The sequence below is a fragment of the Rattus rattus genome, chromosome 9, assembly GCF_011064425.1.
Source record: "Rattus rattus isolate New Zealand chromosome 9, Rrattus_CSIRO_v1, whole genome shotgun sequence".
Lineage (NCBI taxonomy): Eukaryota > Metazoa > Chordata > Mammalia > Rodentia > Muridae > Rattus > Rattus rattus.
The window spans coordinates 59,710,185-59,762,218 of record NC_046162.1 but is presented as its reverse complement, the minus strand read 5'-3'; the positions used below and the strand labels follow the sequence as shown (position 1 = coordinate 59,762,218).

Sequence of the window (52,034 nt, the reverse complement as noted above, 5' to 3'; positions counted from 1 at the left end):
CAAATTACTGCTCACTGCAACCCTCACAGAGCTTCCCACTTACTCGCTGACCCTTGCTAGAAGGGCGGGATCTTGAAGCACCTGTTAATCTTCCCCCTCCTGCTTCCCGCACTTGTGAAACTCAGTGCTTGCTAGGTGTTTGAAGACTTTACCATCCATAGGCTGGGGCTTGTTGTGTTACTTGTCAGATAAGTATTAGTTTATAAACCGTTTGTTGGGCTAGTGGTACCCAAGCCCTTATGCAAGATAAAATCTTGATTATCTCCTTTTACATTAGAGGAGATGTAGTATTTAGAACACTCTAAGATATTATGTTTTATGTTCCTGAAGCTATCTTGCTCATGTTCAAGTTACTAATTGTTTAAATGTAAGTTTTCAATAAACGTATTTCTTTAGAGCTGGTTTTGTACTGTGTGGTTCTTTTCTTAATTATCCACTGTTGAATGTAATCACCTTCCTTACTCCCTCGTTCGTCCAACCCTTGCTTCCCTTAAGTTGAACATTTTCCAGTACTCTTACAAGTTTAAACACTGCATTTATTTAAAAAAAGAATTAATTCTTATTGCTTAGACTTTTTATTAGCTAAATGAAGAGGCTCATACAGGTAGGGTACTTGTCGAAGCGGAATACTTTACTTCATCTCGCAGTGCTAATCCCGTGAAGTTGTCCCGTCTAGCTGCATACTCCCCAACATTGGCTAGCCCTGGTACCACGCAGCAGCTCAGAGCACTGCGGTATATGCTCATGTCATGAGCGTCATACCACTCATCGGTCTTTTCATCATAGCACTCAACATTAAAGGTGGTGGTAAAGCCATTAAAGCCACCCACCACAAACAAGAGGTCGTCCACTACCTCGATCCCAAAATTGCTACGAGGGTTAAACATAGTGGGGATTGTGCGCCAAGTATTAGCCACTGGACTGTAGGCTTCTGCACTTCTCAGTCGATTGGCTCCATCAAAGCCACCTACCTGTGAAGAGCAAAAGAAACAAGGTTGACTGCTATCCGCTGCTTCTGTTCACCGAGGAAGCCCTTGTGGGGAGGACCAGTGACACTATGCCTCTTTGTCAAATGCTTGCCAGTGGTAGGCTATTAGAAGAATCTAAGGGTGCCACTTTATCATTGTACAATAAAAACTCACTGCGTATACATGTTCCCCGTAAGCAATTACACCTATTCCACTCCTCCTGCTCCTCATGGGTGCAATGACTGTCCATTGATTGCTCTCGGTGTTGTACACTTCTGCTGTAAACAGGCATTCATTTCCATTAAACCCACCACATATGTAGACCTGTGTAGAGAGAATTCAGGATTGCTAAATTATACTGGGGAGTACACAAGACAGGTGCATGTTGGGGAAGGCATTTTTGGTTTTTTAACTTAGAGAGCTATCTTCTAAGGACAGGAACAGGACATAGTAGCTGTCCCAGCCCAGAGCTTAGCCTGTTGCAGGGTCCAAGCTGCAGATAGCTGGTAGACATGATCAGGAACAACTTGCATGTTATTTTTATGTGTATGGGTGTTTTGCTTAAAGTTATTTCTGTGCATCACATGTGTGCAGGGTCAGTGAAGGCCAGAAAAGGGTGTGAGACCCCGTGGGATTAGGGTTACAGATAGTCATGAGCTGCCATGTGGGTGCTTGTAATTGAACGAAGGGCTTCTGGGAGAATAAGTCAGTGCTCTTAACCACTGACCCATCTCACCAGTCCCTCTCTCAGTTTTTCACCATGTAGACCAGGCTGGCCTCCCTACCTCAGCCTCTTGAAGTTAAAGCCAACATCACCACACTTGGCTTTCTGTCCCCCCACCCCCTCTCAATTACATTCATTTAGATGCATGCATGGACCTCTGCCAGGAGGTCAGAGGACAACTTGCAAGAGTAGAGTTCTCGGGGCTGGAGAGATGGCTCAGTGGTTAAGAGCACTGACTGCTCTTCCAGAGGTTCTGAGTTCAATTCCCAGCAACTACATGGTGGCTCACAACCATCTGTAATGAGATCTGATGCCCTCTTTCTGGTGTGTCTAAGACAGAGACAGTGTACTCATATACATAAAATAAATCTTAAAAAAAAAAAAAAAAAGAAAAAAACATTAAAAAAAAAAAAAAAAAAGAGTTCTCCCTTATCTTTCCTAGATGCCAAGGATAGAAGTCAGGTTGTCAGATTTGAGACCCCCAGAGGGTCACTTGTAAAAGATTTATGTGTATGGATGTTTTGCCAATATGCCTGTCTATACAACCATATGCATGCCATGTCCTCAGAGGCTAGGTGTTAAGAGTCCCTTGTGTCTTAGGGTTTTACTGCTGTGAACAGAGACCATGACCAAGACAGTTCTTATAAAGGACAACATTTAATTGGGACTGGCTTCCAGGTTGAGAGGTTCAATCCATTATCAAGGCAGGGAACTACAGCAACTTCCAGGCAGGCGTGGTGGAGGAGAAGCTGGGAGTTCATCTTGTTCCAAGGACAAACAGAGACTCCCGTGGAGTTAGGAGAATGGTCTCTTTGCTCACCCTCACAGGGACACACTTCCTCCAACAAGGCCATACCTCCTAATAGTGCCACTCCCTGAGCCAACCACATTCAAGACACCACATTCCACTCCCTGGCCCCCATACACTTGTTTAAACATGAGTCTATGGGGACCATACCTAAACATAGCAAAATACACTTAGTTCAAAAGTCCCCATAGCCCATAGCAGTCTCAACAATGTTAAAAGTTCAAAGTTCAAAGTCTCTCCTGAGATTCATCCAATCACTTAACTGTGATCCCCAAAGCAAGACAGGAACCCAGCTGGGCAGACTCCAGACTCTGCATCTCCATGTCTGACGTCAAAGCGGTCTTCAGATCTCCAACTCCTTTCCATCCGTTTACTCTAACAAACTGCACTCTCTTGGGCTAGTTCCACTCCCTGTTAGCCGATTCCCTCAGCAGGTTCCCCACAACTCTGGCATCTTTAACATCTTGGGGTCTCCAAATCAGCTTCAGCTTCACAACTTCCCGGTTCCAATGTCTGGGCTCCTGACACGATTTTCCTAAGCTCCTCCGGGGGGCTGGCGTCACTGCTCTAGCTCTGCCCTCTGTAGCATTCTAGGCTCTGGTTGATCCACTCCACTGGCGCTGCTGTTCTTGGCGATCATCCCAAGGAACTGGCATCTCCAATACACTGGGGTCTTCTGCCACAACTAAGCTTCAACAATCGCCTTGCATAGGCTCTCTCCATGGTGCCAAGCCTCAACTTCTTTGCATGACCCCTTCAGTCCTGGGCTGTCAACTGAAACAGAAGTTACACCTTCACCAGTGGTTTTCCCTGGCCTCTCATAGAACCAACCTCAGCTGCTCTCCATGACCCTTCCATACCTTCAAAACCTGTACCATCTGGGTGACTCTTAACACATTACCAAGTACAGCTGCAGCACAAGGTACAACCTTGGCTGTCTCTGAAACAGCTTCTTTGTGCTCTCAAACACTTCCCAGATTTCACCTCAGTGATGCTGGTCTCTTCTTAATCACTGCTAACTCGCATCGATTATCCCAGCAGTCCCTTCTATTTTTGACTCTAAAGCCAGAGCTGCATGGCTGGAGCTGCCGTGTTCTGCTGCTTGCTGGCGCTGGAACATGGCCCCCTTGTTCTATTACATTATCACCAGCTTTCTGTTGTCCAACTCCCTCACTGCTGAAGCTTGGCTGCTCTGGAACTTGCTCTGTAGATTGGCCTCGAACTCTGAGATCTGCATGGCCATCTCCTGAATGCTGAGATTAAAGGTTTGTACCACCATGCCTGAGTTTAAGCTTTTCATCACTATTCCTCAAAATCCAGAACAAAAGCATAAACAGTAAGCTTAGCTGGGTGGGATCTTGCTCGGAGGTCACCGCTCCCTTAATCTGTTTATCTTCTGGAACACAGGATTCAGCTCCATTTCCCCTCCTGATGCCCCTTTATTACAGAAACTTTATTTCAAATTTTATATTTGTCCTTTCGCAACTTGCTCCTTTTCATTAAAACTCTCTCTTCATAATACTGAACTTTAGTAACCATGCAACAGAATTTACAGCAGGCTGTTTGGAGACTTCCTTTGTCAAAGCCATTAATCTAAATCTCTTCACCTTCGCCTCAGGCAGACTCTTCAGACAATGGCAAAAAACACCCACATTCTTCACTAAAACATCACAAAAACAGTCTCTAGGCCTCGTACTAACATTCTTCTCCATCGAAACCTCTTGGGCCAGCAGGACTACACAGTTCAAATCCCCCTTAGCACCACTGTCTTCCATATTTTTACTAGGAGGGCCCATTAAGCTCCACTTAAAGCATTCCTTGGCTTTCCAAATCCAAAGTCCCCAAATCCACATTCTTCAAAACAAAACAAAACAAAACAAAACAAAACAAAACAAAACAAAACATGGTCACACCTATCACAGCAATACTCCAGTCCCTAACCAACTTCTGTCTAAGGGGTTTACTGCTGGGAACAGACACCATGACCAAGGCAACTCTTACAAAGGACATTTAATTGTGGCTGGCTTACAGATTGAGAGGTTCAATCTGTTATCATCAAGGCAGGAAGCACGGCAGCTTCCAGGCAGGCTTGGTGCTGGAGGAGTTGAGAGTTCTACATCTTGTTCCAAGGGCAAACAGAACACTGACTCCCACTGTGGTTAGGAGGAGTGTCTCCTTACCCTCCCCCACAGTGACAAACTTCCTCCAACAAGGCCACATCTCCTAATAAACAGTGCTACTCCCTGAACCAAGCGTATTCAAACCACCACACCTTGGAACTGGAACATGTGTGTCCTGGAACCTAACTGGGGTCTTCTGAAAGGGCACCCATTGCTCTTAACCACAGAGCGGTCACTCCAGACCCCCAGGGGGCATTTTTAGTGCCAGTCTATACAATCTAAACTTATTCTCTATATGTGCACGGATCGTGTGTGTACATGAATGAGTGTGTGGATGCCAGTATGTATGTATGCATGTGGAGGCCAGAGAACAACATGGAATCCTCAGGAATCATCCTTTTTTTTTTTTTTTTTTTTGAGCTGGGGACCGAACCCAGGGCTTTACGCTTGCTAGGCAAGCGCTCTACCACTGAGCTAAATCCCCAACCCCCTATCCATCCTTTTTTTTTTTTGCTTGTTTATTTCTCTCTCTCTCTCTCTCTCTCTCTCTCTCTCTCTCTCTCTCTCTCTCTCTCTCTCTGTGTGTGTGTGTGTGTGTGTGTGTGTGTGTGTGTGTGTGTGTGCACTGAGATTACAAGCTTGCTCGTCTATATGTGCACCACATATACGCAGGTCAGAACAGGATATCAGATGCCCCTGGAACTGGATTACAGATGGTTGTGAGCTGCCTCGTGGGTGCTGATAACTAAGCCCAGATTCTCTGCAAGACCAACCAGTGCTCTTAGCCGCTGAGTCGTCCTTTCAGCCTCCCGACTTCTGGGGTGGGTTGTTTGTTTTGAGACAGAATCTCTCACTGCCTTGCAACTTGCCAAGTGGCTTAGGTTCGTTGGTCCTAGGATGATAGAAATCTGCTTGTCTCTGCCGCCCCAACACTGAGATTACAAAGCAAACGCCATCACATCTAGTTGTGTTTGCATGGATCTGTGTGCTGAGGATCTAATCTGGCAAGACAAACACTTTCCCAGCTAAGCCATCTCCCCACCTACATGATTTTTGTTTCCTTTTGAGACAGGGTCTTGTTTTCCCCAGATTAGCCTCAAACTCACGGGGTAGCCAAAGACGATGACCTTAAATGTCTGGTTCTCCTACACTCCTCTCCCCAGGATGACAGCGTGGTCCCGACACATAGTGTTACTTGGTGCTGAACATTGAACCCAGGACTTCAATTTGCAACTGATCGCTACCAAGTGAGCTACATTCCCAGTTGCTCTTTTTGTGCTGTTTCATTTTGTTTCCTTTTGTTTTTGTTTTGAGATGGCTTTCCTCACTACGTAGCCCTGACTGGCCTGGAACTCACTGTAGAAATCAGGGTGGCCTCAAACTGATGAGATTCACCTGCCTCTGCTTCTAGAGTGCTGGGATTAAGATGTGCACTACCACACCCAGCCCTGTATTTGTTTTGTCTTGTTGTTTTGAGTTTATTGGGTTTTTTTTTTTTTTTTTTTGAAGAGTCTCAGTTTTTTGCCTATCCTGTGGGTCCCCTACTGTTTTTTAGACTAGGTTTGCCTCAGGCTCTGCAGAAATCCATCTGCCTCTACCTCCTGAGTACATTAAAGTGTATGCCACCATGCCTGGCACATTGGTTTTTTTGAACAAGCAAAAGAACACAGTCAGCCCTGTGTACCTCAGGTTCCACACATCCATGTATTAAAACCAAGATTGCAGGGCTGGAGAGATGGCTCAGTGGTTAAGAGCACTGACTGCTCTTCCAGAGGTCCTGAGTTCAATTCCCAGCAACCACATGGTGGCTCACAACCATCTGTAATGGGATCTGATGCTACCTCTTCTGGTGTGTCTGAAGGCAGCTACAGTGTACTCACAAACAATAAATAAAATCTTAAAAAAATAATAAGAAAACTAGTATTGTAAGTATTGGGGGGAGGGTAACGAGAGATGGATGGCTCAGTGGGCAACAGCTCTTGTCACTGAGTTGACATGATGGGAAGTTGTCCTCTGACCTCTACACTTGTACTGTATCACATGTATCCCCCCCCACACACACACAAATAATTAAAGAATGAAAGAAAAAAGTATCTAGGAGGGCTAGAAAGATGGCTCAGTGGGTAAAGGAGCTTGCTCTACATAGAGGGAGGAAGAAACTGACTACTGCAAGTTGTCCTCTATCACTTCCATATGTGCACCACAGAACAATACACACACACACACACACACACACACACACACACGCACACGCACACGCACACGCACACGCACACACACACACACACACACCAAATACAAATGTGGTTGAGAAAGAAAGAGAAGGCCAGGCAGTAACGGAGTGGCACACACCTTTAGTCCCAGCATTTGGGAGGCAGAGACAGGTAGATCTCTGTGAGTTTGAGGCCAGCCTGATCTACAGAGTGAGCTCCAGGACAGCCAGGGCTGCACAGGGAAATCTTGTTGAGAGAATGGGAAGGAGGAGGAGGAGGAGGAGGAGAATGAGGGGGGGGAGGGAAGGATAAAGGGAAGGGGAAGGGAGAGGATGAGGGGGAGGGAGGATAAGGGAGAGGGGAGGGAGGGAGGGAGGATGAAACTGGAGACTTGGCCCAATGGTTAAGAGTACATATTGTGGGGTTGGGGATTTAGCTCAGCGGTAGAGCGCTTGCCTAGGAAGCGCAAGGCCCTGGGTTCGGTCCCCAGCTCCGAAAAAAAGAACCAAAAAAAAAAAAGTACATATTGTGCTCGCAGAAAACCTAAATTTGGTCTCCAGCCCCCACATCTAACAGTCTACAACCACTTGTAACTCTACTCCGGGGGATCTGATGCCTCTGGCCTCTGGGCACCTGCATTCTTGTGCATATACCTTCACATGGACATGCACACATAGTTTTTAAAACATTCAAAAAAGATTTTTAAACTTGTTTTTATTTTATGTTCATTCATGTTTTGCCTGCATTTATGTCTGTGTGACGGTGTCAGATCACTTGAAACTGGAGTTACAGACAGGTGTGAGTTGCCATGTGGGGGCTGGGACTTGAACCTGGGTCCATCTGGAAGAGCAGCCAGTGTTCTTAACCACTGAGCTATCTCTTCAGCCCCTTTAAAATTTTAAAAAAGTATTGGTGTGTGTGTGTGTGTGTGTGTGTGTGTGTGTGTGTGTGTGTGTGTGTGTGTGTGTGTGAGAGAGAGAGAGAGAGAGAGAGAGAGAGAGAGAGAGAGCCCTCAGAAGCCAGTAGAAGATGTTGGATGTTGGTCCCCTGGAGCTGGATTTGGAAGGTGTGAGCTGCCTGCTTCATGTGGGTGCTGGGAACTGAACTTGATTCCCCTACAAGAGCAGCAAGTGCTCTTAACCACTGAGCCTCTCCAGCACCCTACGTTCCACCTCCCCGCCCCCCAAAATATCTTAGAAACCCTTAGGGAAAAGGATGTGACAAGTTAATGGGGGCTGGAGAGATGGCTCAGTGGTTTACAGCACTTGTTACTTTTTCTGGTTTTGTTTGTTTGTTTGAGACAGGGTGAGGATGTGTGAGCCCTGGCTGTCCTGGAACTCACTGTGTGAATGAGGCGGGCCTCAAACTCAGAGATCCACCTGCCTCTGCCTCCCTAGTGCTGGGATTAAAAGTGTGTGCTACAAGGGGTTGGGGATTTAGCTCAGTGGTAGGGCGCTTGCCTAGGAAGCGCAAGGCCCTGGGTTCGATCCCCAGCTCCAAAAAAAAGAACCAAAAAAAAAAAAAAAAAGTGTGTGCTACCATGGTTCCCAACTGTCCATAACTCTAGTTCCAGGGGAGCCGATGCCCTCTTCTGACCTCCCTGAACACTTGCCATGCATATGGTGCACACCACACACACACACACACACACACCCATCACACACACACACGTATATATGCAGGCAAAACATTCATGCACATAATACATTTTTTTTTTTTTGGTTCTTTTTTTTTTTTCGGAGCTGGGGACCGAACCCAGGGCCTTGCGCTTCCTAGGTAAGCGCTCTACCGCTGAGCTAAATCCCCAGCCCCATTTTTTTTAAATCTAATAAAAATAAAAACTTTGCCAGTGAGACAGTTCAGTGTGTAATGACTCTTGCCACAAAACCTGAAGACCTGAGTTTGTCCCTGGGCCCCACCAAGCACAGGAGAGAATCTACTCCTGCAAGTTGTCCTGACCCCCACATATGCTCAGCATGCCCCTCCCCCAAAATTTTAAAAAATTTTAAAAGGTAGTCTGTGTATACGAGTGCAATGTTACTCTCCAGACACACCAGAAAGAGGGCATCAGATCCCACTACAGATGATTGTGAGCCACCATGTGTTTGCTGGGAATTGAACTCAGGACCTCTGGAAGAGCAGTCAGTGCTCTTAACCACTGAGCCACCTCTCCAGCCCCAAAATTTAATTTTTTAAAAAAATGTAAGTATGTGTATGGAAAATGTACAGATGTTTCTGGTATCAAAAAACACAGTACAGCAATTAACATAGTATTTACATAATGTCAGGTATTATAAGTAATCTGGGGATAATTGAAGTATATGAGAGCATAGTATACAAGTTTTCTTTGAGATAGGGTCTTCCTGCGTAGCCCGAGCTGCCCTTAAACTACAGCAATCTTCCTGGCTTAGCCTCCCAAGTACTAGGCTTATGGGTGTGTGCCCCCACACCCAACTGTGCATAGGCTATTCGCAAACACCATACCATGTTATACGAGACTGGAGCGTCTGGATGCGGCTGTGTACAGGGGACCGTCATCCAATCTTCAGTGGATACTGAAAGACACCTGTGAGTGCTGCCATTTTGTCTTCCAGCCTCATCCCATAAGGACGAACAGTATCCATCGTCCCCTTCCACCCTGGTTCTTTACCTTCCCGTAGAGTGTTGTGGCGCTTGCATCACTCCGCTGCTCGTGCATGGGGGCAATGAGTGTCCATTGGTTGGTCTCTGGCTCGTACCGTTCAGCGGTGTTGAGACGCACGTAGCCATCAAACCCTCCCATGGCATAGATGAAATTGCTGAGGACTGTCACGCTGACATAGCAACGTCTAGAGTGCATAGGGGCCACTTGGTGCCAGGTTTTCTTCACGGGGTCAAAACGCTTAACGCTATTGAAGTAGTCTACGCTATCAAACCCCCCGATGATGTAAACATAGCCTTTCAAGTAGGCTGCCCCATGGTAGGCTCGAGGACTTTCTTCCTCACACGTGACATTCACCCATCGGTCTGCTCGAGCATCATAGGCCTCAATGGCATTGGTGGGGCTTCCGCCACTCCAGCCGCCAATAGCAAATAGGATGGCATAGGGTAGGCGGGGCCTGGTGAGTGGGTTGGTGAAGTCAGAATTGGAGGGTCCGTTCATGTTCAGGTCATACATAGCCTTTAGGGCGTTAATGATGACTGGTTTACATTCCTCACTGTCTTTGACATAGTCATTCATCTTAACATTATTCATGAAGTACTCAGCATGCATTAGGGCCAGGCGAACCTAAGAAGAAAATACAGAAATTCATTCAGGTGAGGCAAGGGTGTCGGCAAGTCCCCATCTCTTTATCACCTGCCTTTCGGTTTCTGGGAATAGTTTGGTTTGTGCCTTTAAAGTGTGTGTGTGTGTGTGTGTGTGTGTGTGTGTGTGTGTGTGTGTGTGTGTGCAGAGACCATAGGAGGGCATTGGATCCCCGAAGCTAGAGTCGTAGATAGTTGAGGGTCTGAGTGCTACGAACTGAAGTCAGGTGCTCTGAGGGAGCAGGAGATGCTCTTACCCACTAAGCCACATTTCCAGCCCCTTAGTTTGCTTTTTAAAAATGGAACAGGGGCTGTCCCAACTGATGTTGTCTGTACGTGGGATGCGTTCTTCTATCTGGGCTGCTTTCTTCTATCTGGGCTGCCTTGTCTGGCCTTCAGTGGGAGACGAAATGCCTAGACTCACAAAGTCTTAAGTGCCAGCGGGGGGGAATTTCCAGGGGGGACCCCGCCCGCTCAGAGAGAAGGGGAGGGGAAAGGGGAGGATTGTGGGAGGGTGTGTATTCAACTCAGATGGTTTTGTTTTGTGGAGGTTGTATACCTATAAAGAAGTAAGCTACAGAAGGCATCTGAGGATAGCGTTCCTTGGCCACTGGGTAGAGCTTTTAGAAAAAAAGAAGCCGTGTGATTGTTCAGAAATTGATATAGCTCCTCATGTAAAACAGCAGTAATTAGCACTAAGTAACTACACCTGTGGGCTCCCCGCCTGCTTAGTTCCTACGATAGCTTCTACCTTGGAGTGGGGAGCTGATCGGAAGGCACCAGGGTGAAAGACCCCTTGGAATTCTGTGGCATCGCCTGCTGCTTTCCCCACACTAAGCAGTGATTTTGGCTAAAGAAAGAACTAGCAACATCAAGGGAAGAGGACATCGCCAAGTCAGGGGAAGAGCAGGGGGGCACCCCTCGCTAAGCGTCAACAGAGCCTTGGGATCCGACGTGCACCTGGCACTTTTTACTCGCTCGTGTGTCCATTCCACAAACTCACACCGTGCACCTACTTTGAGTTGCCTTTTGTATGAAGGGCTTTCAGGGCCAGGGACTAAGGCATGTCTGCCCCCAAGGAGTTCACGGTCCGCAGAAAATGCGGATACCTATCTATACAGTATTACAATCAGCAAAGAGAGCAAGAGACCTATTTTGTGGCTCTTAGGGACCGTCCCTATGGGCAGAGGGATCAAACAGGAGGGACTAAGCATTTGCAAAGAGTAACTAAACTTGACCTTAGGAAGTAAAACTGAAATATGTTGCTTCCTATTTTGGGGGTCGTGAGAAATCCACTTCAAAATGGCCTCAAATACTGCGTCCTCCTGCTTCACGTTGAGTTCATCTTTCTCAATGATATCCTTGAGCTCAGTGACCGAGAGCTCCAGAAACTCTGCCGAGACCTTCACCATCTCCTCGAAGTTGTGCAGGATGAACATGTAGGCCTTCTGCCTCAGCTCAGGGCAGTAGTAGTAGTCCGTGAACTTGCAGATACCGATACAGTTATCCAGACACAGCTCCGACTTGAGGAACTCACAGCAACCCCTAACAATTCCCATGATGTTAAACTGGTCGGCAGCGGCCAGCAGCTTCTCCACGTTGTCAGGGGTGATTGGCACGGTCCGAGTGTACGCATACTCAATGATTAGCTTCATCATGTCGGGGGAAATGCCAGGAATGTTGTAAACCTTCTTCTCAGTGTTGTTCCAGCCACTTGTAAACAAAGCTCTGGGCAGGGGGAGCAAAGATGAGAGAAATTAACACAGGAACATTCTCCTCTTTGAGGCCACTCACCCTCCTTGTCCCTTTGCTTTCTGAGGACAACTTGGACACACTCCGAGTAATGCCTAGTGATGGATATGCAGTCACCATGTCTTTGCCATCGTTTTTTAAGGTGTGTGCATGTATGTGTGCACATGCATGCACACACACGCACACACACACATGCACACACATGCATGCACATGCATGCACAGGCATGCACACACAGGCACACATGCAGGTAGGGTCTCCTGTCACGCACATATGGAAGCCATAAGTCAATGTTGATTGTCTTCAATATGTATTGTGTATTTATGGCGTTTTTTTCTTTTGAGACATGGGTCTCTCACTCACTGTGGAACTCACTGTTCTGACTAGACTGGCTGGCCAGGCAGCCCCCAGGGTCAACCTGTCTTTTTCCTTCCTGCACTGGAATATGTGCCACCATCCTTGGCTTTTGTATGGTTTCTAGGGATCTGAACTCAGGTCTTCCTGCTTGGGCAGCAAGCACTTTAGCCACTGAGCCATTTCCCCGGCCCACCTCCCTTTTTTCTTTTATAGATTTAGGGTGGAGAAATTGAGCTCTAGAATGAAAATAAGATCAAGGCCCAGTCTTGGTCTGGAGACCTGCCTGGGCAGTTAAGAGCACTTGTTGTTCTGGACCCAAGTTCAGTTCCCAACATGGCAGCTTACAGCCATCCATAACTCCAGTCCCGTAGACTTCAATGCCGCCGTCTGGCTTCTGCAAGCACCAGGCAAGTGCATGGTGCCATACATACACACAGACAAAGCATTCATACACATAAAATAAAAGATAACTTTAAAAAGATCCAGGCCTGGGAGGATAGAGGGAGAATGACCCGGCAACGAGTTCTTGTTGCTCTTGCAGAGGACCTGGGTTTGATTCCCAGCACCCACACGGTGGCTCAGATCATTCTCACAGGTTTCAGGGAATCTGTAGCCGTCTTCCGGCCTCTGTGAGCAGTAGGTATGTAATATGCATTAGCATATGTGCAGACAAAACATTCGTACACACAGAATGAAATCAAAATCTGCCTTCTCCCATTGCCTGCCAAATCTCCCATGTGTACAGACAATCGAGCACCAGAGTGGTCCTTACAAAGAGTTTATGTCCCCCTTACATTCAAAACCTATCCCTGACTTCGTTGGTAAGAGGGAAATACCATTCAATAAACCAAAAGGAAAAGAAAAGGCTGGGCATGGTGACATAAGTCTGAGGAGGAGGAGGACGAGGACGAGGACGAGGACGAGGAGAAGGAGGAGAGACAGGAGGAGGGAGAGGAGGAAGAGGAGGAGGAAGAGGAAGAGGAGGAGGAAGAGGAGGAAGAAGATGAGGGGGAGGAAGAGGAGGAAGAAGATGAGGGGGAGGAAGAGGAGGAGGGGGGAGGAGGAGGAGGAAGAAGAGGAGGAGGAGGAAGAGGAAGAGAAGGAAGAAGACGAGGAGGAGGAGGGAGAGCAACAGCAGTAGCACCACAGGTGGTGGTAGTGCTCTGTACTGGCAGAGGCAGGCAGAGTTTGAGGCTAGCCTGATCTACAGAATGAGAATAGCCAGGGCTACACTGAGAAAACCTGTCTCAACAAAACAAAACAAAACAAAACGAACGGGAGAAAGAATAATCTTGATGAGAACAAGGATGTTCACGTCTGTCTTTCCCTCTCAATACCCAGCATTTCCCCAGTGAGAAAATAAGTGATGTGACCACAAGTCTGTGTTAGGCGCGCCCCTGTGAACGGGTACATTTCTGGGTATTGAATAAAACAGAATATTTCCTTTTTTCTAAGAGGCTTAAGGACCAGTGGGGCTTAGGTACCAAATTCTTTAGGACCCATACTTGTCTACCTTCAGCCTCTGCCAAATGCAGCACAAAGCCAGTCCACCCCTTGCTATTATATTACCCGCAGGGAACAAGGCTTTTCTTGATATTCCAATAGTACGGAGGGATCAGAGTGTTAAAAGAACATTTTGTGACATTTTTAAGGCAGGGTCTCAGCTAGGTAGCCCTGGAACTCCCCATGTAGGCCATTCTGGCCTAGAACTCACAGAGATCTGCCAGCCTCTGCCTCCCAAGTACCAGGATTAAAGATGGACACTAACATCCTGGCCTTGTTTGGCAGTTCTTGACAGAAAGGGAGAGTCGAGCAGTTGCCTGCGAGCACATGGCCTGCAGAACTTACACTATTTAAACGTCGTGGGGCCGGAGAGATGGGTCTCTTTTCAATAGAACACTAGGTTCTACTCCAAACACCTACACGGTAGCTGACAACAGTCTAAACGTCGTGGGGCCGGAGAGATGGGTCTCTTTTCAATAGAACACTAGGTTCTACTCCAAACACCTACACGGTAGCTGACAACAGTCTGTAGCCAGTCCCAGGGGACCCGATGTCCCCTTATGGCCTCTTCGGCTGTGTCATGTATGTGGCACAAACAGACATACATGCATGCAAAATACTCATAAATAAAATAAGTGAACAATTACAAAGTTTTTTAAAAAAAGGTATTTACTATCTCATTGTTGTTGTTTTGGCTTTGTTTTTGTTGGTTTTTTTTTTCTTTCTTTTTTTTTTTTTTTTGGAGCTGGGGACTGAACCCAGGGCCTTGCGCTTAGAAGTACACACTGCTGTAGCAGAGGACTTGAGTTCAGTTCCCAGCACCCATGCCCAGTGTTCAGAGCTGCCTCTAACTCCGGTTCCAGAGCCTTCATATCCCCCCCCCCCACAGGCATGGCTAGACACATAATTCTTTTTTTTTTTTTTTTCAAGTCTAAAAGTTTTAAGGACTTAGAAGCATGAGACCTGCAAGCCTTGGGGTGGCCCTCAACCGAATAAAGCTTTCTTTAGGGTAAGGATTAAGAGTTTTCTTAATGGGGTAACTGAGACAGAGTCTTCTATGTAGCTCGGGGTGGCCTAAAACGTACGTATCCAGGCTGACCTTGAACTCATTTTCATGCCTTGGCCTCCTGAGTGCAGAGATTACAGATCTGCGTGGCACAATGCCTAGCCCTCAACCTTTGTATTTTTTTCCCCAAGCCCCTTGGTCTTCACTGTATTTTGAGACAGAATCTCACCAACTCGCCTAGGAAGGCTCCACACTGTTAGTTGTTATTGGTGAGGATGGTCAGTCTGAGTCCTTGGGCTTGAACCCAAAGCCCGGTGCACGCTAGACAAGCCTTCCACCATCGAACTATATCCCCAGCCCCCAAGGCTGAGTAAACGGGATTGTAGACCACCAAGCTGGGCTTGAGAAAGCGTTTAGCAAAAGATGAACATATTCCTCATATGCTCCCTGGCACCAAGTACCCTGACTGTTTCAGTCTATAAACAAAAGAGCCCGGGTGCTTCCTGAGTTAGAAGCATTTCAACCCAACCCAACTCCTTTTCTTTTGAAAATACTTTCTGGGTTCTCTTCCCTTTCATCCCCTCCCCTTTCATCCTCTCCATCCTTTTCAATTGATCTCCCTGCTTTCAGTCGTCTCTACAAGGACTGAGTCGGGAGGAGCAACAGAGGAACTAATATCATCTTAGCTGAAGTCCAAAATCCATGGGTGTCCAACTAAAAGTTGGTTGGGGTGAGACTTGAAGGGAAAGCACCTGCCCTGCCAGATGCCGGCTGAGGACCAGTTTAAAACACAGCAGGACACAGGGAGAGGCTCTGGTGTAGGATGATGTCATCAAGCAGGTGTAGGCAGGTTCAAGATAGAACAAGGCCTGTCATTGGACGAGAGGGAAGGATGGGCGGGAGAAATTTTTGGGAAGGAGGAGGAGACCAGAGGAGGAGGAGAAGCCGGGAGAACCTGGAGGCTGGTGTTAAGATTCCTCTCTGCACATTTACAGGTTGTTATGAATATTCTTAAGGGATGGATGTGTACAGGGTTTTGTGTGTCTAGATGAGCAAATTATATCTTATCCATTGGACCAGAGGTTTATTGTGTTGCGTGTTCTTTCCTGTGGCGATTTAAGTTCAAGAGAGTATGTGGTGGCTGGAGACACTAGGCCGCCACGGAATTGAGATGTATAGTTCTGGCATGGTGGCAACCTGCCTTGGGAACTAGATAGGTAGAGGGATTGTTGCCAGGCTCAGAGAGAAGCCATCAGCAGTGTGATATGGGATGGACCAGAGCGGGTGAGAGGCTTTGCTCTCTGAGATGAAGATATCTAGCAGATATCTTTGGGCACTGCGGTGCCGGATCTGGTGTGGGATAAAAGACCGGTTTGGGGTTTTTTTTGTAATTTTACACCAACACTCTGGCCCTGCCTGCGATTGAGTAGAAAGAGTCACAGCCAGGCTACAAGGAGCCCAGAGCTTCAATGTCCCTACATTTCAGATGGCAAGTGGGAAACTGTGAAGCAGATGAAGAGACCTTGGGAGGAGCCCCGTTCTGCCCCCTGGGCTTAAGTTAGACTCCCCCCTCCCACCCCTAGTACCTAAAGTAGGAACTGCAGCTACAGAGGATGTTCTTATGGGCATTGAACTCGAAGCCATTGACTTTGATGACCACGTCACAGAGCTTGCCCTCAAGCCGGAGCTCGTTGAAGATCTCACAGGTCATCGCGCTCATCTTCCTCTCCATGTGAGGCTGGTGGAACCGGGTGGAGGCCGCCGAGCTCTCCATCTCCATGGCACCTTGGGACCAGGGGAGAGAGGCTGCTCTCCTGGGGTGTTGGGGAGGGTTATGGGGGGCCCCTTTAGCCAGCTGTCGCTCCTTTTCCCTACTACATCTTTCATATAGGGACCATCAGGCAGCCCAAGTTCCAGAATCCTGGGCAGTGAGATCACTCAGGATTGTGCTCTCGGGTTCTGGAACCCCTTCTTTGCCCCTTCTTTTCCTTCCCCTCCCCCCGGAACGTACAGGTAGACCGCCCCACGCCTCCTTCCTCGTCCTCAGACCTAGGGCAGAACTGTGGGCCACCAACACAATTGAGCCTTCACTGAGTCTGCTGCTGGTTGCAACTTCTTCAGGTTGGGTCCCCACATCCCTGCAGCACCCCTCCAAAGTTCTCACTGGGCTCCCCGTGTGTGTGTGCAGAGCCTGAAGCAAAGCTGATTGAATGTCACGCTGGCCAGGGTCTTCTAGCCCCTGAGATGCCTTACTGGCTTACTTTGCTTAGTGGCTTAGTGATGATGAAGGGCCCAGTTGGGGAAGTGACTCCTGGGTGCATTCCCTGTCCAAAATGCACTTGGATACCTGGTGGGTTGTTATTTGCAATGCTGGGGATAAAACCCAGGGCCTCACACCTGCAGGCAAGCACTCTCTCACCAAGCAGTGACCCCAACACGGGGTAAAGACTGCACTTGCTGTTGTTGTGTTCCAGAAAGAGTGAGTGACAGGCGCCCATATACATCAAAGCCTCATGACAGCCAGCCTAACATATAGGACCCCAGCGTCTTGGTCTTCCCCTCTCCCCACCCACTAACGCTCCCCAACCCCCAAACGCAGTAGAACACACCCTCCACACACACACACCCCACCCCATCCCCCTTCGCTTCTCCTGCTAGCATCCGGAGCCAGCCTAGAAACGGCCCGCAGCTCCTAGACCGACGCGACTTGTGAGAGGCGACGCCTGCGCAGTGTGGCTGTAAGGCGGGAGCTGTCTTCGGAGCCGCCCACCAGGCCAGCGGCGCGATGGCGGAGGAGGTGAGGCCACGGAATGGGGACGGTCCCGCGTGGCGGGATCACGGGCGCGGGGAGGCCTAGCTGTCCTGGTGCCCACCGCGGCGCTCGGGTCAGCGGTTCTCTTGGGTCTCGCGACAGGTGAGCAGCCTGATGAAGGCCACGGTCCTGATGCGGCAGCCCGGACGGGTGCAGGAAATCGTGGGCGCCCTTCGCAGGGGCGGAGGAGACCGCCTGCAGGTACCCGGACTTGGGGTATGGCGGGAGGGTGCCAGCCCTGCGGCCTTCCCGCCAACTGGAGTGTGCGCTCTTCAAGCCTGCGCCCCAAGGGTGGTCATGGACAGACAGATTGGCTCGCCTTGGGAAAAAGCCTACCTGCCCCAATAGCCAACTTTCAAAGTAGTCAGATTGTGGTCCGGCCGCTTGGTTTCAGAAAGCACATGGGTGGAGCCTGGCTCCCCCCTACCCACAAATTGAAAATCGCGAGATCCACAAAGGTCGGAAGGCACCTTAAGAAAGAACCAGTGCGTTTGAGAAAGATACCAGTGAAAATCTCCTCCATACTCTGGGGACTTTGTTTTCTTCAGGGCTAACTCGTGTACTGACACAGGATCACTTCATTCCTTCCTTCCTCAGTCTCTCGCTAACCTTGCAAAGGCTTTGCTGCAGCCTGGGCAGTGGCCTGATTAGACTTCTTCGGCTACTCCAGGCTAAGCCTATTCAACCACCATAATCTCCCTTTTGTCTCTTAGGTGATTTCTGATTTTGACATGACCTTGAGCAGATTTGCTTACAATGGACAGCGATGCCCCTCTTCCCACAGTAAGTCCCACTTCAGCCTTCCTTGTAGCGCTCTACATGACAGCTGCTAAGGAGCAAATAAAGGGAGTTTTGTGTTTTTTTCAGATATTCTGGATAACAGCAAAATTATCAGTGAGGATTGTCGCAAAGAGGTGGGTCACTCCCTTCTTTGCTCAAAAAACGGCTGTGGTATGCTTCTGGGGTTGAACCACAGCCTCCAGGACGGAAATTTTAAGAAAGTCCATTCCTTAAAAAACAAAAACAAACAAACGAACAAAAAACAGTGTGAAGGCCTGTAATCCCAGAGGCTTAAACAGGAGGATCCCAAGTTCAGGGTCTGTCTGGATTCCAGAAAGAGTTCAAGGTCATTTTCAACAATTTAGTAAGACCTCAGAATAAAACGTTTGGGAAAGGAAGCTGGGTGTTGGTGGCATTTACCTTTAATCCCAGCACTCAGAAGGCAGAGGCAGCAGATCTCTGTGAGTTCGGGGCCAGCCTGGCCTACATATTAAGTCTCAGGCCAGACGAAGATACATAGTGAGACCTTGCCTCAAAAACAGAGAGGGTCTGGGTCAGAAGAAGCATACCGACCATGCATGAAACTCTGGGTTTGCTCCTTGGTTTTATTTTTCAATTATCCCTCTTTTAAAGTTGTCACAGTAAAGGAGATGTCGTCTTCCTATTAGGTTTATTTTTATTATTTTAAAGTGTATGTGTGTGAGTGGGGTATACATAAGATACCCTTGGGGGTGGGGTCACCAGAGTTGGAGTCGTGCATTGCCTGTGGTAGGAGCTGAGAACAGAACTCCAGTCCTGGAAGAGCAGTATGTGTTCCCTACTGGGGAGCCATCTCTCCAGACCCCTGGATCTAGTCTTTGTACACGAGGACAGCTTTTCCTTATTGGCTGAGACCCAGTGATGGGTGGTTTGTGTGTGAACTCTGTGCTTACTGCCATCTATGGAATTTGCACGAGACGTGGATGCTCTATCTTACCGAGCAACCCTCCACTCCCAAAGGCAGAGAGAACCATCACATTACTGTCTTCATCTAACTTGTAAGATATCAGGCGCTTACAGAGGGTGAACCGTCTGCCCCAGGGTCATTTGATGGAGTTGCAGATGTCTGTTTTACAGAGACTTTGTCTCAAGCTCTTTGCACCGTTTTATGCCACGTTCGTTCTTGATGATGTCACTTTCTGGTACGGGATCAGATAGGGAGAATCTTCCGAATAGACGTTAATCCATGGCTGTAAGATATGTGCAAACACTGAAAAGCCAACTCTAGAGGCCTGGCCTTTGGTTTCCTCAGCCCCCGGCTTGTGCCCTGAGGGGGCCTTCCTAGAGCAGAGCCAGGCTGGCTCTTAGACATGGCTGAGCTCTTTCTTGTAGATAACTCAATTACTTGGTCTGTTATTCGCTAAGGTTGCGTACCAATTGGTGCGTTGGTCGATGCTTCCTGTGAGTTTTGTTTTGTCGAGATTCTCATGAAGCCTGAACTGGCCTGGAACTTGCTTTGAAGCGGAGGCTGGCCTTGAGCTCCTCTTCCTCCTGATTTCACTTCCTGAATGCTTGCATCAGACATATGCAGCACCATGTCTAGCTTAGAGTTTTGTTTCTATGGTATTAAGGATTTAACCTAAGGCCTTCCAATACTTTGTTTTGCTTTTCAAGACAGGGTTCCTCTGTGTAGCGCTAGCTGTCCTGGAACTCACTCTATAGACCGGGCTGGCCTCTGACTTGCAGAGATTCACCTGCTAGGATTAAAGGCATGGGGTGCCCCCTCCCGGCCCTTCCAAGACTGTTAACCTGATTGCTTGTTGTGAAGATGGGCAGGGACGAGAGGCTGCACTCTACCAAGTGAGCTGCACCCCTGACCAACACTGAGGCTCTTAAGACATGTCAAGAATACCATGCTTAAGGCCGTGTAACCCCTGCATTGAATTCTCTTTTTGAACAGATGGACAGGGACTCCATATGAGCTCCTAATAGTCCCAAGACTACATGAGTCCCTTAAAATTCTTTACTCTGTCAATTCTTATTTTTTTTTCCCCAGGGAATCTTACCAGCTGGTTCTGCATGGCTTATGATCCCTGAAGTAGCTGTCCCAGAGGGTCAAAAGTCCTGGTTTCCTAGAAAGAAACCTTAGCTAAAAAAGGCACATGCAGATGCTCTGAATTTTCCTAATGGTGACACAGATGGAATCGTCACCAAAGTGCTGTGTCTTTAACGCCAGTCTGCAAGGTCTATTTTATGATTTCGTTGCCATGCGCTAGCATTCCAACTGCAGGCCTCATGCGTGCTAGGGCCTCAGTCATAACTGCATAATTTTCTCTTTCAGCTACATCTGTGTAGCACTTAAAATATTTTTCTTTTCCTTTTAATTTACATAGATGTTTTGCCAGCATGTATGTCTGTGCACCATATGCACAGAGTGCCAACAGCAGCCAAAAAGAGGGTGCTGGACCCCCCTGGAACTGGAGTTACAGAGCTTTGGTCCCCACCCTGTGGATGCTGGGAACTAAACTGAGCTCTCTGGAGCGGCCAGTGCTCCTAACCACTGAGCCATCTCTCCAGCCTCAAATAATTTTCTTTTTTTTTTTTTTAATTTTAATTCTTTCTGTTTTCAAGACAAGGTCCACTGTGTAGACAAAGATAGCCTTGAATCTCGGAGATCTCCCTGCCTCTGCCTCCCACAAGCTGGGATTAAAGGCAATGCCACCACCGTGCCTGGTGGTTTAGGTACACAAAGACTTACGTACAAAATACTAGCTGCATGCATATATGTGTGCCACGTGGGTGCCAGGTGCCCACAAAGTGAGAAAAAGACATCATATCCCTTGGAACTGGAGTTACAGATGGTTGTGAGCCCACCTTGTCAGTGCTGGGAGTTGAACTCCAGGCTTCTGCTCTTAACTTCTGAGCCATCTCCCCAGCCCATGTGCTCGAGACCAGTTCTCATGTAGCCCCGTCTAGCCTCGAGCTTACTGTGTAGCTAAAGGTAAGTTTGAACTTCTAATCCTCCTGCCTCCATGTGTCAGGGGCTAGGATATCTCTGTGTCATCACACCCTGTATGTGCCGATGAGTTCCTGGGAAAGAGACCCAGGTACACATGCACGCTAGGCAAGCTGTCAGCCAGGTGAGCCGCATGTCCAGCCCTTCCCGGACGCTCGATACTCATGCGTCTGACTCATAGGCTAGTGCTTATGATGTGTTTTGCTTACATGTATGTCTGGACACCACTCGTATGCCCAGTGCCCCTTGAAGTCAGACGAAAGTGTCAGATCCTCTAGAACTGGAGTTACAGACAGTTGTGAGCCACTATGCGTGTGCTGGGAACCGAACTCATGTCCTCTGCAAGAGCAGCAAGTATCCATGAGTACTGAGCTAACTCTTCGGCTCCCGTTGATTTTTGTAATTGTGAGGATTGCTCTTTAGGTCAGCTCTCCACCAATGAGCTGCATCCCTACACCCACGCCTTCCTTTCTTTTTCCCCTCTGTGTATATGTATATACTTTGAGACGTAATTTTACTGGGTAGCTTAGGCTTATGTATGTAGCCCGGGCTATATATCTACCACCTTCCTGTCTCCTCCTTTCAAGTGCTGGGATTCCGGGCATGGGCCACCAAGTCTAGCTCATGTTGTTGACCCCTAGACCTCATTCTTTTTTTTTTTTTTTTTTTTTTTTTGGTTCTTTTTTTTTTGGGGACCCAACCCAGGGCCTTATGCCCCTAGGGCAAGTGCTCTACCACTGAGCTAAATCCCCAACCCCCTAGGCCTCATTCTTGAGGTGGGTGCCGAGGAGCAATAGACTCCGAATGCAGCCACCCCTGCACACTACATATAACAGGTAAACTCAAGCAATCGGAAAAGCATGAAGAGGAACTTGGGTTTCCTAAGTGGTTTGTCCCCATATGAAAGCTTGGAGAAAAGTCTTTTACACAAAGCTCCGTCTTTAATGTGGTTTTTGTCTCAAGAGGGGCCAGTTCGATGTGCACTAATGACCTTTCCCCTTGTTGGCTGTCCCAGCTCACCGAGCTCTTTCACCACTATTATCCCATTGAGATCGACCCACACCGGACCATCAAAGAGAAGCTGCCTCACATGGTGCAGTGGTAAGTGGCGCTGAGATTAAGGATGGAGAGCAGTCCCTTGCTGTGGAAATATTTCCACACAGGCTGCCTGTGCCCTTCCAGAGCCTCCGTGAGCTCACATGCTTCCTTCCTGAGGGCCGGGCCACTGACCCAGCTCTAAGAAGGAATATCCACCCACACCCCGGCTCTCTGCTACAGCGATAGCGGAGAAGCTCAGGGACTTCTTGGAGGAGTAAGCTAGAATCGCCTTGGCTTGGGAGATAAGCGGCAAGCGACCTTGTCTTGGTGTGTTTTGTTCTGTTGTAACAGATACCAGTCTGGACAGTACACGGTGAACAGAACTTTCGGGAGGCTGGGAAGTCCTGGGTGAGGGGACCAGCTTCTGCCAGTGGCTTTGATGCTGTGTCACTTGATAGCAGAAGGGCTAAGAGAGGGAGGGAGAGAGAAGCTGAACTTATGTTTATAACCTAATGACAGTATTCATTCTTGTGTGTGTGTGTGTGTGTGTGTGTGTGTGTGTGTGTGTGTGTGAGTTTATTTATTATATGTAAGTACACTGTAGCTGTCTTCAGAAGAGGGTATCAGATCCCATTACAGATGATTGTGAGCCACCATGTGGTTGCTGGGATTTGAACTCAGGACCTCTGGAAGAGCAGTCAGTGCTCTTAACCTCTGAGCCATCTCTCCAGTATTCATTCTTAAAGGCAAAGCCCCATGATCCAACACCTCTGCACTGGGGATTGTCATAGTTATTTTTCTCTAAGATTGTGCTAAGATCCCATGACAAAGGCAACTTATAGAAGAAAGTATATTTGGGGTTTACAGGTCAGAGGGTGAGTCCATGACCATTGTGGCAGGGAACATGGCAGCCAAAAGTCAGACATGGCTTTTGAAACTACCAAGCCCACCCCCGCCCAGTGACACACCTCCCCCAACAATCCCTCTCAAACAGTTCCAGCAATTCGGAACCAAGCATTTCAATAGCCCACAGGGGTTGTTCTCGTTCAGACCACCACAGAGTTCCAGTTCACAACTTGGGGACACAACCAAGCTGCACAAATTCTGATAGGAACAAACACCGCTAAGCTTGGCTGTGGTGGCACATGTACATCAACTCAGCACCATGGAGGTTGGGGCAGGAGGATCCAGGCTGTTCTTGAATACATAGGAAGTGGTAGGCTAGCCTGTGCTGCACTGGACCCTGTTAAAAAACAAAACCTAGGCGGGTGGTGGCACCCACCTTTAATCCCAGTACTAGGGAGGCAGAGGGAGGCAAATCCTGAATTCAAGGCCAGCCTGGACTACAGAGTGAGTTCCAAGACAGAGAAGGCTACACAGAGAAACCCTGTCTCCAAAAAAGAAACCAGAAACAAACCCACAGCCCACCCAAACCTAGCATTGCCTGGACAGAGGCCTGTGGGGGAGGGGATTAAGAAACTTCCGATCTCCCCGGTTGGCTGCACAGCCCTTGCCTTCCTCTCCCTTCATTTCCTCAGCTTTCTTCTAAGGATGGCTTAGTGTTCTTCAGTATAGATGGCTCTGTGGAACAGAATGTGCTCCCTTCGTCAGTGGGTTCTTCGACAAGGGACAGGGCCCTGGGCTTCCCAGGGTGACTGGAACTCGGGGTTTGGGGTTGTTTGTTCATAGGTGGAGCAAAGCCCACACCCTCCTGTGCCAGCAGAGGATACAGAAGTTCCAGATAGCTCAGGTGGTCGGCGAGTCCACTGCGATGCTCAGGTAAGCCCCTGGCTGTGGAAATATTTCCACACAACTAGCCCAAGTGGCTTGGCGACCTAGGGTGTGACTCCCTGGCTTAGTACTTGCCTGGCAGGCTGGAGGCCTGTGAATTCCATCCTTGGCATTGAAAAAAAAACAAAAAAATAGGGGTTGGGGATTTAGCTCAGTGGTAGAGCGCTTGCCTAGGAAGCGCAAGGCCCTGGGTTCGGTCCCCAGCTCCGAAAAAAAAAAAAAAAAAAAAAATAAAAAAATGAAAGCCAGTCTAAAACCGTTTGACCCAGGCAGAGGAGGCAGAGGGTTGAAGAGAGTCAGTGGTTGGGAGAAGAGGAGGAAAGATGGCCCTAGAACCCATTTGCCTCAGGGGATGCCATGCAAAGCGGCCAGGGCTTCATCTCCTACAGTCCAACTCCCTTTAAATAATGGTTTAAAAATAGACAACAGTGACAAAAAACTCTGGTTGACAGGCTTTTTTTTACTTCAATTTTGGTTTTCAAGGCAGGGTTTCTCTGGGTAGTCATGGCTGTCCTGGAACTCGCTCTAGCTCTGTAGACCAGGCTGGCCTCGAACTTAGAGATCTGACTGACTTTACCTTCTCTAGTGCTGGGACTGAAGGCGTGAGCCACCACACTCACTGGGTACTAACATTCTTTTTGGTTTTTAGAAGAGCTTTTAGTGTGTGTTATAATTACATATATGTGTATATTGAGATAAGATGGCCACATATATATGTTCTTTTGTCTAAATATATTTTTTTTCTTTTGAGTGTGTGTGTGTGTGTGTGTGTGTGTGTGTGTGTGTGTGTGTGTGTGTGTGTGTGTGAGAGAGAGGGAGAGGCAAGAAAGGAAGAATTTAAAATTCCTTGCCTGAGGTGCTAAGGAGACGGCCCAGTTGGTGAAGTGCTTGCTTCATCAAGCATGCAGACCCGAGTTCCACCTCAGCACCCATCTGAAACTCTGAGTGTGGTAGAATGAGTTTGTCATTGTAGCACTGAGGAAGCACACACAGGCAAATCCTGGGACCGACTGACTGGCCGGCCAGCCTAGCCTAACCACTGAGCCACCATCCCAGTAAGAGACCCTGTCTGACAAGGTGAGAGTCAGTGAGATGGCTCAGCCTGATTCCTGCCATCCCCAGAACCCATGTAAAAGTGGAAACAGGGAACTGACTCCTGGCAGTTGTTCCTGACCTCCGCAAGTGTGCCGCACGCGGTACATCTGTGCCTGTAAACATACATTTCCAAAACTAAAAAATTACGGGGGCTGGAGAGATGGCTCAGTGGTTAAACTAGAAAATACAGTGAATTCCAAACAGTGATGGCACATGTGTGCCTTTAATCCCAACCCGAAGGAGGCAGAGGCAGGCAGATCTCTGAGTTCAAGGCCAGCCTGGTTTATGGAGTGAGTTCCAGGACAGCCATGGCCACACAGGGAAACCCTGTCTTGCAAAAGCAAAACAAGAAAGATGAATGGCTCCTGAGGAAGGACACTCAAGGTTGACCTCTGACTGACACGCTCGGTTCACAGGTAGACACCTTTCTCTCTTTCTCTGTCTCCCTCTCCCTCCCCCTCCCTCTCCCTCTCCCTCTCCCCCCCCCCGTCTCTCACACACACACACACACACACACACACACTCTAATAATATATAAAATACCTAGCCCAAGTAGAAAATAAAGACGGACGGGGTTGGGGATTTAGCTCAGTGGTAGAGCGCTTGCCTAGCAAGCGCAAGGCCCTGGGTTCGGTCCCCAGCTCCGAAAAAAAAGAAAAAAAAAAAAGAAAGAAAATAAAGACAGGAGCAAGGCCATGGCATTCACAACTGTTTGGTCTCTTTGCAGGGAGGGCTATAAGATGTTCTTCGACACACTCTACCATAACAACATTCCTCTTTTCATCTTCTCGGCGGGCATTGGTGATATCCTGGAAGAAATTATCCGACAGATGAAGGTGTTCCACCCCAACATCCACATTGTGTCCAACTACATGGATTTCAGTGAGGACGTGAGTCCTGTCGTAGCTGGGCTGCCGAGGAGGGTTGGGATGCCAGCCTTGGTGCCTTCTGCTTGCCCAGCCGGCCTCTTTGCCCTCTGCTGGGCATTTTTAGTCCCTTCATCTCTTTCTTTGAAACAAGAGTCTTTCTAAATTACCAGGTTGGCCTGGAGGTCCTGAGCTCAGTCAGTCCTCTGGCCTCGGCCTCCTGAATGGCTGGGGCAGTCGGTGTGAATCTTGGCACTTGGCTTCATGGGTGACCTTCCTCCTCCTCTTCCTCCTCCTCTTCCTCCTCCTCCTCCTCCTCCCCCCTCCTCTCCTCCTCTTCCTCTTCCTCCTCTTCCTCCTCTTCCTCTTCTTCCTCCTTCTTCTTCTTCCTCCTCCTCCTCTTCTTTTTCTTACTCTTCCTCTTCCTCCTCCTCCTCCTCTTCCTCCTTCTTCTTCTTCCTTCCCTCCTCCCTTCTCCTTCTCCTCCTCTTCCTCTTCTTCTTCTCCTCCTCCTCCCCTTTTTTTTTGAAACATGGTCTTTTCTATAGCCCTGGCTGTCCTAGAACCTACTGTGTAAACTAGGCTGACCTCAAATTCACAGAGAAACACACCTGTGCACCCCTCCTTGGCACCCTCTCCTCACCCCCGTGCTAGAACCACCACACCCAGCCTCTGCGTTACTTTTAATGGATCAACAGTCAGCAGTCTGTCACGGAGTCCTCATTTATAGGTCACCATAACCCTGTGGCACCATCGTAAAGTTGTGTATCACTCTGGTTACCAAAGGGCTTATGCCTAGGACCTGTGTGTTGAAAGCCAGAAGTGAGCTGCTCCAATTTGCCCAGGTTTTCACTTCTTCCCAGTGGGCAGGCATGGTGGCATAGGAATTCAATCCTAGCATTTGCAAGATGGAGGCAGCAGGCTCAGGAATGCAAAGCCAGCCTTACCCACTCAATGGTTTGAGATTCACTGGACTACGGGAGACTCTGCCTCAAACAAATAAAAAAATCAGTGGCAAAACTGTGTCAGTCTTAATGGCCTCTAGCCAAGTGCTCAGCACATGTGACCAGGGAAAACCCTGGCCGCCTAGGCAGAAGCTCTCACTTCTGAGTGGTTCCTGCATCTGACTGAGCAGCATTCCGGCTTTCACCAGGATGGAGGATCACTAATACCTGGTGGCCATTATTTAAAGCAGGAATTACAAAGTTCCGGAAAAGGCCAAGTGGAGTAGGGCCTAGTGGCACAGGCCTGTGATCCCAACTGCTTAGGAGACTTGTGACAGGGATATTGAAAGCTCAAGACCTGCCAGTCTGAACTGCAGAACAAATTTCACGGTGATCTGAAAGGCTGGTTAGAGAAAAAGATGTGTCTCAATGAAAACTGGAACCAGGCATGGCGGCTCAGACATGGTGGCACCCATGTGCTCCTTTAACCCCAGTGCTTGGGAGCAGAGGCAGGGGAACCTCTGAATGTGAGGCCAGCCTGATCTACGTGGTGGGTCAGAGCTATGTGTAGTGAGACACTGTCTCAAAAAATGAAAGGAGGGAGGAAAGGAAGGAAGAAAGATCGGCACGGTGATATAGGCATGGTGACATTGGCACGGTGACATATGCCTTCAGTCCTTGCACTCAGGAGACAGATGCGGTTGGACCCGAGTTCAAAGCCAGCTAAAGCTTCATAGAGAGACCCTGCCTCAAAAGAAAAAGTTAGGGGTTTACCTCAGTGGTGCAGTGCTTGTGGAAGGCGTAGACTAAATCCCAGTACTCGGTAAGAGGCCAACTGTGATACTGAGGCTTTTTTTTTTTTTTTTTTTTTTTTTTTTTTTTTGGGGCTGGGGACTGAACCCAGGACCTTTTGCTTCCTAGGCAAGCGCTCTACCACTGAGCCAAATCCCCAACCCCGATACTGTTTTGTGTGGGCCACTCTGTTGCCCTCCTCTCAACTTTGCTGTCACCACCCAGAATGCAGCTAAAGGCAAGACACAAGCAAGCGAGTCTAGTTGGGTTCCATGAAAAAGGAAAAACAGACCAAAGGCAACCCTGGTTCTCCAGCCTCTCTGGTGTAAGCTATGGTGAAGCCTTACCGTTACCCCTGGCTCCTGGAACTGTTCTCCCCTGACAGACAATGGAAGGTGTGCTCCATGGGTCCCCCTAACCCCGTTGTCTGGTTTCTTGTCTGTTGTTGATGCTTTAGGGTTTCCTGAAAGGATTCAAGGGCCAGCTCATCCACACCTACAACAAGAACAGCTCCGTGTGTGAGAACTCCAGTTACTTCCAGCAACTGCGGAACAAAACCAACATCATCCTGCTTGGAGACTCCATAGGGGACCTCACTATGGCGGATGGGGTCCCTGGAGTGCAGAACATTCTGAAGATCGGCTTCCTGAATGACAAGGTAGGCAGCGGCTGGGCCTTCCCCTCTGGCTCCTGCATGGATTCCCTTTCACAGGAGAGTGCCTTTCACGTGCTAGATATTGTGGCAAGTATTGGGGACAGGGAGGAGGGGAGTAAGTCATGTTCTCCATCTCGAGTGCATGTGCTCTCTCTCCTCCTCTCCCTCCCCCTCCCGCCTCCTTCTCTCTCCCTCTCTCCCTCTCTCCCTTTCCCCCGCCTCACTCTCAGGAGTGGGTGTTGGTGGTAAAACAGAAATTCATGTATCCCAGGCTGGCCTCAAACTATGTAACTGAGGCTGACCTTGAACTTCCAACCAGCTCGCCTCAGTCTCCCAAATGGCTGGGACTATGTGAATATGCAGTCACTCTCAATCTATCTTCTCTCTTTGGGTGGACTCCTCCCTCTGTCTGTGTGTGTGTGTGTGTGTGTGTGTGTGTGTGTGTGTGTGTGTGTGTGCGCGCTCACGCGAGTGCGTGCGCGTGCGCAGGGGCAGGCTTTGCTGGAGAAGGAACACAGAACACAGAGCTGGTAGAGCAGGTAAGTGCGCTGTTGTCATTCAGTTAAGTCCCAAAGCCTCAGCGCACTGCTGGGCGCTTTTCACCATTGCCTGGCTCAGGGCTTGATAGAAAAGGCTCACTCCAGCCCACCACCCTAGCATACATGTGTGACTGCGCTCCACGTCTGTCAGGCTCCATTCTAGTCACACAAATGCTGCTAACCCATTTAACCCTCACCACAACGCTTTGTGTAATGAATGACTCCTTGGGTTTTCAGGGGAACAGTTTGTTTTGTTTTTGTTTTGTTTTGCTTTGTTTTTTCCAAGACAGGGTTTCTCTGTGTAACCCTGGCTGTCCTGGAACTTATTCTGTAGTCCAGTCTGGCCTCAAACTCACTTCCTACCTATGCCTTCTGAGTGCCGGGATTAAAGGCGTATTCAGCTTTGTTTCCAGTCTGACTCATACCTTGAAGACTTGGCTGAGGTGGGGGATGCCAGGGTTGAGAGTATCATTCTATAAAAGGAAACAAAAGCGCAGCCAAGACTAGCAGGGAAGGACAGAGTAGTCCAGGCCAGGAGGGCTCAGAAGAGGTGTCCTTCAGGGTGGACCCAGCCAGCAGAAACTGGAGCCCAGTGGATGTCAGAGTCAGAGGAAAATGCCATGTGACCCCTTGACCCCTGGGCATTAGTTCTTGTTACTGTCTGTCAGACAAGTGTTCGTCATGGCCACCAAGGCCCCTCATTTGCCTGCCTGGTTCCTGTAAGCTTGAACTCCTCAGGTTTTCATCACAAGAGAGCTGGGGAGTGGTACTTGCAGGCCTCTTTCCCAGGCCCAGAGTATGACGTGCAAAGGGGCACTTGGGGGACGCAGATCTGCTTCCCCGACAGGTGGAGGAGCGGCGAGAACGTTACATGGACTCCTACGACATTGTGTTGGAGAAGGACGAGACGCTGGACGTGGTCAATGGGCTGCTGCAGCACATCCTGCGCCAGGGGGACTGTGTGGAGCTACAGGGCTCCTAAGGCTCAGGCCGGGCCCTTCCTCAGCCAGGAGGAGGAGTCCACGCCCACAAAGCCTCCCCTGTCAGCACCGAGAGAAGCCCAGGGCAGACAAATGCTGCTGGGCCCTTCTACACTCTCTGACTCCTTCTCCATGCCTCTGCCTTCCTTTTGCTCGGAAGCAGCTTGAGGGAGGCCTCACCTGTGGTAAGGCAGCAAGCGTGCATCCAAGTAAACCGTGGACTACAGCGTGAGCCTTCTACAGATCATCTGGTTCAAAGGTTCTCTCTAAGAAAGTTTTCAGAGCTGGGAATGCAGACGGCTCAATGGTGAAGTCGCTGCCTAGCATGTGGAGGGCCCTGGGTTCCTTCCCCAGCACTGTACAGAGAGAAAGAGAAACTGTATGTCAGACAAATATAATGTGTGAATCAGATGAAAATTAAAAAAACATGCTGGGCGGTGGATGCGCACGTCTTTAATCCCAGCACTTGGAAGGCAGAGGCAGGCGGATCTCTGAGTTCAAGGCCTACAGGGCAAGTTTCAGGACAGCCAGGACTACACAGGAACCCTGTCTCAAACAAAACAAGACAAACAAACAAAACCACCAAATGACAAGAGCAGCTCCAACTTATGGTGTGGGAGTGAGGTGTGCATTGTGAACCATGAGTCCCAAGGCTCAGGAACATGCAGTGGGGACCCCTGGAGCTTCACAGACCTGTGCCAGGCAGACCCACTGGCACGAGTCAAACAGCCTATGAGGGGGATGTAGGGATGATTGGAGAAAAAGATGCAGAGACTGGGGAGGACTGCCAGTCAGTGCTGCAGCCGCCGGAAGCAACAGGGAGCCTTGAGTTTATTTTTCATAACTTTTTTTTATAACTCACAGTACCGTGGGCAGCAAAGCCACAAACTAACAGAAACAATTGCCGAAGTATACACAGGCCATCTGTCCTTATCAAGAGGCCTCCCTGTCCCTTCCACCAAGGTCAGTAGAATGCTCAGACCCTCGCCTCGAGTCTCAAGTGCACCTCTTATCATCCCGTGCCTCAGGAGGCCAGGGAATCCTGCCAACAGACCCTGACCCACTTTGACCCTGCCTGGCAGGCAGATCCCTCCCCCCCCCCCTGCTTCAGACGAGCAGGCAAACAGCTCCCCACACGGAACAAAGTTTGAGAACGGGAAAAGCGTAGAAACCCAGTGTGAACGCAGTTTGAGTCTGCCTGCAGCCTGGTTCCTGGAAGAGCCTGGGAATGTGTCTGTAGATTCTGAGAGGGTAGGGATGAGAGGATGTGGTTCTGACCTGGAGCCTGAGATCTGGTTGGGTTGAGGTGGCGTGTCTTAGATACCCCCGTGTGCACAAAGGGGCCATTTGAGTATGCACTTACCATGTCCTTAGAGCTTTCCTCTATTTTTTGATCCAGTGCTACCAATATAACGACCTGAAAGGGATTCTTTTTATTTTATTTTTTGTTGTTTTTTTCTCTTTTTTTTTCGGAGCTGGGGACCGAACCCAGGGCCTTGTGCTTGCTAGGCAAGCGCTCTACCACTGAGCTAAATCCCCAACCTCTTTTGTTGTTTTTTTAAATCATATTTATTTTTTAATATTTATTATATATAAGTACACTGTAGCTGTCCCATTACAGATGGTTGTGAGCCACCATATGGTTGCTGGGATTTGAACTCAGGACCTCTGCAAAAGCAGCCAGTGCTCTGACCCACTGACCCACCTCTTCAGCACTGTGAAAGGGATTTGCGACTAGAAACCTAAGACAGGCTGCAGAGTGAAGCGGAAGTTACTGATTTGCTAGCATCTTGCAATTTCAACTGTCAGTAGTTGGTTCTGTTCACTCCAAAGAGTGAAGAACTAGGGGGATTCGCCCCATCACTCCTGACAAAGAACAAACTGATCCCAACAGAGGAAGTTGTTCATGCACCCTCCTGTCCAAGAGGCTGGTTTACACATGCGCAGATCCGAAGGGAATGGAAATCAATCTGGGGCTAATAAATGTCTGTCTGTGGCATGCAGGTGCCACACTGGCCACCTAGACACCTGCCGTCCCAGTGGCCCTGTGGGCAGAACCCCTTATGGGTAGGTAGCTCAGACAGGATGAGTAACTTAGAATGCTGTAGCTAAGAGCCAAGTTCTGGGCCCTGCTAGCCAAAGCCTAGTTCTCCGCCTGGTGGTTTCTCAGCCTCATTCTCGGCTGCTCTAGGGGATTGGGGGTGGGGGCGGCAGCGATGGTAGACATGAGGAGCAGCTATGACTGGTTCAGGATCACAGCCTCAGGAGCTTTCTGGAGGCTCTGGTGACCAAATGCCAATCACTGGCCTTAGGTAACAATCCTGTGTTAAGATCCTGGGATGTGTTAGCTTTCTGTTAAAAAATATAGGGGTTGGGGATTTAGCTCAGTGGTAGAGCGCTTGCCTAGGAAGCGCAAGGCCCTGGGTTCGGTCCCCAGCTCCGAAAAAAAAAAAAAAAAAGAACCAAAAATATAGCAATCAACTTAAAAGCGGGGGTGTGTGTGGCAGGGGGAGTTATTTGGCCTTATACTTTAGGAGGTTTTAGGCCGTACTACTTGGCGACAATTGCTTGGGCCTGTGGTGGCAGAGTAGTCATTGTGGGAGCACATGATGGAGGTGGCCTATTTACCTTAGGGTGACCTGGTACAAAATACACCCATTGTCTTAGTTTCTTTTCTGTTGCTGTAACAAAACAACCAAGGCGGCTTATAAATACAGCTAATTAGACTTGTGGTTTTAGAAGGTCCGAGTCCATGATGGTGGCCAAAGAAAGCAGGGGCACTTGGGAGCCTACATGTTGATCCCCAAACGGGAGGCAGAGTGCACAGGGGAGTGAGGTAGGACACAATGGATGCTTTCGAAGCCTCAAAGCCTGCCCCTGTGACATGCCTTTCAAAAAGGCCACACCTGATCCTTCCCAAACAGCACTGCTAACTGGGGACCAAGTATTCAAATACGCGATCCAGTGGGGCCATTCTCATTCAAGCCACCATGCCAATAAAGCTTCCCACTAGGTCCCCACCTTCTAACAGCAACCTGGACTGGAGACCAAGCCTTAGGGGGACATCCTGATTCCAGACTGTACACCGGGCAAGAAGATGCCGCATAGGGATGGTTTGGAATGGGAATGTGGCCTTGTCATTTTCTGGAAAGCCCCACTCTGCCGAGAAAGCATGGGGTATCTCCATCACTTTGTGCAGAAGGAGACAGGCAATCGAGGGCAAACAGACTGGCTGGAGAGAGGCCATTCTCTCTAGGACTGTAACATCTGAAGTCACTTCCCTCTGGCAAGAGGGAGATAGGAAGGTGGGAGTGTTGCGGTACTGAGAACAGATCTGTATAAACAAGTGTAAATTGGCCCTGGGAGGTTTAGTTTGATTCTTGAGCTTTGGAGGTTGCCTGAGGTCATGGGCACTATTTTTTGCCTTCAGGTAAGACAATAGGGGACTTATTGTCCTCCTGCCTCCCCTGCAGACCCTCATCTCTGGACAGCAACCCTCAAGATCCCAGATCCCTTTCCACCCACAGGCACCTGATTAGGCCTGAAGGAGACAAATGTGAGGAGCTCTATCTGGAGTCTGGAGTTCATGAAGCCAGGACAACTGCCTGGCTTATCCTCTTTGGGCCCCTGCCGTTGGGGTAAAAGTGTTCTCCTGAGCTGGGGAGACTGCTCAGCCTTTAGGTAAAGTGCTTACTATGCAAGCCCAAGTCCCCAGAAACCACAGCAGGCAGGCACAACATGCCCCTGTAATCCCAGCTCTGACTTGCAAGGCAGCCACTCTAGCCTAGTTTTTCACCGCCAAGTTCAGTGAGAGATCCTGTCTGAAAAAATAAGGTTTATGTAAGGGGCTGGTGCAACATCCCAGCATGGTGCACTTGGGAGTCAGGGGCAGGCAGCTCTCTTGAGGCCAGCCTGACCTATAGGAAGCTCCAGGACAACTAGGGTTACAAAGAGAGACCTGCTTTAAAAGGAGGAGGGGAGAGAGGGCTCTGTGATTAAAAGCACTGGCTCTTCCAGAGGACCTGGGCTTGATCCTCAGCACCCACGTGGCAGTTCACAATTGTCTGTAATCCAGCCCCTGGAGATCCAGTGCTCTCTTCCAGCCACTCTGGGCACCAGGCAAACATGGGGTGTATATATACTACAGGTAAAACACAAACACATACAATTTAAAAAAAATTAAAAGACAAAAGTGAGAGCCCATACTGCTCTTCAGGAGGACTACATTCAGTCCCCAGCACTCACACGGCAGATAACAATTGGCTGTAACTCCAGTCCCAGGGCATCTGATCCCCTCTTCTGGATTCTGCAAGTGCCAGGCATGAATGTAGTACAAAAGTCATGCATGCAGGCAAAAACATCCATCCATACATGCAGACATACAAGCACACTAAAGAAAAAAAAAAGGTGGAGAGAGATTGCCAAGGGCACTGGAACTCAACCACAGGGTCCACATACATGCAGGCATATAATAAAAACAACAACAAAGAAAACGAAACATCTGTCCATTTCTTGAGGCCTTTAGTTTAACCTTTTATTGACACAAAGGAGAAAGGACTGGATCAGTTTAGCCTTTGAGTCCAAGACTCTGCCCATCTTTCTCCCATCAGGTTAGCACCAAGTGCAGGTTTTCGAAGCCTTCAACCCTAGCAGGCTTTCCTCTTATGCAACCTTTCGTTTTAGAGAAAATTTTTTAAGATGAAAGACCTGGCCCCGGTGGCTTGGGAGGAGAGAAGGGTGGCTGTCAGGATTATGTTCCTGGAGCCACCCCTTCCTGAGGAGCAGGCAGAGCTGAGGCAGGAGAATGCAGGCTCTCCTCACCCAGGTTCATGCCCCTGCAGAGCTGCCATGACAGAGAGAATGGGGATGGACAGGGATAGGGAGATGAGACAGGACGTTACAAAGAAAGGGCACATTTGGGAAAGTGAAGGACTAAGGAGCTCGCCCTTGCTGAACCTAGTGATGTGGGTGGGAGGATGGGTGTGTGGGATCAGCAATGGCCCTAACCAAAACCCAGCACCCCCTCCCTGAATTGGATCTATCACAAGAACCTTAAGGCAGAGGCTTAAGGTTGGAAGAGAAAAATGCAGAATGTCTGTGCTGAGGACTGGAAGCCATGGCCCGAGGAAAGGTCACAGCAGTCTGCACTGACATATAATGACTCCCAGAGTTATTCCCCTTGAGGGAGGGGGGCTGTCGACAGGCCAGTTACACAGCCACTGTCCCCTACCCCCACCAGCCGAGGGCCTTTGTGTCTGAGGTTAGACCTGACACTATGGCCCTCAGAGCTCCTCATGGATGCGCTCCTGGTCCTCATCTGACTTCAGCTTGAGTTCTTCAGCTGTGATCTTGCCATCCTGGTTTCGATCTTGGTTCTGAAACATGTCACTTATGGTTTTGTCTGGGTCTTGCCCAGGCATCAGGCGTCCTTTGCCTTCATTCACTTGAGCCTTGATGAAGGAGGAGAACTGGAGAAGGGGAGAGCAGAGGAGGACAAGGCGGTGAGGCTCACGATTAACAGCTGTGGAAGGGGGGGGTTGGGGATTTAGCTCAGTGGTAGAGCGCTTGCCTAGCAAGCACAAGGCCCTGGGTTCGGTCCCCAACTCCAAAAAAAAGAACAAAAAAAAAAAAAAAAAAAAAAAAAAAAAAAAAAACAGCTGTGGAAGGCCCTGGGAAGGGTGCAGACCAACATTCTTTCTCCAGGCCTGGTACCCAGAGGGTTTGGGTCTGAGATGGAGGGTGGGAGGAGGGCAGGCTGCATGCACAGTGTGCAGGAGGGAAGGCATGGAGCTCGGCAGAGGGGGAGCAAGGTGGGTAGCCAGAGCCAATAAGCATGCTGGCTTCCAGGTAGGGGTTGTGACTAAGTTCCTGACCCACCTCTTCTGGGGGCACCTCTCCATCTTTATTGAGATCCATGTCTTCAAAAAGGCTAGCAGGAGGATCCTGGTACCACACAAACAGGTAGCCTTCGGGTAGACCATCCTCTCGGGATATCAGCTCCACCTCAAATAACAGCACAGCACTGCCTGGGACACCACGGGCTGGAGAGACAGAGGGAAAAGAGAAGAGTTCCAGTGAGACTTGAAGTTGAGTCTTAATGCAGACCTCCATTTTCTCTTATGGAAGGGGGATAGGATGTTGAACCATCCTAAAGGTTTCCCTGATCCCACCCTGAGACAGATAAGGGTAAATCATGGGAGTAAACATGGACTCTGGGTCTCTGTCTCTCACCTCCATTCTCCCCGTGGGCGAGGTGTGGGGGCACAATGAGCTGCCTCCTCTCTCCTACACACATGCCCTGCAGGCCCCTGTCCAGACCTTCGATCACTTTGTTGGCTCCGAGGGTGATCTCTTGAGGGGCCTCATAGTCGTGGCTGTGGGGAAAGTGGATTCCCAGGTCAGCAGCAGGGGGTCTGAGGGCTCATCTCTTTCAATGTTTCTATCATACTAGAACCGCAGTTCTTTGTTTCTCCAGTTTTATACCCCCATTTCTCTGCATTTCACACCCATGGTTTCCAAGATGGGGAGTAAGAGACTGTAAAACCCAGAGAGAAGAGAAGGAGCCTGGCAAACCCACCCACACCTAAGCCCACCATCTGCCCAGCCCTGGCTCTGCCCAAGAACTCACGAAGAGAAGAGCCTAGTGCCGTCCAGCAGAGAACAGTTGTAGTGGTAGCGAATAAAGTCCCCGATCTTGGCTGTCTCATTGCAGCTCTCATGAGGCCGGAACAGCGTCTTGATTTCCACAGGGTCCGCAGGGTTGTGGAAGTCAATGACGTGTACATCAAAGATGAGCACAGCTGAACCAGGGATCTTGTCTCCTGAGATCAGATGGGGCACAGTGAGCTGAGGGCTCTGGGTGGGGGCTACTCACTATCTCTATGGAGCCCAGGCTGGATACCCCTTCCCATTCTCAAGAAATCATGCAAGATCAGATGGCATGTCCAAAATGAGTGCTTCCTGCTTCCTACATCTTGCTGTTGGAGGAATAGGACAGAGAGGCAGGAAAACTCTTTTCCACCCAACACCTTGCAAGCTCCCAGTAACACTCTGCTGAGTGATGCTCCATGCGTTAATGAAGATCCTGAAGCTTCCAGAATCTCTACTCTCTGCTCAGTGGTGCTAGGCTGTTTATCCTTAACTATTCTATCCCCAGACTCAGGCTTGCTGTCCTTCACTGTGGATGGGGAGATTGGGGCCTGCCTTGGAGGAACACCATAGAGTCTGTGCGGTAGTGATCCAATGGGTGACCAAATATAAGCTGCACATGTTTAAGCAACAAGAGAGACAGCAATCCCAGGGGTACACCAGAGGACCTGAGGGGTGGCCTGGGGACCAAAACCTACCTGTCCCATTCTCCCCATAGGCAAGGTGAGGGGGCACAGTAATCCTCCTTCGCTCCCCTATGCATGCGCCTTGCAGCCCCTGGTCCATCCCAGGGATGATGTAACCCTGCCCGACATAGGTATTGTAGGTGTGGTTGCGAGAGTAGCTGCAATTACAGGGGAAGGGGTGGGGAAGGGAGTCAAAGGGGCCCCACCCTTTCCAGGCAGTTCAGAGTGCCCCTCAGTCTCCACCTCCCACCTCAGGATGCACCCCTGACCTGGAATCAAAGAGGGTACCATCCATCAAAGAGCCATTGTAGTGGTAACGCATGAAGTCCCCTGCCACAGCTCGCCGGACACAGTCCTGGGGCAGCTCGAGCGTCTCCAGCTGGACCGTGTCCTTCGGGTTGTGGACATCTATCAGCAGGACATAGAAGACCAGGGAGGCCTGCGGGGGTATCACAGTCCCTGGGGAGGGCACAGGGCTTGAACCATACATTTGGGGACCAAGCCCAGGCACAGCAAGGGGCCTCATGCCAAAAAGACCTACTCTGTCTCCTACCTTTGGTTGTCCCCATACTGAGCCTGTGTGTGAATCAGAATAAAGCAATCCCGGGTAGGGAGAGGAATTTCATCTCTATCCCTTGGACAGTATACAACCTGAACAATTCTTTTTTTTTTTTTTTTTTCTTTTTCTTTTTTTCGGAGCTGGGGACCGAACCCAGGGCCTTGCGATTGCTAGGCAAGCGCTCTACCACTAAGCTAAAGCCCCAACCCCCAACCTGAACAATTCTATGTGAAGCCTGGCTTCTCTTTCGGAGGACTCCCTTACCGTAGCCTTTCTCCCCGTAAGCCAGGAAGGGAGGGATAATGATCTTCCTTTTCTCTCCAGGGCACATGCCCAGCAGCCCCTGGTCCATGCCTTTGATCAGCCAACCAGAGCCGATGTAGGTGTCATAAGTGCCTCCACTACTGTAGCTGCAAAGAATAAGGCAGAGATCCTGTGGCTGGAGGCGAGAGAGGCCCGGCACACCAAGGCTCCCTTCCCTTGGTCACAGTGCCCAGCCCTTAGGATTACCCCCCGGTTCTACCTGCTGTCAAAGGCAGTGCCATCCAGCAGAGTACCGTTGTAGTGATAGCGTACGAAGTCACTGTTCCGCACCATTCGGGGGCAGTAGGGAGGGCGTAGGAGGATGGTCGACTGCACGGTGTCTTCCTTGTTCCACACATCCAGCAGGACCACGTCAAAATAGAGGGTGGCATCGGGTGGGATGAGGCCCGCTGTGCGGAAGCAGCAGAGGCCGAGCTGACAGAAGTCTCCAGCCCAGTAGAGGCCCACAGCTTAGCTGTACACCTCCTATTCCGCCTGCTAAACCCCTGGCTCCAGCTACCCTCTTTCCTAGCCAAGCTGTGACTCTATGCCGGGCTCTGTATCCAGCTCTTCTTATTCCAGAGCGAACCAACGGCCATAGCCCCCACCAATCAGATTGTGGGCAGCATGACCTTGGCCTACTCAGAACCTTTGAGCTTCAACATCCTATTCCCACCTCCTGCCCCCACATCCCACGCCCTATACCCATCCCCTGGCCTCTTTACCCAGACCGATGCTGCCGTAGCCCAGGTGGGGAGGGATAATGAGACGGCGGCGTTCATTGACACACATGCCCATGAGACCTCGGTCCATGCCAGTGATGAGGCGGCCTACACCCACAATGATGGCCACCAGGGTGCTACGGTCATAGCTGGGGAGAGTAAAGGGACAGGTGAGAATGCATGCAGTCGCACAATGCCCGCTGCTCAGTCTCATGTAACGCTGGGACACAGTGTGCGTGCACACACACACACGCACACACACACACACACACACACACACACACACACACACACACACACACACTCTTCACTTCCTCTTTTCTCCAACTCTCTCTTCTGCGCCAGCCCTATGCCCTCTCAGGATAACAGACTGGCCAGGTATGGTAGCTCACACTTTTGATCCCAGCACTCTGGCGACAGAGGCAGATGGATCTCTGTGAGTTTGTGGCCAATCTGGTCTAAATAGGGAGTTCCAACCAGAGCTACATAGAGAAACCCTGTCTAAAAAAAAACAAAACAAAAATATTACAGTAATAGGTTATTACAAGAGGGAAGACCCACAGGAGGCCAGAAACATTTATTCCCCCGCAGAGAGGGTGGAGTGGAGCAGACAGAACTGTCTGCTAACTATTGCTACTCCTGATAGCATAGCTCGGGACAAGTCAGTATTTGTGAGAACTTACTTTATGTCACATTAAGCACTTAGCGATTAACATTCATCATTTCACTGATGTTTTTCCTCCTATGGGGTGGGCATTATGGTTTTCAGCCTTCTTTTCTTTTTCTTTATTCTGATACCTGGAACAGAATCTAGGGTCTCCCATATGCGAGGCCTGCACGAGGCTGCTGAGCTCTAGTCCAGCTCTTCTCTGTCTGGTTTTGCTCTTTTAAGGAGAAAAATCGAGCTCTGGCAGACTCATCACATCACCTAAGGTCTCGGCTCCTATGGTTCTGCTACCGAGCCTCCCTTCTCCAAGGAACTAGAGACAGAAGTGGCCTTGGGGGGGATGGAGAGCATCCTTCCTCGGAAGAAAGCCCATCCTAAACTTACCCTGGCTTTTGTCTGTTCTCACAAGTAAAGAGATAGTTCTTTTTTTCCTTTCAAGGAAAGAGATTTTTTTTAAAGATTTATTCATTTATTACATATAAGTACACTGTAGCTGTCTTCAGATACACCAGAAGAGGGCATCGGATCTCATTACAGATGGTTGTGAGCCACCATGTGGTTCCTGGGAATTGAACTCAGGACCTCTGGAAGAGCAGTCGGGTGCTCTTAACCACTGAGCCATCCCTCCAGCCCGGAAAGAGAGATTTGTATATGTGCATACGTCTGTGAGTGTGTGCACACCAGTGTGTGGTGAATGTGTGCACCCATGTGTGTGTGTGCAGAGGCACCCAGAGGGACTGGGTGTCCTTATCCGTCACTCTATGGCTAATCTTGGGAAGCAGGTTATCTCCCTGACCCTGGGTTTGCACAGGATGCACAGGTTCTCATGTGGGTACCGGTCCTCATGATGGTACAGCAAGTGCCCTTAACCGGTGAGCGGTCACTGCAGACACCCCCAGCCCTGCTCTTTGAGTCAGGGGTCATTTGTAATACTGGCTGGCCCAGAACTTTCTGTGTAGCCAAGGATGACCCTGAACTTATGTTCTTCCTGCCTCTGCGTCCTGGATGCTGGGATTGGGATTACGGTGAGGTCCAACCCAGAACTTCATGCACGCTAGGCAAGTACTGCACTGGCTGAACGACTCTTCCAGCCCCAAGAATGGAATATTAAGGGGTTGGGGATTTAGCTAAGTGGTAGAGTGCTTGCCTAGCAAGCACAAGGCCCTGGGTTCGGTCCCCAGCTCTGAAAAGAAGAAAAAAAAAAAAAAAGAATGGGATATTAAACTTTTAAAAAGGATGTATGTATGTACGTACGTACGTACATATGTACGTACGTATGTATGTACATATGTATGTGAATGTTTTGTCTATATGTCTGCACCATGTACATGCCATGTCTGGTGCCTATGAAGGGCAGAAGAGGGAGTCAGATCCCCTGCAACTGGAGGTCCAGATTGCCATGAGCCGCCATAAGAGTTCTCAGAACCCGGCTAGAGAGGTGACTCAGCGGTTAAGAGCACTGACTGTTCTTCCAGAGGTCCTGAGTTCAATTCCCAGCAACCACATGGTGACTCACAACCCTCTGTAATGGGATCTGATACCCTTTTCTGGTGTGTGTGAAGACAGCTACAGTGTACTCATATAAGTAAAATAAATCTTTAAAAAATGCTTTCTTTAAAAAAAAAAAAAAAGTATGAGAGTTCTCAGAACCAAACCCAGTTCCTCTGCAAGAACAAGTGTTCTTTCCAGGGCCAGGAGATTCTATTTTGGTTGAAGGTAGTAGACTAAAAAAGTTTTCCAATTTCAACATTTAAAAACTATGCCCAAGCCAGGCTTAAGAAGTCCCCAGCATAGGGGATGGGGGTTTAGCTCAGTGGTAGAGCGCTTGCCTAGGAAGCGCAAGGCCCTGGGTTCGGTCCCCAGCTCCGAAAAAAAAAAAACCAAAAAAAAAAAAAAAGTCCCCAGCAGGGGGGTTGGGGATTTAGCTCAGTGGTAGCAAGGCCCTGGGTTCAGTCCCCAGCTCTGAAAAAAAGAAAAAAAAAAAAAAAAAAAAAGAAGTCCCCAGCAGAGAAGATACCCCCAGCTTCCAGCACATCCCAGTTCATCACTATCACTGGAGGGCTGAGCATGGCGGTACATGCCTTTAATCTTAGCTTGGGAGACTGAGGTGTGCCAATCTGTAAGTTGGGACCAGCCTGGTCTACATAGTGCTTCTCAGGGCAGCCAGGGCTACATAGTGAGATCCTGTCTCAAATAGGGAGGCTGGAGGATGTCTCAGGGTTTAGAGCATTTGTTGCACTGGCAGAGTATGTGGGTTCAAGTCACAGCACATCCAGCCCTCTAATGACTTCCTTGAACACCAGGCTTACCCCCCAGTGTGCATATATACATTTAGGGAAAAGATTCATGAAACATGGAATGGGAACCCATAAAATAAAATAAACCTTTTCCAAAGGCTACAGGGCCGTGCTCCTAGCACTTTTCCTCATCTTGCCCATATAGCGCAGACTTTAAGTCTAGTCTGTTTCCTTTTCAAAGATTTATTATAATAAATAAATATATAAGTACACTGTAGCTGCCTTCAGACACACCAGAAGAGGGCATCAGATCCCATTACAGATGGTTGAGAGTCACCGTGTAGCCACTGGGATTTGAACTCAGGATCCCTGGAAAGACAGTCAGTGCTCTTAACCACTGAGCCATCTCTCCAGCCCTGGTCTGTCTCCTTTACAGTGCTTTATAAAAGCCAATGGTGCCGGATGGGTAGTGGCGCATGCCTTTAATCCCAGCACTTGGGGGCAGAGGCAAGTGGATCTCTGTGAGTTCAAGGCCAGCCTGATCTACAGCGGGAGTTTCAGAACAGCCAGGGCTACAAGAGAAACCCTGTTATGATCCCCTCCCCCCAACAAAACAAAACAAAACAAAAAGCCAATGCTGTACACAAAGTTTCTATTGAGTTAAACATTATCAGACTTCTGGTTCTGCCAGAGTCTAAGCCAATATGTCCGGAACCCACTGGAGGCCTGCGGGCCCTGTGGAAGCCACTGTCATTCACTGTCACCATTCACACCCTGAGGAAGTAGGTAGGGTTCCCATTCCATGTTTCAGACAAGGAAAGTTAAGACTCCTCCTCTGTCACAGCCTGGATTTGAACCCAGGGCCTTACACCATGGAGAAGATATCCACTGTAAAAAAAAAAAAAAAAAAAAAAAAAATCCTCCCTCCAGAGTCATGACCACTAATTGCTGAACTGTGTATTTCAGACTTTTCTTTGTGGTATAGAGTTTCAAGTGTGATAGGGCCTGAACTTTATCTTATAGCCTAGACAAAGGTTACCACACAGCTCTGATCTGTCCCTCAATGGGACAGATCAAGCAATGGGTTGACCAAGGTCCTGGGTGGAAGAAGTCTGTCCCATCAAGCGGAGGCTGGCATTGAAGCCTGGTGTTGACTCCTAGAGCTAAGATGGAGAAGCTGAGTTCCCAGAGGCTAGGAGAAGGAGGCACTAAGATCCCCCAGCATGGCATATCAGGCTTTGTGACACGTGGACAGTTTGGTCATAGCACCAGCAATGGTCTACCCCCAAATTATAATGCTCACTCTGCTTAAGGGCCTCCCTAGCTGCTCTAGGGGCCTACACCCTAAAGAAAATGTTATTTCTCTAGTCTCCAACCACAAAGGCATAGAAAACTGGAGACAGAAGTAGACAGAGATCAGGCAGGGTATGTGGAAAGAGAGGCGGCCCCAGGCTGACCATCCATCCACTCACCCCAGGTGTCATATATAGTACAGGGTGCCATTCGTATTTAAGCCATGCTATGTAAATGTGACACTTCACCTGGGCATCAAGTATTCCAGGGGATTGGGAGTGTGGGAGGAGAGGGGCGGGGATCCTTCAGGAGTTGAAACTTTGCTACTGAAGACAGGAGACATCCTTTGAGGTGCTCTCCCCGGGATGCTGTTTGTGGCTAAGGATTTATGGAAGGGATGGGGAACGCAAAAACTTAGAATACAACATTCTCTGGAAGCTCAGGAAAGCGCTGCTGAGTCTGGGAATGCCCAATCTCTTACCTGGAGTCAAACTTTTTCCCGTCTTCAAACGTGCCATTGTAGTGGTAACGAACAAAATCCCCCATCTGCACTTCTCGGGGGCAGGCCCTGGGGATGTGGTATCTCTCGATGACCACATCTTCCAAGGGGGCTCCGGACGGGCTGGCACGGCCCAACCCCCTCTCCAAGGTCTGTAGAAGCAGCAGCAACGGTAGTATGTGGAGCGGATGGAGCGTGTGGCTGGGAGCCCCCACAAGGAACATGGTGTCCAGATCAGGGACGCCCGCAGTGAGAGCGGACGCCAGTCACCAACCTCCTTCCCCCTCCTCTCAGAGCTGACTCCCCCCCTTCCTGTCCTCTCTCCCCACCCCGCCCTGGCGGGTCCACGTGGAATGGGGGCTGGGGAGACTGAACTGGCCGGGCGGGGTGATGTTTTGAGGTGGACTTGGAGGAGGGGGCCCGACTGAGAGTCTCTGGAGTCCCAGGAACTTGCCATAAAGATCTCTGAGTCTCCCTCCCCCAAAAACTCCATCCGAGGCTGAGACCCGGGGCCTGGCCCAGAGGGAGATTCGGGAAAGATGAGAAGTTGGAGTGGACTTCCAAAATGAAAATTTTTTTTCCAGCGTCTCTGGGTCCTAAAGCCGGTTGGAGGAATCTTTAACTTTTCCTGGTACCCCAAATCTAGGCCCCTTCTTGTGGCAGGTGAGGCTGTAATCTGAGGACTATTTTAGTTCTTCCCCCGCCCCAACTCTCCTCCCGCGAAAGGGGTTAGGGAGAATGTTCGCTAGGTGAAAGGCTGTTTTGTCCTGCAAAAGCCTGGCTGCAGTATAGACACAGGAATCTAGCTCAATCCAGACGCTGATGGTGTCAGTGCTAGGTGTGCAGGGTAACACGAGGTGTGCTCCCCCTCGACGCCAGCGCGGGTGTTTACAGGGCCACATAGAGGTCGTTCAATTCCCAGCAACCACATGGGGACTCTGGAAGAAAAAAAAAAAATCTTTTAAAAAAAAAAAAAGATTCTGGAACTTCTTCCTGAGCCTGGGCAAAGTGGAGAAAGGTGGCACTTAAGGAGGGGGACACTGCCGGTGGGGAGGGGCTTTCTGGGTGTGAAATGTAGCCCCACCCACCCGTGTCTGCCAGGGAGGGCGGGGTGGTGGTGTAAGCATTACTAGTGGGGGAAGTCCAGCACACGTAGCGGACTCGAGCGTCCGAAACAGAGGGGAGTCCCAGCCTCCCGGCTCTAGCCCGGGGCCCGGCGCTAAGACCCAGCAGGAGCTCCGGGGGGGTGGAGGTGGGGTGGACTGGAGCCCGACGGTCGCTCGCTGCTCCTTGAGCCTCCGGGCGCGGCGCGGGCATGGCTCGCGCGGCGTGGGGGCTGCTGTGGCTGCTGCTGGGTAGCGCCGGCGCGCAGTATGAGAAGTACAGCTTCCGAGGATTCCCCCCGGAGGACCTGATGCCTCTGGCCACGGCCTACGGCCACGCTCTGGAGCAGTATGAAGGGGAGAGCTGGCGCGAGAGCGCGCGCTACCTGGAGGCGGCGCTGCGGCTGCATCGGCTGCTGCGCGACAGCGAGGCCTTCTGCCACGCCAACTGCAGCGGCCCCGCCACCTCGCAACCCTGGCCCGCTCCCGGCCCGGACGGCGACAACGACGGTGATGGCGAGGATTGGGCGCGCGAGCTGCGGCTCTTCGGCCACGTCCTGGAGCGCGCCGCCTGTTTGCGGCGCTGCAAGCGGACGCTGCCCGCCTTCCAAGTCCCCTACCCGCCCCGGCAGCTACTGCGCGACTTCCAGAACCGCCTGCCCTACCAGTACCTGCACTACGCGCACTTCAAGGTGGGCGCGGCCCGGGACGCCGTCGAGTTTCCTTAGAACGTGAGGCCCGCGGTGCGTTCGAGGCCCCACTGACCCACTCCCCACGCTCCTCACCAGGCGAACCGACTGGAGAAGGCGGTGGCTGCAGCCTACACCTTCCTCCAGAGGAACCCCAAGCACGAGCTGACCGCCAAGTATCTCAACTACTACAGGGGAATGCTGGATATCGCAGATGAGTCCCTCACTGACCTGGAGGCCCAGCCCTACGAGGTGTGGGGAGAGTGGGAGGGATGGCTAACCTTGGTGCGCCTTCCTACAACCTCTTCACCCAACACATGCACACCTTATGAGCCTTCGGGGTTCCCTTGACTCCCCCCTGCCATGCTCCTTTCCAGGCTGTGTTCCTTCAGGCTGTGAAGCTCTACAACAGCGGGGACTTTCGCAGCAGCACAGAACACATGGAGCGGGCCTTGGCTGATTATATGACGGTCTTTGCTCGGTGTCTAGCTGGCTGTGAAGGGGCCCACGAGCAGGTAGACTTCAAGGACTTCTACCCAGCCATAGCAGGTATCTACCATTCAGACCACTGTAGGTATCTCATCCACAGTGCCCTGGCTTCCCAAGCCTTAGAAGGCTCTCTTAATACATGGCTATGTCCTGGGACAGCATTCAGCAGATCTAGCAAAGTGCTCGGAAGCTCGCAGAGCCTGTCTCCAGTCTGCTGAGAGAAATGCTGGTGTGCATATACTTCTGGGATAGCTACAGAGAAAGATAGATTGTCTCAAAAAACAAACAAAACAAAACAAACAAAACAAAAAAAAAAAAAAAAAAAAAACAAAAACAAAACTGGGCATGGTGGCACATGCCTTTAATCCCAGCACTCAGGACGCAGAGGCAGGCTGATCTCTGTGAGTTCAAGGCCAGCCTGGTCTACATAGTGAGTTCCAGGACAACTAAAGCTATATATAGTAAGAAGCCTTGTCTAGAACAACAACAGTGAAGATGAGGAATTGACACCAGGCAGATGTGTGCAGAGAGCAGTTCCGGGTGGAACCACAGCTAGCCTTTGGATCAGTAACAAGGCCCCTCAAAGCGGGTACAGATGAAGCAGAAAGAACTACTCATAGGTCCCCATCTATACTCTCTCTCTCTCTCTCATCATATAGGGGTTCGGTTATGGGGGGAGTGGGGAGCAAGCGCTTCTCAGCCTGCATGATATACTGTGTGCCGAGCATTTCATACATGTTACACGTTAACCCATGAACTCTTGGGGACAAGGGAAGCAGACTCCATAGCAGATCTCGGTCTCCACAAGGGATCAGGGTTAGCACACAGCGGATTGTTAACAGTTGTGTCCTTCCTAGATCTCTTCGCAGACTCCCTGCAGTGCAAGGTGGATTGTGAAGCCAATCTCACCCCCAACGTAGGTGGCTTCTTTGTGGACAAGTTCGTGGCCACCATGTATCACTACCTGCAGTTTGCCTACTACAAATGTGAGCTTCTGGGATAGGCTGGGTAAAATAGGGTAGGGGGTGGTTAGGGAAGGACAGCATATGGGGGCTCCCAGAGGCATGAGAATGTGTCTCTCAGGTGGAAGACTCCAGAGAAGGGGGATGAGAGGGTAGGGGTTGTGGAGACATGGGAAGGAACCCAGGCAGAGGGTATGGGGCAGGTGAGAGGCCTCAAGGAAGAATCAGAGGCTACTTGAGGTCTGCAACACAGCTCAGCACCGCACAGTGTATCTCTTACCTCTCCTCTCACCAGCATCATGACATTCCTAGACCCATGCTTCGGATTAAACTGAGGTTTCTAAAGCCCGGTGAGGTTTCTATTAGCCCTGTGGCTAGGGAGTCACAGGGAGGTCCTGCCATCAGCTGGGGTTAGAGCGGGACAGTCCAGGGTTCCTACAACTCAGGGATGTCACAGCTCTAGCTGTGAGTGAAGGGCTGAGGTCAGGGACCAGGAGACTCTTCCTGAAGGCTGTGGCAAAGATGCTGAGGACCTGTAACTCCCCCAACTGCCGTCCCTCTTCAACAACATCAGCACCAGCAATTTATCCAATCCCTCTGTGCTTCTAATCCTTTGTCTATAAAATGCTGATTGAGGATGTCAGTGACTCACGCTGCCTGGTACAGGGGCAACACCCAGGGCCTGCTGGGTTGTGTTTGCTTGGGTGGGGTGGGGAGACTGCACGTATTCTGGGAGGCATCTGGGGGCCAGAGACTGTGGGTTTAGGTTGGAAGGTGGGGGTGGGGCGGGGTGACTGGATTGCCTTTAAAGGAAAGCATCAAGGTTACCCCCTATTCTATCCTGCCTGCAGTGAATGATGTGCACCAGGCTGCCCGCAGCGCTGCCAGCTACATGCTCTTTGACCCCAAGGACAGTGTCATGCAGCAGAACCTGGTATATTACCGCTTCCACCGGGCTCGCTGGGGCCTTGAAGAGGAGGACTTCCAGCCCTGGAGGTACAGTTTTGTGGTTTGGTTTAAAAAAAAAAAAAAAAAAAAAAAAAAAAAAAAAAAAGGGGGGGCGTTTAAAAAAAAAAAAAAAGGGCGGAAGAGAGAAGAAAAAAAACAAAAAAAAAAAAAAAAAAAAAAAGAACAGAACAAAAACCCTTGTCTTCCTTTTGGAAGTCTGAGAGGAAGGGAAAGAATGAATATGAATGTGGTCTGTGGCTAGAGTCTAGGATTCGGCATTAGTGTCTGGGATGTGGAGGATGCAAATGGGTGCCCACACATGCCTGCTTCCACCTCAATGCTGTCCTTTGAGTCCCCACCTCCACCCCCACCCCCAGGAGCCTGTTAACATGAACTAATGAGAAAACCCCTTGGGAGTTTAGAGCAAGGCTGGCAAATATGGGTCGCATAATGCCATTCCCACTTTCCGGTGCCTGTGGCAGACATTACTAATGGATTGCCGCACTCTTCTTCCTGGCATCCTTGGAACCCTTTTCAATCCTGTGTTCCAAGAAGCTAGGATTATTCTGCGAGCTGAGCCATTTTCTCCTGAGCCCTGTCTTCCTGCTATCTGGCAGCAGGGTCCACCTCACCCTCTCCTTCCCTCTTCCTAGGAAGCTATGCTCTACCACAATCAGACCTCTGAGCTTCGGGAGTTGCTAGACTTCACACACATGTACCTTCAGTCAGATGATGAGGTGAGTGACTCCCCCTGAGAGGCTGGACCATGATGGGGACACAGTAGGCTCTTTTCCTGTGACAGCTCTGGCTATTGTGAAGTAGGGGTTTCCTGCTCCCCATCTGTACCTCCCCTTTCCCACTACCTTCATGTTCCATGGCCCTTTCTCTGCCTGTCCCAGGCCTGTGCTTCCTGGGACCTTCCCCACCCCGCTGAAATGGTAGCTCCTATAGGGGGCCCTTTCGGGATGTCCTGGCATTCATTCTTCTGGGCTTACACTGGCTTCCCTGCTTGCTTGGCCACTGGCCTGAGACCTAGAGTTGCTCATGGTCCTCAACCATCTTGCCATGGCCAGCTGGCCTCAACAGCTGCATCCCAGGATAGGAGGCTAAATTCTCTCCAGCTACAGCACCTGGCATTTGCTCATGCTCAGAAACGGAGTTTGAGCCAGTGGATAAATGGCTGAATGAATGAATGAATGAAACTGGGGTGGGGGGGAGCCAGTTCAGACTGAGGGTTTGGCAGCCTGGGTATTTTTTTTTTTTTCTTTTTTCTTTTTTTCGGAGCTGGGGACCGAACCCAGGGCCTTGCGCTTACTAGGCAAGCGCTCTACCACTGAGCTAAATCCCCAACCCCCAGCCTGGGTATTTTTAATTATTATCATCATCATCATCACTACCACAACCACCATCATCATCCCATGCTTTGGTGTTTTGCCTCCATGTATGCCCGTGTGAGGGTTTCCGATCCTCTGGATCTGGAGTTACAGACAGTTGTAAGCTGCTGCGTGGGTGCTGGGAACTGAACTCAGGCCATCTCTCCATCCCGAGGCCTGTGTTTCTTGAGGGGCTGCTGTGTGGTTTATTTACTCCTCCCCTCGGAACATTCCCTGTACTCATGTTCAGTGAACTCCGGAGCGGGCTCCGTCGTCACACCTGGCTGCCTTCGGTCTTGTTCCTCCCAGTTCCGTCATTTGCCGGCCGGTTGGCCTTAGCGTCGGCCTGAAGTAACCTAGCAAAAGGCTGCTCTTTATGAGAAGAATACCCTTTGACTTTTATGGTGGGGACAATTAAACGAGATTATTTAAAGCACGTAGTCCACGCAGCCGGCACTCAGTAGAGGCTCAGAACCTGTAGCAGTTTTGATGACTGTCACTCTGGGTCTGCTGATGTTTACCAGATGTCAGGCTTGGCTTGCAGTAAGTGGCTGAGAGAAACCGTCTCCCAGAGGTTCTCACGAGAGAGACACAACTACAGAGGCCAGCATGAGCCCCAGCGAGGGTGATACTCGAAGGCCTCGGTCTGGAGTGGACGTGTGGTCTTGGTGGACTCCCCAGCCCCATCCAGTCAGGGCTGCCAAGGCAGGGGAGCAAAAGCCAGAAGACAAAATGCACAGACGAGCAGTGTTCTCACTGGGTGTGTTGCCGAAGGTGGGGCCCAGGTGCAGGTGGTGCTGACTCTAGCACCCCACCTCTGCTGGTCGAGCCCCAAGTGTCACTCAGGCAAGCAGTTTCAGAATGGGAACCAGCAGGACAAAAACCCTGACATCCTGTTAGATGCTGACACTGGGGAGGGGAGAGGCCTTGGGCCTTCTGGAGCTTGCCTGCTCAGCTCCTGCCAGAACCACACCATGACGGGGACTGAAAGATGGGGTAGGGGTTGTTCTGATCTGTTTTGATCTATTTGGAGGTGGGTCTGCTGTGACTCAGTTTCTCCCCCAACCCTGGGCTGCTCTAGATGGAACTGGAGGAGACGGAATCACTTCCGGAGCCTGAAAAACCTCTGTCTGATGCCGAGTTCGAAGGCGAGGGTGACTATGAGGAGGGCCTCTATGCGGACTGGTGGCAGGAGCCGGATGCCAAGGGTGATGAGGATGAGGCCGGTCAGTACTGGATTGTGCTGAAGGGATAGGAACACAGCTTGGGATGGGCACTGGGGACAGGGTTCTCTCCCTGGGCTATGCTGCCAGTGGTGTGCAGGTGGGTGCTGTCTCCCTGCTCTAGGGTGCAGCCCACACTTCTGCTAGGGCGGTGCTCAGGCACCAGTTGGAATAGGCAGGACTAACTCTTGTTCTCTCTTTCCTTTTCAGAGCCAGAGCCTGAACTGGCCTAAGACGGTGACATGGTGCACTCTTCAAGCTCAGGACACCTGGCTGGGGGCAGGAACTATTTATTAAAACTTAAAATCGCCAGGTGTGGTAGCACACGCCTTTCACCCTGGCACACGGGGGAGGCAGAAGCAGGAGGATCTCTTGACTTCCGGGCCAGACCGGTTTACACTGTGAGAACCTGGTCAGTTCGGGCTACACAGCGAGATCTTGGTTCAAAACAAAAACAACTGCGTGTGGCATCGCACGCCTTCAATTCCAGCAGTTGGGATGCAGGGGCAGGGGGATCTCTGCAGGTTCCAGGCTAGCCTCATATAGTGAGTTCCAGGCCAGTCGAGGCTATGTTGTAAGAGCCTGTCTCAAAATAAAACAAAAGGAAAAACCTCAAAAGGGACACAGTTGGCCTAGTTCCCACCCAGACTCTACCTTACCTCTCTCTGTGTGTCCTTGAACCTGCAGACTGGTGGCCATATTGCTGGTTGGCAAGTGAGCTATTGGGGGTCCTAACCCCCCATTTCTGCTCCTGTGGAACTCCTCAGCTTCCGGCTTGAGTCTCACAGGACCAAGGCCTGTCTGAGCTGCACAGTGGGTTGTGAAGAACGTCGGGCTTAGAGCTCTGGTGCTCAATAAATGTTTATTGTTGAATGAATCATAACACCCGAGGCTAGTCGGCAAGGCTGAGATTTGTGGGTGCAGGGCCTTGCATCACTCTCTCTGCTAATCTCCCCTTATCTGTGCAATGCCAGTTGGTGTACTCTATGGCCTTGGCAGGTCCTTTACTGGCATCCGACTGAGAGCTGCAGAATCCCTGTTAGCTGGGAGGAACCTCAGACCTGCCACCAGGGGGCGTGAAGACACAGTATTCCATGAAGACGGTGGTTTCAGATTTCTAATCAGGGATGTCTGTATTTTTCTAGTCCCAGGCCACTCTTCTCGGGACTTAGAGGGATATGAAGAGGGGATTAAAGACATTTACTACATGTTTTTCTTTCCTGGAATTTCCCTAGAATTAGAGCGAGCATGCCCAGGCTGTCCATTGTGGGAAACCCAGCTCAGTAGCCAGAGAAGCCCTGAGGATATCGTTTGACGGACGGCTTTGGACTTCTTGAAATGCACAGGGACAGCCAGAGGTCACTTGTCCAAACTTGCATTGGTTCTGGGGCACAGGAATCTGGAGGAGTGGGGGCAAAAATACTGTCTTAGTAACTACTGCCCCTACCGCCATTCCAAGGTAGAATTAGGGACAGAAGGGCACTTTCAAGAGGAACACAGGATCAAGATCAAGAAGGTGACAGTTCTAACTCTACACCTCGACAATTCTCAGCAGGCAGAGGCCTCTATGGTGGAGAGTGGAGTTGACCCAGGGAAGGGCACGGAGTTCT

The 52,034-nt window shown here is 50.0% G+C and overlaps 4 protein-coding genes across 4 annotated transcripts; 2 read left to right on the top strand and 2 right to left on the bottom strand.

Moving 5' to 3' along the window:
• Positions 1-559: 559 nt before the first annotated feature.
• Klhl10 (kelch like family member 10) lies at positions 560-16,915 on the bottom strand. Its single transcript, XM_032914570.1, has 5 exons — positions 16,323-16,915; positions 11,357-11,846; positions 9,484-10,101; positions 1,143-1,292; positions 560-971 (listed from the first exon to the last, which is right to left on the bottom strand). Exons 1-5 carry the CDS (start codon positions 16,514-16,516, stop codon positions 597-599), a joined length of 1,827 nt encoding a protein of 608 aa, XP_032770461.1. The 5' UTR covers positions 16,517-16,915; the 3' UTR covers positions 560-596.
• Positions 16,916-17,399: 484 nt separating this feature from the next.
• Nt5c3b (5'-nucleotidase, cytosolic IIIB) lies at positions 17,400-30,465 on the top strand. Its single transcript, XM_032914571.1, has 9 exons — positions 17,400-17,533; positions 17,651-17,749; positions 18,262-18,331; positions 18,416-18,462; positions 22,339-22,424; positions 24,051-24,140; positions 25,975-26,137; positions 28,307-28,507; positions 29,891-30,465. The coding sequence occupies exons 1-9, from the start codon at positions 17,522-17,524 to the stop codon at positions 30,023-30,025; spliced, it is 903 nt and encodes a 300-aa protein (XP_032770462.1). The 5' UTR covers positions 17,400-17,521; the 3' UTR covers positions 30,026-30,465.
• A 4,062-nt stretch (positions 30,466-34,527) lies between these two features.
• On the bottom strand, positions 34,528-43,918 carry Fkbp10 (FKBP prolyl isomerase 10). The gene is made up of 10 exons (XM_032913488.1): positions 43,620-43,918; positions 38,945-39,090; positions 38,440-38,629; positions 38,181-38,326; positions 37,627-37,816; positions 37,370-37,515; positions 36,652-36,844; positions 36,255-36,397; positions 35,901-36,064; positions 34,528-35,491 (listed from the first exon to the last, which is right to left on the bottom strand). The coding sequence occupies exons 1-10, from the start codon at positions 43,859-43,861 to the stop codon at positions 35,306-35,308; spliced, it is 1,746 nt and encodes a 581-aa protein (XP_032769379.1). The 5' UTR covers positions 43,862-43,918; the 3' UTR covers positions 34,528-35,305.
• A 982-nt stretch (positions 43,919-44,900) lies between these two features.
• On the top strand, positions 44,901-50,733 carry P3h4 (prolyl 3-hydroxylase family member 4 (inactive)). Its single transcript, XM_032913781.1, has 8 exons — positions 44,901-45,432; positions 45,529-45,681; positions 45,807-45,978; positions 46,776-46,904; positions 47,732-47,881; positions 48,486-48,565; positions 50,283-50,427; positions 50,635-50,733. Exons 1-8 carry the CDS (start codon positions 44,953-44,955, stop codon positions 50,655-50,657), a joined length of 1,332 nt encoding a protein of 443 aa, XP_032769672.1. The 5' UTR covers positions 44,901-44,952; the 3' UTR covers positions 50,658-50,733.
• The last annotated feature ends 1,301 nt before the right edge of the window (positions 50,734-52,034 follow it).

Bases quoted from the DNA above. Each gene is read 5' to 3' on its own strand.
- Fkbp10 (XM_032913488.1), bottom strand. From the start codon at position 43,861: ATGTTCCTTGTGGGGGCTCCCAGCCACACGCTCCATCCGCTCCACATA. The intron at 38,630-38,944 runs GTAAAGAGGCCA...GCTTCCGCACAG, and splicing joins CTACGGCAGCATCGGTCTGG to CGGGCCTCATCCCACCCGAT. The intron at 36,845-37,369 runs GTAGGTTTTGGT...ATCTGATCTCAG, and splicing joins CTATGGGGAGAATGGGACAG to GAGACAAGATCCCTGGTTCA.
- P3h4 (XM_032913781.1), top strand. From the start codon at position 44,953: ATGGCTCGCGCGGCGTGGGGGCTGCTGTGGCTGCTGCTGGGTAGCGCC. The intron at 45,682-45,806 runs GTGTGGGGAGAG...GCTCCTTTCCAG, and splicing joins TGGAGGCCCAGCCCTACGAG to GCTGTGTTCCTTCAGGCTGT. The intron at 48,566-50,282 runs GTGAGTGACTCC...GGGCTGCTCTAG, and splicing joins ACCTTCAGTCAGATGATGAG to ATGGAACTGGAGGAGACGGA.
- Klhl10 (XM_032914570.1), bottom strand. From the start codon at position 16,516: ATGGAGATGGAGAGCTCGGCGGCCTCCACCCGGTTCCACCAGCCTCAC. The intron at 11,847-16,322 runs GTACTAGGGGTG...CCCCCTGCCCAG, and splicing joins AGCTGCAGTTCCTACTTTAG to AGCTTTGTTTACAAGTGGCT. The intron at 1,293-9,483 runs GTAAAGAACCAG...CTCTCTACACAG, and splicing joins CCACAACACTCTACGGGAAG to GTCTACATATGTGGTGGGTT.
- Nt5c3b (XM_032914571.1), top strand. The intron at 22,425-24,050 runs GTAAGTGGCGCT...GTTTGTTCATAG, and splicing joins CTGCCTCACATGGTGCAGTG to GTGGAGCAAAGCCCACACCC. The intron at 28,508-29,890 runs GTAGGCAGCGGC...CTTCCCCGACAG, and splicing joins TCGGCTTCCTGAATGACAAG to GTGGAGGAGCGGCGAGAACG.